Source organism: Rhinolophus hipposideros, assembly GCF_964194185.1.
Source record: "Rhinolophus hipposideros genome assembly, chromosome: X".
Taxonomy (NCBI): domain Eukaryota; kingdom Metazoa; phylum Chordata; class Mammalia; order Chiroptera; family Rhinolophidae; genus Rhinolophus; species Rhinolophus hipposideros.
The window spans coordinates 53864579-53936667 of NC_138046.1; the positions used below are offsets into that span (position 1 = coordinate 53864579).

The following is a 72089-nucleotide window of genomic DNA, read 5'->3' on the forward strand; positions in this document are numbered from 1 at the left end:
CTCACACCTGTTAGAATGACTATTATCAACAAGACAAGTAATAACAAGTGTTGGAGAGGCTGTGGAGAAAAAGGAACCCTGGTGGGAATGTAAATTAGTGCAGCCACTATGGAAAACAATACCAATACGGAGGTTCCTCAAAAAAACAAGAATAGGGGCGTCTGGATGGCTCAGTTGGTTAGAGCGAGAGCTCTGAACAACAGGGTTGCCAGTTCGATTCCCACATGGGCCAGTGAGTTGTACCCTCCACAACTAGATGGAAGACAATGAGCTGCCGCTGAGCTTCAGTGGGGGGGGGGGAAGGCAGCCAAATCACTCAGTTGGTTAGAACGCTAGCTCTCAACAAGGTTGCAGCTTCAATTCCCACATGGGATGGTGGGCTGCGCCCCCTGCAACTAAAGACTGAAAATGGTGACTGGACTTGGAGCTGCGCCCTCTACAACTAGATTGAAGGACAACGACTTGGAGCTGATGGGTCCTAGAGAAGCACACTGTCCCGCAATATTCCCCAATAAAATTTATTTTAAAAAATAACTAAGAAGAAGACTAGAGCTACCATATGACACAGCAATCCTTCTCCTGGGCATCTACCCGAAAATTTTGAAAACACTTATTCATAAAGATATATGTACCCCTATGTTCACTGCAGCATTATTCATGGTGTCCAAGACATGGAAACAAACAAAGTGTTCTTCGATAGATGATTGGATAAAAAAGATGTGGTACATATATACAATGGAATACTCCTCAGCCATAAAAAGATGAAATACTGCCATTTGTGGCAACATGGATGGATCTTGAGAGTATCATGCTAAGTGAAGTTAGTCAGATGTAAAAGGACAAGAACCAACCAAATGATTTCACTCATATGTGGGATATAAAATAGAAAGCAACAAACGAACAAAAAACAAACTCACAGACACCTACAACAGAATGGTGGTTACCCAAGGGGAAGCGGGGTAGGGGGAGGATGAAGAGGGTAAAGAGGGTCACATACATAGAAGGAAACTAGACTCTAGGTGGTAGGCACACAATATACAGATGTTGTATTATAGAATTGTACGCCTGAAACTTATTAACCAATGTAACCTCAATAGATTTAATTAAATTTAAAAAATTATCTTCATTTCATCATTTTGTAAATGGATTTGGCTTCATTTTGCAATCACTGGAACTTGTAACCTTAATAAGTAGCATTATCATGACCTAAATCATTTTGCAAGGAACAGGGATTTACAAAGAAACAAACAATATTCATGCTTTCAATAAATACTCTCTTAAAACAGGAGAAAATGCAGAACGATGATGCTTAGATTTTTTTTAAATAACTCTACTGGAATTAAAATCTCCATTAATCTCAGATTAACAAAGCTATAATTAATATTACATTAGCAAGTTCTTTATACATGTGCAAACAACCATGGGGATATAAAAATGAAAATGAGGACTAGTGGGGAAGACAAATAAACCTCCCTAATTGTAAGGCAGAATGGCATACTAGCTATGTAAAGGTACAATAAACATTTTAGTAGTGCCTAGAAAAAGTAATATACCCCAACAGGGAGGAATTAGGGTTGCCTTAACACGCACCAGAATTAGGACTTCTGAAACGCCTAAATGCAACCTATGCTAGTCCATAATGAAGTTTTTACTGGTCTAGAAGTGACAATGTGAAAAAGCTTTTCATATAGCTTCTTTATATTATTTCCTTGGCATTAAAAATTGCTTTCCTTTAATGAAATGCATCCTGGGTCCCTCTTTTGTGAAACTTTGAAAACCAATACAAAAGAATGTAAGCTGTGTGAGGGCATTCTGTGCCTGCTTCTTTACCACTTACCCCTAGTATTTAACACAGTGCCTCGCATGTAGTAGGCATCCAGCAAATATTGTTGAATACGTGAGGAAGCAGCATCTTTTTCTTTTGCAGGATGAGAACAATGTAACAGGAAGTCATTTCATGGTATATTTAGTAAATAACATATTATCTATTGCTACATAACAAATTACCCCAAAATTTACAGCTTAAAACAATACACATTTGTTATCTCACGGTTTCTGTGGGTCAGGAACCTGGATGTGCCTTAGATGGGTGCTTGAGCTCAGGGTCTCTCACTAGGCCGCCGTCACGTCAAGGCTCCACTGGGAAGGATCCATTTCCTAGCTCACTCATGAATGTTGGAAGGATTCAGTTCCTCGTGGGCTGTTATATTATCCTCAAAGCCTCAGTCCCTCGGTTCCCTGCCACGTGGGCCTCTCCACAGAGCATGTCACAGCATGGCAGCTTACTTCATCAGATTGGGCAACTGAGAAGACGAGAGTACAAGCCAGACAGCCGTCACAGTCTTTTGTAATTTAATGACAGAAGTGACATCCCATGACTTTTGCTGGATTCTGTCAGTTACAAGCAAGTCACAAGGCCCAGCCTACCAGCCTATATCCAATGAAGGGGATTATAGAAAGGCGTGAATCGCCACAATCCTTGGGGGCCACATCAGGTGAATACTACAAATATGGAATAGACTGGTTGGTTTGAGTGTAGGGTAAATGAAATGCATAGAAGATAAAACTGGAAAGTAGACTGGGGCCCACCAGACCATGGGGGCTCTTGAGATGTCCTAAATTGTCTGGACTTTGTTCTGACCCTCACTATTCAAAATGCAGTTCATGGATCAGCAGCATTCAGATCTCCTGGATACCTGCTTCAAACTAAGAATCTCAGACTCTGACCCCAGACCTATTGAATCAGAGTCTGCATTTTAACAAGATCCTACATATTACACATTAAAGTTTTTAAAGTGCTGGTCTGGATGTCAAGCAGGAGAAAACAGCTTTGGTGAAAAGACTGACCATGAAAGAAAGAGGAGGAAGAAGACTGAATCAAAGATGACTACAATTTTTGAGGATGCAAGATAGTATTTGGTCTGATGGTGGCATTAGGAGATTTACAGAAGAATGTGGTTCATTCTCAGTATCAGTGATTTCCACACTTACTCTGCAGTAGAACCACCAGAGCAGCTTTCAAAAAGTGGTGCCCAGCTCCTTGTAGAAATGCTGATTCCAGTGCTGGAGCATTGTGTAGTGCCAGAAAATAAAGTGCTCAAAATACAAAAGAATAGGGGCAGGTCAAGGGGACACCACAGCCAACTTCTAAGGGTTCCCAGTATCCAAACCAGAAAAATTTGAACAGAATAAATAACATAATATTACATTATAACCCAAAGTATAAATACCCATGAATGCATACTGATATAAATGATTGAATAAAGAAACGGAGAAAAGGGAATTCTTCCATAGAGAATTCCCAATAATAAATGTAGATGCTTCACTCTCTAGGAGGAGGAGCCTATTTCCCCTCTCCCCCTTGAGTGTGGGCTGGACTTCCTTCCAAGGAACAGAGTATGGAAAGGGAAAGGCAATAGCTTTGCAAGGAAGAGCCTGGCGAGCGCCAGCATAGCGCCAGCATGGTCAGTTAGCATGCCTAGTGTTAAGTCATGTTGATGTGTGCACCCTTTAGGATGATGTGGTGAGAATGGCACCTCACCTTTGTGGAAATCCTCCCCACATCCCCAAACCCCAGTATAATCACGAAGAAAACATTGGAGAAACCCAAACTGAGGGATGGCATTCCACAAACTCACCAATTCTTCTCATATTTGTCAAGATTATGAAAAACAAGACAGAAACTGTCACAGACCAGACAAGGCTAAGGATACATGCTGATTAAATGCAATGAGGGATCCTGGATTGCATTCTGGAATAGAAAAAGAACATTAGTAGAAAAACAAGTGAAATGTGAATAAAGGCTGTAGTTCACAGTAATGTACCAATACTAATATCTTGGTTTTCACAAATGTACCAAGTTATGTAAGATGTTAACTTTAGGGGACAGGGTAATAGGTATGCAGGAACTCTGTACTATACAACTTTTCTCTAAGATAAAATTATTACAAAATAAAATGTTGATCATAAAACAATAGATGCCCAGGCCTCATTGTTGAGATTCTAATTTAATTTGTCTCGGTTAGGGAGGGTGGTGGTGGTTAGGCACCATTATTTTCTAAAAGTTCCCCAGATGATTCTGATGCTCAGCCAGAGAATTCTTCCTCTGTAAGAGTGGCTCTCACAACTTAAACGTGTATCATTATCCTTTGAGGTGTTCGTTAAAATAGGTTGCTCTATCCTCCACCCCCCCCCCCCGTCTGATTTAGTAGCTCTGGAGCGGGGCCTGAGAATTTGCACCTCTTACAAGTTCTCAGGGAATGCTGGTTTTCCGGGTGTGGAGTCCACACTTTAATCACTGCTCTATAACAAAATCTTAAAGTTTTGTTATAACCACCGTGAAAAATAGAAGCATGAGATAAAACAGTGTGACACAGTGGAAAGAGCACGAGTTCACAGCTCAAGGGACTTGGATTCTAGTCCTGAATTTGTCATTATTCAGTCATACGACATGGACGAAGCACTTTATCTCTCGTGGCCTCAAACTTCTCTCATCCGCAAAATAAAGAGACTGGTTTAATGACCATTAAAAATCTGTATGTCGGACGTCATCAAAATGGCGGCATGAGGTGAGCCTCTGTAAAGCTCCCCTGGAATTTACAACTAATCCAACAACAACACCACAGAGGACTCCCTGCACAGCAGACAGGCAAGAAGAAGAGGACCACTACTGAAATCATCTGAAGATGGGCAAATTGCGCTAGTGGGGAAGGAAGGAAGGGAGAACTGTGGAGAATGGGAAGTGCTGGCACAGGACGCAGACCTGGCTCAGTGCTCCAAGCTCGCTGCATCCCGGAACTACTGCAGCTGTGAGAGAGGGAAGAACTCAGACTGCTAGGGCTCCGCTTACGGCCCACAGGGCTGAGGGGGCAGCATATAACATGGCTGAACCCAACGCTCACGGGAGAGACCTCGGAGCAAAGACTGAGGAAAGAAAGCTGAAAATGGTGGTTTAAGCTCTCACTGGCAAGCGGGGAACGGAAGCATTAGGCACTGAGACTAGCCGCCCCCTCCCTACCCTCCCAGAGCTCACCCCGCCCCCACCTGCCCGGTGCTAGAAGCGGAACAGTAGCAGTGTCAGATCAAAAGAACAGAATATTTGCTGCTCTGAGAACTGTGGACAGCAGACACAGATTCACAGCCCAACTAGTTCCGGCAAAGGGGAGGGAGCTGTGGAAGCAGGACCTGTTGTGGTGGTGGTCCTGCCATTGCTCTGGGCCACCTCTCACAACTCACCCCGCCCCTGGCCTCACCTATCTGGGCGGATCACTGCAGGAGTAAACAGAACTGCTGAAACATACGGGCTCTCAATCTGGTGCAGAAAGAGCTTTGGAACTTGAAAAGCTTTCCGCATATCCACACCGACACTGCACCCTGGGACACAGGCGAACTATTAACACAGGAGAAGCCCGTCTCCCAGGGAATTCCCCCATTGTGTGAGAAGGTGGAATAGTACAGAGAAAACATAGCACTACCGTGTGAGAGAGGAAAAAAAAAAGCAGCAGTCGGAGACAAAATAAAACATTCTACCAACAAGTACTGGAAAACAAAAGAAAGACCTCTTCCTATAAACCTGTTGCAGAAGCCACTCCTGTAGATGTCCAGGAAGAGAAATAATAAATCAGTAATTGCCATGAATAACCAAGGCTACAGGACAGAAACAAAGTGAAAAGTCTCCAGAAAAGGAACTTAAAGATATGGAAATATGTGACTTAAATGACAGAGAATTCAACACTGCAGTTCCGAAAAACCGCAACGAGATGCAAGAAAACACAGAAAGGCAATGTAATGAACTCAGAAACACAATCAAAGAACATGAGCATTTTACAAAATAGATTGAAATTTTAAAAAAACAACCAAATAGAATTTCAGGAGACTAAGAACTCAATAGAAGGATTTAAGAATGAAATAACCAGCTTAGGTAGTAGAGTGGACCAGACGAAGGAAAGAATCAGTGACATCAAAGATAAAAACCTGGAAATTACACAGATGGAAGAAGAAAGAGATTTGAGACTTAAAAGAAATGAAAGAACTCTACAAGAACTTTCTGATTCCATCAGAAAGAGCAATATAAGAATAATGGGCATACCAGAAGGAGAAGAGAGAGAGAAGGGAACAGAGAATATATTCAAACAAATTATTGATGATAACTTCCCAAACTTGTGGACAGAAATGGATGCTCGAATCCAAGAAGCAAACACAACACCTAATTACCTCAACCCCAAAAGGCCTTCTCCAAGGTACATTGTATTGAAGCTCTCTAAAATCAAAAACAAAGAAACAATCCTCAAGGCAGCCAGGGAAAAGAAGATGGTAACCTACAAAGGAAAGCCCAGTAGATTATCATCAGATTTTTTAGCAGAAACTCTACAAGCCTGGAGGGAGTGGAACCAAATATTCAAACAACTGAAAGAGAGAAATGATGAGCCAAGAATAATATATCCAGCAATGATATCCTTTAGATATGAAGGAGGAATAAAGAGTTTTCCAGACATACAGACACTGACGGAATTTTCTAATACACGACCTGCACTACAAGAAATACTAAAGGAGACTATTCGACTACCATCAATAGGGACAATTTATGGCAACCATAACATAAAAAGGGGAAGAGTATAGGCCTGAACCGTTATATGGGAATGGAGAAAGGATGCGTGCTGAAGAAAATGGAATACTCTAAATATCAAACTTTCTTTTACATAAACTTAAGGGTAACCACTAAAAAAAATCCAGAACTGAAATATATACTGTAATAAAAGAAGAAACAGAGGGAAACATCATAGAATACCACCACACAGAAATAATAGACAACAACAAAAAGGAAAAGAAACAATGGAGACATAGCATTACCAGAAAACTAAAGATTGAACGACAGGAAATCCTCACGTATCAATAATCACCCTAAATGTAAATGGACTGAACTCACCAATAAAAAGGCACAGAGCAGCAGATTGCATCAAAAAACTAAACCCAACCATATGCTGTCTCCAAGAGACATCTGAGCTACAAGGACAAGCATAGACTCAAAGTGAAAGGGTAGAAATTGACACTCCAAGGAAATGGTACCCAGAGAAAATCAGGTGTAGCCATAATTATATCAGATGAAACAGACTTCAGGGTGAAAAAGGTAACAAGAGACAAAGAAGGACATTTCATAATGGTAAAGGGGACTATACAACAAGAAGACATAATAGTCATCAATATTTATGCCCCTAATCAGGGAGCACCAAAATGTACCAAGCAACTACTAACAGAACTAGAGGGAGAAATTGACCAAAACACAATTATACTAGGGGACTTAAATACATCATTGACAGCTATGGAGAGATCATCCAACGGAGAATAAATAATGAAATAGCATCCCTAAACGACACATTGGATGAAATGGACACAACTGACATATATAGACCACTTCATCTTAAAGCATCAGACTATACATTCTTTTCATTTGTACATGGAACATTCTCAAGGATAGACCATATACTGGGACATAAAATCAGCCTCAGCAAATTTAAGAAGATTGAAATCATACCAAGCATATTCTCTGATCACAAAGCTTTGAAATTGATATCAACTGCAAAAACAAAAGAGAAAACACAAATACATGGAGATTAAACAACATACTTTTAAAAAATGACTGGCTCAAAGAAGAAATTACAGGAGAGATGAAAAGATACATGGAAACAAATGAGAATGAAAATACATCCTACCAAAATTTTTGGGATGCAGCAAAAGCAGTTTTAAGAGGGAAATTTATATCATTACAGGCCTATCTCAAGAAACAAGAAACGTCCCAAATGAATAACCTCATGTTACACCTTAAAGAACTAGAAAAAGAAGAACAAGGGAAACCCAAGGTCAGTAGAAGAAAGGAAATAACAAAAATCAGAGCAGAACTAAATGAAATAGAGAGCAAAAAGACAACAGAAAAAATTAATGCGACAAAGAGCTGGTTCTTGGAAAAGATTAACAAAATTGACAAACCCTTGGCTAGACTCACTAAGATAAAAAGAAAGAAGACACTAATTAAGATAGCAGATATGAAAAAGGGGAAGTTATCATGGACACCACAGAAATACAAACGATCATGCAGGAATACTATGAAGGACTATATGCCACCAAATTCAATAACCTAAATGAAATGGACAAGTTCTTAGAAACATATACCCATCCAAGGCTGAACCATGAAGAACTGGAAAATCTAAACAGACCGATCACCAGTAACTAAATTGAATCAGTCATCCAAAACCTTCCCAAATATCCGATGGACATGCGTCCTATTTGGGAGACCACCTCAGGGATACTGTGGATACCTGATCATGGCATTGTACACCAGAAGCTAAACATTAATGAATGCCAACTATAATTTTATATATATAATGTGACGGTTCAGTGTGAGGTCGGAGGGATAGTGGATGGGGGGAGGGGGGTTCACAGTATGAGGGATATAAATGATGAACGTCTAAGTATTACCTTGTTTTGTACACCTGAAACAAATAAATAAATAAATTAAAAAAAAAAAAAAAAACCTTCCCAAAAGCCAAAGTCCGGGAACAGATGGCTTCACTAGTGAATTCTACCAAACCTTCAAAGAGGATCTAATAGCAATCCTGCTCAAACTCTTCCAAAAAATTGAAGAAGAGTCAGTACTGCCTAAGTCATTTTATGAGTCCAGCATTACTCAGATACCAAAACCTGGTAAGGACAACACAAAAAAAGAAAACTACAGACCAATATCTCTGATGAATACAGATGCAAAAATCTTAAACAAATCTAGCAAATCGAATACAACAATGCATTAGAAAGATCATTCATCACGCCCAAGTGGGGTTCATCCGCAGGGCACAAGGATGGTTCAACATCTGCAAATCCATCAATGTGATACATCATATAAACAAAATAAAAGAGAAAAATCATATGATTATATCAATTGATGCTGAAAAAGCATTTGATAAGATACAACATCCACTTATGATTAAAACACTTAATAAAATAGGTATAGAAGGAAAATACCTTGACATAATAAAGGAATGGAAAGACATTCTGTGCTCATGGATTGGAAGAATCAACATAGTTAAAATGGCCATATTACCCAAAGCAATATACAGATTTAATGCAATCCCCATCAAAATCCCAATGACGTTTTTTAAAGAAATAGAACAAAAAATCATCACATTTGTTTGGAACCACAAAATACCACGAATAGCCAAAGCAATCTTAAGAAAAAAGCACAATACTGGAGGTATCACACTCCCTGATTTTAGCTTGTACTACTGGACTACAATAATCAAAACAGCATGGTATTGGCAGAAAAACAGACACATACACCGATGGAGTAGAATTGAGAAATAAAACCACATAAATATGGACAGACAATTTTTGACAAAGAAGCTAAAAACATACAATGGAGGAAAGACAGACTCTTCAATAAATGGAGCTGGCAGAATTGGTTAGCCACGTGCAAAAGAATGAAACTGGACTGCTATCTGTCACCATGTACCAAAATTAATTCAAAATGGATCAAGGACTTAAGCATAAGACCTGACACAATAAACTGCATAGAAGAAAACATGGGTGCTAAACTTATGGACCTTGGGTTCAAAGAGCATTTTATGAATTTGACTCCAAAGGCAATGGAAGTAAAAGTTAAAATAAACGAATGGGACTATATGAAACTTAAAAGCTTCTGCACAGCAAAAGAAACCATTGACAAAACAAAGAGGCATCCAACTGAATGGGAGAAGATTTTTGCAAACAATGCCTCCGATAAGGGGCTAATATCCAAAATATACAAGGAACTCATGAAACTCAACAACAAAAAAACAAACAACCCAATTGAAAAATGGGCAGAGGACCTGAAGAGACATTTCTCCAAAGAGGACATACAAATGGCAAATAGACATATGAAAAACTGCTCAACATCACTAATCATCAGAGAAATGCAAATAAAAACCACAATGAGATATCACCTCACCCCAGTCAGAATGGCTATCATCAACAGGAGAAATAGTAACAAGTGTTGGAGAGCCTGTGGAGAGAAAGGAACCCTCATACACTGTTGGTGGGAATGCAGACTGGTGCAGCCGTTATGGAAGGCAGTGTGGAGGTTCCTCAAAAAAATTACAAATAGAATTACCATATGACCCCGCATTCCCTCTCCTGAGTATCTACCCAAAAAATCTGAAAACATTTATACCTAAAGACACGTGTGCTCCAATGTTCATTGCAGCTTTGTTTATGGTGGCCAAGGCATGAAAACCAAAATGTCCTTTGATAGATGAATGGATAAAGAAGTTGTGGTATATAGACACAATGGAATACTATTCGGCGGTAAGAAAAGATCATATAGGAACATTTGTGACAACATGGATGGATTGAGAGTATGATGCTAAGTGAAATAAATCAGACAGAAAAAGCAGAGAACCATATGATTTCACTGATATGTGGTATATAAACCAAAAACAACAAAAGAACAAGACAAACAAATGAGAAACAAAAACTCATAGACACAGACAATAGTTTAGTGGTTACCAGAGGGTAAGGGAGTTGGGGGGTGGGAGATAAGGGTAAAGGGGATCAAATATATGGTGATGTAAGGAGAACTGACTCTGGGTGGTGAACACACAGTGGGATTTATAGACGATGTAATACAGAATTTTACACCTGAAATCTATGTAACTTTACTAACCATTATCACCCCAATAAATTTTTTTAAAAAGTCTATATGTCTTCCAAGTTTTCAGATTACCTAGATCTGTTATCTTGGATTTGATAAACAATTTCATGAAATCTAACCCAATGTTTCTAAAACATTACTGGAAGATTTTTCTCTAGAATACATGTTATGATTGTGAAGTAATAAAGACCATTTTTAATAAGCTAATATATCCAAATTAATAACATCCCCATTATATGTCATCACTGTACACTTAATCCAATGTTGTTGTTATTGCCCAAAATATTTCTGTAACTTTTCTTTAATATACACTGAAGCCCGTCTTTAGGACCCAAAAGAAAACTAGTCTTAACTACTTTTAAAAGCACACCTCATTGACAAAATGTAGCAATTTCTAGCTTTCTCACCCACATTATCCACCAGCCAGCCTCCAAATGACCCTTGGTTATTTTCAAAAACCACAATTGCCCTAAAAGGGTGGAGTCCTTTTAGCCATTAGGCGGAAAAAAAACTCATTTGGGAGTTTTCAAAGATACTGAGCACTCCCCAGAAAAATACACCAGCACACAAAACAATTTTGCCAACAATTTTAATCCCTAGACTCCAATTTAAAAAGGCCTGTTCTAGGGAGATGAAGATTCACCACTACCAAGAAAATCTAAACGTTCAGAGAAGACTCAGAAGGAATCACTTGAAGGCAAGTATCCTGAAGGAAACAAATGCACAATAGGAAAAGCACTGGACTCGGGGTGTGAATAAATAAGGAAACTGAAGATCAGGATTCTGGTTCAGCTGTGTCACTAACCAGTGTGGGGCAAAGTCACTTTCCTGCTAGTGTAAATTTCCTCATGAGCAAAATGGAAGTGACTGCGCTATATCAATGTGTTCATTGGACCAGCAGCACCTGCATCACCTAGGAAGTTATTAAAAATGCAAAGTCTCAGGCCCCACCCCAGACCGACTGCATCAGAAACTCTGGGAGTGGGGCAGTCCGTCTATGTTTTAACAAGCCCTCCAGAGAATTCTGATACTCGCCCAAGTTCAAGAACCAAGCTAAATGATCTCTAAAGTCTGTTCAAGCCCTCAAGCTCTGTAATTTATTTGGAAACTATAAACTTCAGTAAATTAAAATATAAAACCAAAACCAACACTCTGTCATATATGTTTAAAAAGATTTCCTAAAATTAGTTTCTAAGGGTTAAAAGATAAGAATATTTTTCCTTGTATTCCCCACAGTACCCTTGCAAAATTCTTTATAAATACGAGGTAGTCAAGTCTTTACCATGTGGGTCAATTTTGGCTAAAAAAGAAAATTGGACCCAAAGATAGGTGTTCAACTTATCTTGAACAGTTACTTCCCTCCCTCCTGCCTGCTACCCAAATTATTCCATGGCTTAACAAAGCAGTAAGAAAACTACTGGAATTGGTTTTAATCTAAAAACAATAGAGATCTCACTTTCAATGAAAATGGGCTCAGGACACACCATCAGGGCTTACCAAGCAATAATAAAAGTAATTATTCTACCTTATTGCTAATACAATGCAGAACGATTTTGAAATTAATAAGACTAATGGCTATGGTTTTGATTCCAAGTAAGTAGGACGGATATTTGATAGGGAATTATTTTTATTTATGGAGGTATGATGATACCATAGTTATTTATAAAACAGTGTCCTTATTTTTAAAAATCTGATACTGAAATATTTAAAAATGAAATGTCACCTGGTGTTAGCTTTAGAATCATCAGGAGTTGAGGTAAGGTGAGTGGGTAAAAGAAACCAGATTGGCCGTAAGACAAGAGTTGAAGCAGATATGGGTTTGTGGGGATTCATTTTACTGTCCTACTTAAAAATTTTTAGAAGACAAAGCTGAAATATATATAGTTCTCTGCTATTTTTAAGAGAAAAAATAAGCATATAATGGGATCCTGGCAACCAAAGGAATCAACTAGAATGTTAAAAATGTTATTTCCCCCATTACAAAGGGAAATAACATTGTCCCTAAATCCAGTATCTGTCAATCTATTACTAAGAAACATGGATAATGTAATATAAACATCCCACTTACATGAGATCCAAACTGATAGCGAAAGGGTGAAGGATTGTCAGACCCAAGTAACAGTGACTCTGTTAAGGCTCGCATGTCACCAGAATAAAGAAGCACTCTGAGGGATAATTCTGAAATTGACATTTCTACTTACTTGTAAGCATGGTTTTTCTAAATCGGAATCTTTAAAAATTTGGGGCATCCGGATGGCTCAGTTGGTTAGAGCACGAGCTCTTAACAAGAAGATTGCTGGTTCAATTCTTGCATGGGATGGTGGGTTGTGCCCCCTGCAACTAACATTGAAAACAGCGACTGGACTAGGAGCTGAGCTGCGCCCTCCACCACTAGACTGAAGGACGACGACTCGGAGCTGATGGGCCCTGGAGAAACAAACATACAGTTCCCCAATATTCCCCAATAAAAAAAAATGTATGCCCCCGCATTGTCAATTAAAATGTTTGCCTCAGAGAAAGATGAACTAAGAGAAAGCTGCATGGCAACACGCTTTGCACGATAAAAACTGAGAAACTGGCACCAAATTTCCACATTACCCGAACATTAAAAATTATTCATAGTCAAATAGTTAATATTTGAGAAAATTCTCCATTAAACCACCATAGTCCCCAACTTTGGTAGTAGTTTTAATGACATACAAAATGAAACACAGCTTGCTGTCCCTCTCACACCAGTCGCCTACAACACTTAACTGTGGGTAGCAATTTTGAGCCACTCATTACTGTTCGTTGGTAAAATAATGAGGACAGTCACCACATAAAGCCTCAAATCTCTAGGATCAGCACTGTCCAACAGAACTTTCTGTGATGACGGAAATGTTCTGTATCCTGTGGTTTCCAATAGCCTCTCGCCATATGTGGCTGTCTATTGGCCACTTGAAGTCTGTCTTTCAAATTGGACCAAAGAACCAGAGAAAATTTTAAATTTTATTAATTGTAATTTATTTAAATAGCCACATGTGGTTAGTGGTTACCATAATGGTCAGTAGAGCTCTAGAATACCTAAGAAAAACACACACACACGTTTCACTTAATATCTAACATTTATTAAAAATTGAAGATTGCAGAAAAGCATGAATAAGACTGGATTTATTACACACACTCAATTAACTTACCTTTGACTAATAAATAAAAGTATTTAATATCACAAGAGGAATTTTGAGAATGAGGTTGATTTCAACCTCTGAAATTAAAAAGAAAAGCGGGTCAGACATTTTCTGAAGAAGCGAGCAACCCAGACCTCCCTCTAGTGGCAAGAGATAAAGATGCTGCTGAAAAGCTGAACGGCTTCTGCATCTATACGCGAAACTGCTCACAGACATTTCTTTTATATAATTATACCGTGTTTCCCCGAAAATAAGACCTAGCCAGACCAACAGCTCTAATGAGTCTTTTGGAGCAACAATTAATATAAGACCCGGGATTATATTATATTATATTATACTATATTATATTATATTATTATATCATACTGTATTATATTATATTATAAAGACCCAGTCTTATATAAGACCCGGTCTTATGTTAAAATAAGACCGGGTCTTATATTAATTTTTGCTCCAAAAGACACCTTAGAGCTGATGGTCTGGCTAGGTCTTATTTTAGGGGAAACACGGTAACTTTAAAAGATTCTAGATCAATATATAAAGAAAATACACCTTATTTTTTGTAAACAAAAGTTAGACCTAATTTTCACTTACTGTGAATACTAATCTCTCTAGAAATCTGATGTCTCCAGAAAAATATGATTTGCCAATGAAATTTAGGAAATTGGACAAAGCAAAAGTTTATGGAGACTTAACCAAACTGTGAGCAAAAGAAAAGCGAGCAATTCTTCTCTGCTGATGAATGTTCAGGGATGGAACATGAAAAGGAGTGGATTCAGAAGGAAAGTAGTAAGCAGCAATGGGGCTTGAAAAAAGTCATGGTACATCAAGAAACAATTAACGTATTACAAGAGTTCTTAATAACCAAAACAACTCTTCATTCTGATACTCAGGTTCAAAAGACAGCTTTGCCACATCGCCAGTTTTAATTACAACCATACATACTCACTTAGATTTATCTACTGAACTACTACTTTCAAGTACGAGAAGGAACTCAAAATAGAAACGACTTGTGTTACAGCTATTGTTTTTCCCTCACAGCTTCAGGAAAAAACACCTTTTATATACACTGTACCAAGTACAGAATGTACAGAAGAGAGTTATATATACAAAAGTGCATTAATATAATAATACATTTAGCAGAAATATAGGGGGAAAATCCTGGTTAACAATCTGATACATTACAGTATTTAAGACTACGTGAAGATTCTCCAAACGAGTCAACTTCCTACTTGCTTTGGTTATGATATTGATGCTATAGACCTAACCTTTGAAATTTAAAAAAAAGGGAAATTTTTAACCATCTGTGAAATGTTTTACATACACAGGTGTTTATCTTTAATAGCCTTTGACAACAGTCTTATTAAACTCCCAACACAAAGATTTAGAATGGATAATACCTATATCTAAATTAGAGGATTTAAAGAGGAAATTAAATTCATCCTCTACAGGAACAGACATGGTTTGCTCCATTCCTAAAAGCCTGAGCTGGATAATCTACCCCCAGAGTCAAAAGCAAGCAGCTCCACAAAACAAGCCATGGCTTCAGGCCATTGTTCCTCAGAACAATTCAGAATAAATCAGTATTAACTTGTCACTTAAAAGCATTAAGTCTACAGCTACCTTTACATAGTCAAAATGCATATTTATAATTAGAACAATTCTCTTTTCCATTCCCACCCCTCACCACAAAGAAAGAACACGTATTTCCACAGGTTCCACTGACCACAAAGATATAACATAGAAACTTGACAATGAAGAACAAGTACTACATATTGAAATCTGAGAAGACCAAACCAGTTTTTCTGAGTTCAATAAGAATGTCAAATTAACCAGAAGGTAAGGGGGGAGTGGAGTGGTAGATGAGGGTGAAGGGGATAGAATATATGGTGACGGAAGGAGAACTGACTCTGGGTGGTGAACACACAATGGGATTTGTAGATGATGTAATACAGAATTGTACACCTGAAATCTATGTAACTTTACTAACAATTGTCATCCCAATAAACTTTAATTAAAAAAAGAATGTCAAATTAAAAATTAGTTTACTATAATGGGATCTAGGTTAAAACATTAATAACCTTACTTTAAAATATAATTGTGAAGGGGGCTGAAAACAATTTTAGGGTAGTAGATGGGAGGAGGAGGGTTATCACTGTGTGAGGGATATAAATGATAAATGTCTAACTATGACATTGTTTTGTTCACCTGAAAGTAATAAAAATAATTTTAATATTAGAAAATTTATGAAAATAAAATTTTAGTGAATCAACTAAGATCTTTAGCTATACCATGCAACTTCCTTACTCTTACTCTAGCCAGTTAATTAAAGGAATTTTTCAGAGCTCTTTCTAAGCCTTTTGGAATAAGTAAATTACTTTCCAAAGAAATAAGAATTAAGCATTCTAAGGAGCTATGTTCCAGATACTATGCTGACCGAGATGCCTAGGTCTCAATATCTCTCAGATACTTCTTACCCACCCACTTAGCATAATGATTGTAAAGACAAAATTTATCTTACTTTGTCAGATTTAAAACAAATCCAAAGTTATCACAGTACATGGATATGCAAATACTTATTTTCTAACTAATAGTCCTTTTAAGGATTAAATTTACCTTTAAGTTTAGATATGTGGAATGTAAGTATGCTTGCCATCAATACTATTATTTGAATGCAATGGAATTTTCTTATCAACCATCTCGAACTATAAAGTGACTTTAAGTCACCCCCTCCCAATTCTAAGCAAACATTTTTCTTGAAGATAATAGGAATGCTAAAGGGTAATTTGTTAAAAAGGGAGAGAGAGGAGTGTTCTGGCTATTACACAAATGAGTGCAAAAAATCCTTAAAAGGTAACAAGAGAATCAACTTGCTATATATACTCTCTGTTCTTGCAGTACTTTTACCTTGAAAATTATCGTTCCAGATACTAAGAGTTATCTGGTATTTAGAAAGTATTCTGCGGGATGATCTTTTTCAGGGAAAAAAATAAAAGTATACATTAAGCTATATTTTAGATAACTTTCAATGTTCTTCAATGGCCTAGCTGGGCCAAAACTAAGTCATACAAGTGGAATTTAAGATCTTAAGGTTTTTATTTTCTTATATACTCTATTACCATTGACTGATTCAATTTAATGGCCTTGCTAACTGATATCCAACAGCATGGGCATTTTATAAAACGAATTACAATATTTAGATTATTTAGGAGTTTGGAAAAAGCCTGATATTGACAAAAAGTAGAGTTCACCTTTAAGGCACATGAGGCTACATAGAGTAAGCCACGAGCACAAATCTTTGCTAGAAAATCTGGAAACAAGATTTCTGTATTTGTTGTGTACTAATATTTTTGGTATAAATATGAAGATATTTGATAAATTTCACAATTTTTGGAACTCATCAAAATCTGGATACTTTTATATAGTAGTTTCTTGGAATTTTTCCTTTCCAAGTGGATTTAAACTTTTAAAAACTAAATAAAATGCGATGTCCACCCAATCCATAAAGTCATTAAATTAAAGTCAGTTTCTGGGATTAATTCAGAAATATTTAGTTAACCCAAAGGACTGAAGAAATGGACACAACTGCCACAGCCTAACAAAAAAATGAGACAAGTCTCATGACAAAAAAAAAGGTGTTATTTTACTCTAACTTCTTGTTGGGACAGAATGAACTAGCCCTTTATACTCCACTGCATATCATACTACATTGTCTTACTTTAATTCCATTGCAAAACTGTAGAAAAAGACAAGCCATTTCGTTTAACTCAAGGTTCATACCTGAAAAAGTTGTGGTGGAGACTGACAGACTTCTATATCTTTTTTTCAGTTTCATTGAAATATAATTGACATACCGTGTTTCCCCAAAAATTAAGACCTAACCGGAAAATAAACCCCAGTATGATTTTTTCAGGATGAAATCCCCTGAACAGAAGCCCTAATGTGTCTTTTGGAGCAAAAATTAATATAAGACCTGGTCTTATTTTCGGGGAAACATGGTACATACGAGACCTCTAATAAAATGTTTATGGATAAATCTCACGGGATTTTATCATGCTTTCAGTTAATAAGACTTATTTTTAAAGGGGGAGACTTATTTGCTCCAGTGTCAATTCTCTACAGATGAGAACTGACGCTGGAGCAAGTTTAAGTCTCACATTTTTATTAATTGTTTAGTTAGGGCTTATATTTAAAAAAAACAGAGTTGGGTTTGTTTTAAATTGAACTCAGAGATATACCAGATTGAGTAAGTTACTACTTATTCTAAGAAAGAAATAATTCAAACTTGAATTGTCTACACGAGGCGTTAAAACAGAACAAAAGTACAGCACATTAACGAAGACAAGAGAACTTCGTCTTTTTCTGCTGGGGGTGTTTTGTGTGTGTGTGGGGGGAATGGAGGAAGACTTTGTAATCTCCCTTCTGAATCATAAGCAAACCCAAGTTGTTTTACTTTCTTTTAATCAGAGAGGTATTTCAATTTCCTCCAAACCAACTTTGGGGACTATCTCTAAAAGACAGTTCATCAGATTTACACAAAATTTCACAGCACACTTTATTATAAACTCTCAAACCTTTATATACTTTTAAAATAGGCTTTGTGGCGCTTCGGTAAACTTGTTTAATAGTGACCTAAGTTCCATCTAAGGTAATAAGACTACATGATCATTGGGAGAGTAGAGAAATTGGTCTTATTACATCACGACCCTGTTTAGGATTTTCTCTTACAGGTCACTGTCAAGTAAATTCTTTCCAAGTATTTAACAAATAAATGCTGCTCTATGGTCTCCACAAGGGACCTGTTTGCCTTAAAGAGTAGGTACAGAGAACAATCATTCTCTGGAATTTTGCTTTTGCTAAGAGCAGTCAGAGAACGATGCTGCATTCGCTCTTCTCTCCATTTCCTCTTCCCATACTTGAAAGGGCACACACAATGAGGTTGACCCCTCCCACCTTCCTCAGAGTATTCTGGGGTCTATCCCCAAGCTCTCATTGGGCCCTCTAAGCTGGTCAGGAGCACCAAAGAGGGGTAAGAGGAAAGTCAGAAGGACTACTCCAACTGATAAGCACATACACATATATACTTTTATTTTAGTAAAATTTTAAAGTATGAATTTAGTAGTCTTCAAACTGTTACAACCATACCACAGACCTCAGCAAAGCTGCAATATATCAGTTTTTATCCTCAGTTTGAATTCTTTACTCTTCAAGGAACCAAAATGAAATCCAACTTTCAAAACATACGAATGTGCGCAAAGGTTAAGCCTTTATATTTAGATGAAGAATTTTAAATTAAGAATTGAAGTCATTAATCTTTATCTTAACAAGTTACTTGACATGATTGAAAAGTTAAAGTAGAAATCCCCATCAAGCTGACTCTACGTTTAAAAACTACTGATTCCAACTCCTACACTATCATGACTACCTGCCAAAGCATTCACAACAAAATGAAGATTATGAAAGTCAGAAAGCAGCTTGATTGTCAGTAGTATCCGTGTCCTTCTTTAACCCACGTGAATGTTTAAAGACATGGTAGAAAGAAAGGACTCACACTATGTCTAATGTTCATGATAAAATTCTCCATGAAAACATTTTTAAAAACTCCGTGACTTCACGTTTAAAATTAGTTTTATTAACAGCCAACCACCTAAGAGTTTCTTTTTCCTATTATCTCACTACTCTGTGTATTTCTAGTGATTTATAGAGGTTAGCAGAACTGTAAGGGTTTTCTTTAGTTAATTTTGACCATTAACCTGTTTCTGTGCCAGAAGCTATTAAACCAAATATTTAAAAATTAGAGCTGTGCTGGGGAAAAAAAGACCTACAAAAAGAAGATAAGAGAGATATTTTCTGCCTTTGAATAGTTTCACAGCCTAAAACTTCAGAAAGCAGTGGAAAAGTAGAATAGGCTGTTTTGCTTAATTGCTTTCTCACTTGAATATTAATCAACATAACATCAAGTCTAAAATTCAGCTGATAGTAACATGATTTCCTCAGTAGTCATCACTTACAGGAGTCTGAATTTACATAAAGTGAAAAACAAACCTAACAGGAAAGCTATTAGGGCCTGTTTTTTGAGTTAATAATGAACATAAACAGAACTAAACCTAACGAAGGCACTATTATAAACAGCAATCCACACCAACCCCCACAACCTCCATAAAAGATTTCCACTAGGAATTGAGATTCATGCTATGGCCCTTTAGGAAAAGTAATCAAAGAAATTGTAACATCAGAGAAACTGAACTGTGATCTCTACACATGTACATATACTGACATAATAAACTACTTGTCAGAAGTACCTTGAAATCTTCTACACCGTAAAAGTACCGGTCTTTGAAAAAGCCTACTTAACCACCCTAAAGTTTAAATAGTCAAAACATTTACTAAATCAGTGGTTCTTAAAACTAGAGTACACTGGCAGAATGCTCCAGTACTTGTTAAAACACAACGCTGGTCCCCACCCCCGGGCTTCTGATTCACCTGGCCTGGGTGGGGCCCCACAGTAAGCATCATCACTAACAGGTCTCAGGTGATGTTCAAGCTGCTGGTCTGGGGACCACCTGCTGAGAACCAGGGGCCTAAATTCTTAATGGTGGTCAGCACAACCCTAACCAAAAGTTTGGTCAAGATGCATGTAAACAAATCAGTATAGAATACTTCAATGCTTAGAAAGAATGCTGACTGCTTCACCCTTATTACATCAAGACATCTACATCTGCTTCATGGTCTTCCTCCGTCACTTTCAAAGACAACACTTCTTCATTCAGGAAGAGCCCACTGAGCCGCTCCTTCCGAGCCTGCCTCTGCTCTTTCAGCTGCCTCTTGCGTAAGGCCTTCTGCTGCAACTTCCGCTGCTTGGATCGCTTCTGTCAAAGTACAAATTTCTAAATCAGTAAGGTTTAGTTCTGGCATATCCACCCCAAAGTATCTTATGGATCAAATCTGTGTTTTCAGAATTTTTAGAGATGTTCAAGTTCCTCTGCAGTGTGATCCTGGTTCCAATAAATGAGCCACTGGCTTAGACTTGAAAATGAGTCTTTAAGATTCTTATTTTTATGGTATTTGACCAGTGAATGTTCCGACAAGGAAGGACTGAAACTTGATTGTTTTGACTAGTTACAGCTAACTAATCATTTCAAAGACTTCTTTAAATCAAATTAAGGTACACTGGTGTCAGTGCAGCGTGAATACACAGTAAACAATACTGAACACAAACAGGAAGAACATTCCCCAAATCTCTAATGGGTGTGCTTTCAAGGTGCCTTTCATCCAAAAGCACTAGCAATTTCCCCGTGACCATGAAAGAATCATATCTTTTTCATATTAAGCAAATACCATCTTCAAAGCCCATTAGAAACCCAGTGGGGACTCTATTCCTCGTCACTGGTGAACTGATGCCAAAAAGGAATGACCACATATCCAGAGGAATCCCTTGGCAACCAACAAAGCTGGCTCTGTTTCTGATACTTCGGTAAAAGCCAGAGAAGGAATCTTTGTGTATCTTCTAGCCACCACTGGGTTTCCAAAGAGTTAGAGACACCTTTATCATCCTTAAGTTGGCTCCAGACTGTCACCACTGCAAGGAACTGAATTTCTCTGCTAAACATCACGGAACCATACATATACTTATTTTATCTCCTATTTTTTATATGCCCAATAACATACAGAATTTGTTCAACTGTGATTAGAGATAGAAATTAAAGAAAGCATTATTACATTTTATAAAGGGATAAGAAGAAACATTCAAGACTAAAACATTAAGAAAACACAAAAGACAGAATATTCTTAGGAGCTAATTAATAGACAGAAACTTAGTGAGATCCATTCATTGTTTCCATCACTTTATCTTACTTAAAAGATACAAAAATCAGATAAAATTGAATGGCACGGTTGTGGGTCACAATAACATTTCAAAGCACTCAGCCTAAAGGGCTTTGTTCAACAGCAGAGCACCCTGCTTGTTCACTTCAAACCAAAACTGGTATCAGCCAGAAAGCAGGAGCTTAACTCTAAAGAAATGTAGTACTGAGGAGGTACTAATGTTAACCTTGAAAGGTAGAGTTTTGTACTGATTAGATGTCTTACTTTGGAATCCCGAATCCGCTCTGCCGCACTTGCAGAAAGGTTGCTGTCACTGTGTGCTCGACTCATGTTGGCACTAGAGTTTGAAGCCGAGTTTCCAACACTGGACCCACTGCTGCTTGCAGAACTGACCATGCTGGCACTGCTGCTGCTGGCACTGGCACCGCTCACACCACTGGTGCTGGCACAGCTGAAGTTGCTTCTCTTCCAGGCCTCTCTTGCAGGCCGCTGGCGAGGACTATGCTCCTTGATATAGTTTCTGACCTTGGAACACGCAGACCAAAACTGGTTAGTGTTGTTCTTTGATGTTCTACCCTCAAAATAGTGGAGAAAAGAAGAATACTGTACTTAATTTAAAAGAGTGTCAAAAGTGCTACAGATAAAAAAAAAAAGTGCTACAGATGTACATAGGTATAAAGAAGGACAAAAGAAATCCCTTGACAATGTTAAAAATTCTAGAATACATACTATGGAGCTGGATTTTAAAAGCACACATAAAATATACTCAGTAAATGGAAAAAAACATACTGGCCTCCAGAATTTAGGATTATAGCATAACACTCAGAAACAGAAACTGACAATAAAATAAATGAAATTAGACATTTTTTTAAAAAGTCTCCACTTACGATGATTTAAGTATGTTGCTAATTATATCTAACATTAGGGTGTTTCATAAATCTTAACTAGTGGCCCACGGTACCTGTCTTCAAATCCAAGGCCTCAATTTACCATACTAATACAAAATGGGCTGGCATATAGAAAATTATAGTATATCTGTTGAGAGAAATACTGAAATGAGAAAAATGTTTCGTAAATGATGATAAATGCAAAAAAAAATTTAAAAAGTAGAATATAAGTATTCACTTAACTACGTACCAAGGAAAAACAGAGCAGTAAAGACTGTATTTAGAAGATATCAGAAATGTGTATTTCAGAATAGCAGAAAGAAAAACTAATTAATTACGTTTGACCGTAGCCAGGGTCAATTACTCCCTAAGACTATTCAAATCCTTCAGCTCAGATTTCATTCAAGTATACCTCTCAATAATCAGTATTTTGACTCTGTCAGCCTGTCTTTTGTAAGCAGAGATAGAATAAATCTATACCTTAGGATAACCACCCCTCGTGTAGTGAAATTAAGTTTCAAAGCCTACACAACTAAAAAGCAAATTATAGATCCATGTGATCCCAGAAAGGTACTGCCAGGTAATATGTACAGAAAAATCTCTTACAACCGTATGTTTTCAACTATTACCATCATTTTTTCCAATATTACATTTCACAACAGTGATTTTGACCTTAATTATCTATGTATTTACATAAGATTATTCAAGTATGCATGTTATAAAACAAATGGTATTTTTAAGGGCAGAACAATATGTATTTTCTTTACATACCTGCTTCAGTTTTTCATCTGTGAGACAGTTAAGTTCAATAATAAACTCACTATCTGTAGGGGAGATTTGAGCAGAAGGATCAATTATTTTAATAATGTCAAGTTGCTCCCGAAGACCCATCTCAGTACTGACTTTACGACTCAGATACTCAATATATTCCACCTATGTGATGAAAAATTATAACAAGATTAATGCCAAAACCTCTGATCATTTAGTGTTCATTCATAATGTGTTTAAATGTCAAAGCACTTACTATTATATTTGTTCCTTGCAAAACAGTTAATTAAAACTCAAATTCAGATTTATTAAACAACCCACATTTACCCAGTGACTGTAAACAGGCAATAAATTCAGTTTCACATATTCTCCACATATATGCTTTTAATTAAGAATGTCGTGATCTCTACCTGTTCATCATTTGTCATCGCACTCCAAGGAAGTTCATCTAAATTCCGGTGCTTGTTTTTCTTTTTAGGAAGCAAGCAAGGTGAACTTGGAATACTGGGTATAACATCAGAAAGCACGTCACTCCCACTGGCAATGTCACTGCCTGGTAACTTGATAACAATTACGAGAAAGGGGCATGGAAAGCAAAATTTTTAATAAATACATTTTAAATACCACAACATATTTTATACTGATTAAAAATTCCTTTAATAAAAGACCAATGACAAATACAGAATCAGAAGACATTAATTCTGATCCACTCCTACTTTAGACAAAGCAGCATTTTCCAAAAGTTTAAAATCAAAATCAAGTCTTGTTAAAACGCTATCTTAAGAGTCAATCGTCATTAAGTTTTTAAATTCATAATGTGAATGCAGGCTAGGGCTCACACAGCATAATGAATAAGGAGCACTGGTCTCCATCTCAAGAGACTTGAGGGATCTGCCATGACCTGGCTCTTTGCCAGACACTGCTAGACATACTGCCAATACAAAGACAAATAAATCATGGCCCTTGTCCTCAAGTCTGTACCTATAACCTCAAGACAATTAAAATCTTTTAAATTATGACATTAATATAAAGCAAAACACTTTAAAGACCAGAAGTATTATAAAAGAAAAATTAAGGAAAAAGTGTTCAGAGACAATGTGTAGACAAAGGAGAAATGCAAGCAAGCCTAATACACAGAAAATCAAATCAATTTAAAGTGAGATGGACAGCAAAAATACATGCTGTAATTTTATACTGCCTATTAAAAGCCAGTTAGAATGAATTTAATTTTTTAACAGCTTTACTGACTTATAACTGATATACAAAGAACTGTACATATTTAATGTGTACAATTTGATGAGCTTGGACATATGTACCAATATGTAATGTTTCCCCGAAAATAAGACCTAACTGGACAATCAGCTCTAATGCGTCTTTTGGAGCAAAAATTAATATAAGACCCAATCTTATATTATATTACATTATTTTATATTATATTATACCTGGTATTATATTATATTATATATTATATTATATTATATTATATTATATTATATTATATAAGACCCAGTCTTCTATTATAGTAAAATAAGACCGGGTCTTATATTAATTTTTGCTCCAAAAGATACATTAGAGCTGATTGTCTGGCTAGGTCTTATTTTCAGGGAAACACGGTATATACCCGTGAAACCATCACTATAATCAAGATAATAAACATCTATCACCTCCAAAACTCAGAATGGATTCAATTTTAAATAAATGTGTTAAAGTCATTCATCAAAAAAATGAGTATTTTCTTCTACAAGGAGCACATAATTTTCAAAGATAATGCTTTTGTTGTTACAAGGTACAAAACAGAACCATTTCGTTGTTGCTGTTTGGTTCTATAGACTTTGCAATTATATCTGAATTCTGGTTGAATATTAGGCTTTTGAAGTTACCAAAAGAGAAAAGCTACTTTTGCCATGAAGAATACTGTCATCACATGTATTTGGCCTCCTGTTGGCCCCACAGCAGCACAACATGGACAAGGGGATTCAAAGGAGTGTAAGTCCTGGTCTTTACCCAAGAACTTTATACTCTACTTGGAAAGACAGTAACATAAACATACAATTATACAACACAGAAAATGACGAATGTTAGGTTTGAAATGACAGGTCCTCAGTGGAAATATCTAACGGTGACGTAAAGCTGTAGGATTAAAGCTCAGAAGAGCTACAAGGGGGCAGGCATTGGAGAGTCCATCACATAGAAGGGAGGAATGAAGCCGCAAGCATGGGGCTGATCACTAGACAAGATGACCGTGACACTTAGAATGAAATTGTCTAGGTTAGCTACTACTCTTAAAAACCACATTTTCACTTTGACAGTCACAATTTGTGTGACTTCTATGTAACTACACTGCTTGAATTGCTCACTCTTAGTCCTAATATTATCTAGTCAGTGTCAGTCATGGAAGGATGATTACTGAATGCACACATGAAGGCCATCTCTTTTTCAGCCTTTAATGTCAAAGAAGAAAATGTTTTGCTATTTTCCCTTTGAAAGACTTCAAATCACATTACTACATTAAAGCTCTCCCTAAGATTCCTAAAAGAAAGTAAGACATTCATCAGATGAAAGGCCTCCCCTACTTCAAGTTCCTTTGATAAATTAGGTAGAGAAAGGAACACTCAAAATATCTACACTCTCAATATTTAAGAAAAATTTTCATCTAAATCTTTAGCAATTATCTACTAGGTGTCAGACTATGGTAAGCATTTAAATGTGTCTTTAATCGTGTTTATATGTTTGTTTTGAGGAGGGAGTAAGGGGGGGGGCAAGAATGGCAACTAATGATTCTTTGGCCATGTTTTTCAGGGAGAAGAAAGAAGATCCCAGAGTTGAAATCCCAGCTCCACTACTCACTAGCCATGCGACCTTGTGGAGGTTAGTTTGCTTCTTTGAGCCTCAGGGTCTTCAGTGTAACTTATGGTTAATATCATCCATCTCAAAGGATTGTTGAAAGGTTTAAATGAGGTAACAAGCCTGGCACATTTTGCTTTTTCTATCTCTTGCCATGGTTTTGGACCCTTAAAAATAATAGCATAAATACTCAGAGAATGCCACATGTTACTAAGGTGGCTGGGTTAAGTTTCACAATGTCCTCTCTCAGAATGGCAGAAGGGAGAAAAGGAAAGGCATTCAGGTAAGGAGAACAGTTCAATAAAACAGATGGAAAAACATAGGATGAGGGTAAGGAAACCAACATAATTAAAACAGAAAATCACGCCAGGGATTTGAAAGCTAAGAGAAGAACCAGAAACTGGCGTATGACATGTAGAAGTGAGCCGCTGACGTTCCTACCATGTTTCCCCAAAAATAAGACCCTGCCAGACAATCAGGTCTAATGCATCTTTTGGAGCAAAAATTAATATAAGACCCGGTCTAATATAATATAATATAGTATAGTATAGTACAGTATAGTATAATATAATATAATATATAATACTCAGTCTTATTTTACTATAAGAGCCGGTCTTATATTAATTTTTTTTATTTCTTCTCTAATCTTTTTTTTTAATTTATTGGGGTGACAATTGTTAGTAAATTACATAGATTTCAGGTGTACAATTCTGTATTATATCATCTATAAATCCCATTGTGTGTTTAATTTTTGCTCCAAAAGACGCATTAGAGGTGATTGTCCGGCTAGGTCTTATTTTCGGGGAAACAGGGTAAGTAGAAGTAACTTAATGAAACTGGTCTTGAGGGAAGATGAGTTAAAAAGCAGTATGGGGACAAAATAAAGTAAGAAAAGACTGGAATTAGACAGGAAGCTGGTTTGATCTAGGCCTGGACAAAGATAAGCAAAAATGGAAAGAAAAATGGGAACAGAGAAAATTTCAAATGAAAAACAATTTACAAGGCTGTGTATAACTGAATGGACAAGGGTAATAGACACATGACCAATGTGGGACCAGAAGAAAGCTGGCGACATTTCAGTCATAAAACCCATCCAGGGTGATGCACTTAAAACACCTCAATTTTTACAGCAAGAGACCTGAAGCAATGCTACAGATCTTCTAGGCTAACACCCTATTCTACAATGAAGGAAAAGTTATGTCCAGGGAGGGTCTCTTAGTGGCAAGATCCAAAGTAGGACACAAGTCCACTGCTTTCTACGACGCAAAGACATCCCACCTTACAAGTTTTGGGTATAAGAGAAGAATGCAACTTGGGATACCGAGAGTTTGTAGTGATTCAGAGAGAAGCAAGTACGAGTCCTTTGAAATGACAACAGCTATTTTTCACTACACTCTAAGACATGTCACAAAGCAGACTCTATTTTTTTCCCACCATAACTGGAAGTTTCATTACTGATCAAGGACTCAGCATCAGATAACAGGTTAGCATTAAATAATAAGGTCATCTAAGTGGAAATGTCAAGTAGTCAATTGGAGATATGGGATGAGAGTAGCAGATGCACATGACAATTAATTGTATGGGCTCTTGTATATTTATTAGACCAGCAATTTTCCATTTTGTAACTGATAATATATTTCAGGATAAAAATGCTTAATAATTCTCATCCCACATTTTTCACAGATAATATTTGGTATATTTATATTATAATCAGTAATTGTGACATTTAGGGAGAATTAAATCAAACCTCTGCCATATTTTCTGTAACATGCAGCAAAATTTTATGAGTAAGCTCATTTTCTGTAACAGCTGATGTGTAATTTCAAATTGCACCTCTACGTTTTAAGTGTGACAGCTGAATTACTCACTCTTTAAATTTTCTATGCCTTCCTGCACAACGATAAAATAATTTCTCAAGCTCTAAGACTAGTCAAATATATCTTCAGTAATAAAAGGACTGCGCGCAAAGAAAACTATCAGCAAAGCAAAATGCTTTGAGGCTACTTCAAATGCTAAGATGCTACTTCTTTCTAAGGTTAAAATCCTGCCTTATTAAACAGTTGGTATCTACTACTTCCCAGAATCTATGAATCATTTATATTTACTTTAGTAGTAACTGAAACATCTGTTAAAAAGATTTAAACAGGTACAGTTTTTAATCATAACAGAGGTAACACAAATTTTTTAACCACAGTCAACAATTTTTAGTCTGTATTAATCCTAACACATAATTTGTAATTATCTTCTTGGATAATTTACTGCTCATCATTAAGAGGTCCCACAAAGACAAAAGAGCATTTTAAACCTTTCAGCATATTTAAATAGCAATTATCCATGGCAACAGAGTACCCATATTCCAATTTCCTAAGTGGGAAAACACATTACTAAGGCAGGCCTGATTTTTGTTCCAATGTTGTAGTCAGTCATGTACATGAACAGTGACTGGTTGAAGATAGTTCTCTAACTATTCATGAAATGAGTGAACAAATCAACAATTAAAAACTGCCTGCCACTTTGCAACATTATAAAAATGCTAAATAAATCACATAAAATAAGCAGAAAACCATTTCTCAGAATTATTAGGGCTCCCTGTAATTACTTTATTAAGAAAACTTGTAGTCCGATTTTAAATACGAAGTGTGCATTTAAAAAAATGAGGCACTGAAGAATAAAAAGGCACCCACACAGATGCTCACTGCTGTGTTACCTTTAATAGAAAAAAACATGAAACAGATGTACATAGGGGAATGATTTCACAAGTTCTGGCATGTCTAGTACCAGGAATATTATGTAGTCATTAAAAGAGTCACTATGGAGATCATGAAAAGGTTTACATGTTAAATGAGAGAATCTTTTTTTATTAGTTTCAGGTGTACAAAGCAATGTAATAGACATTTGTACCCCTCACAAAGTACCCCCCCACCGACTAGCCCTCTGACATTGTATATAGCTGTTATAATTCCATTGACTATATTCCCTATGCTGTACTCCACATCTTGTGACAATATATATACAGAGCATGCCAAAAAAATGTATACAAATTTTAAGAAAGGAAAAACTGTATTAAAATTTTAATACGCAATATATACTAAGAACAAAAGATGATTACAAGTCACATTTGACTTCTGCAATTACAAGAGGTGCTCAAAGTGGTTACCATCAGCGTCCAGACACTTCTGATTAATTACATTATTTAATTATACAAGGGATGCCAAAAAAATGTATATACAAGTAGACACTTTGGGCAACATTGCTCAAGCAGTGGTTCACTGTAATCAGAAGTGTCTGGACGCCGATGGTACCCACTTTGAGCACCTCTTGTAATTGCAGAAGTCAAACATGACTTGTATTCATCTTTTGTTACTGGTATATATTTTACAATTTTAATACAGTTTATTCCTTTCTTAAAATGTGTATACATTTTTTTGGCACCCTCTGTAGTTGACATTTAATATTTTTCTACTACAGCTTCAGGTGTATAGTGCAGTGGTCAGGCATCTACACAGTCTATGAAGTGATCCCCCAATAAGTCCCGTGCCCATCTGGCACCTTACATAATCTACAACATTACTGATTATATTCCCCATCTTGTATTTCATATCCCGTGACTATATCATGACTACTAATTTGTACTTTCTAATCCCTTCACTTTCTTCCCCATCCACACCCCCTTCCCACCCAGCAACCATCAGTTTTTTTCTCTGTATCTCTATTTCTGTTTAATTTGCTCATTTATTCTGTTCTTTAGATTCCACAGATAAGTGAGATCACATGGTATTTGTTTTTCTCAGTCTGACTTATTTCACTTAACATAATGTTCTCTAGGTCCATCCATATTGTTGCAAATAGTAAGATTTCATTCTCTTTTATGGCAGAGTAAAATCTTATTGCAATATTTTATGCAGAAGAAAAGGGAACACTTCCTAACTCATTCTATGAGGCCAAAGTCCTACAAAGATATCACAAGAAAACTACGGACCAATATCCCTTATGAATACAGATGCAGAAATCCTCAACAAAATACTAGCAAGCCAAATCCAGCAGCATATTAAAAGGGTTATATACCATGACCAATGAGGATTAATTCCAGGAATGCAAGGGTGGGTCAACGTACAAAAAAAAAAAAATCAATCAGTGTAGTATATCATACTAATTAACAGAATGAAGGAAAGAAACTGCATGGTCATCTCAGTAGATGCAGAAAAAGCATGTGACAAAAATCTAACACCCTTTCAGATAAAAACAATGAACAAAACAGGAACAAAAGGGAAATTCCTCAATATGTTAAAGGACATTTATGAAAAACCTATAGCTAACATTATACTCAACGTGAAAGACTGAAAGCTTTCCCTTAAGATCAGGAAAAAGACAAGGATGCCTTCTTTTGTCACTTCTATTCAACACTGTACTGGAGATCTAGCCAGGGCAATTAAGCCAAAGAAAAAAAGCTATCCAGATTAAAAAGGAAGAAGAAAAACTATCTCTAGTATTTATAGATGACATGATCTCAAATATAGAAAACCCTAAAGAATCCACACAGAAAAAATAAACTATTAAAGCTAACAAATGAGTTCAGCAAAACTATAGGATACAAAATCAAATTACAGAAATCAGTTGTATTTCTATACACTAGAAATGAATAATCTGAAAACGAAAATAAGAAAACAATTCCGTTTACATACAACTGCATCAAAAGAATGAAATATTTAGTAACAAATTGAACCAAGGAAGTAACATGTTTCCCAAAAAAATAAGACCTAGCCGGACAGTTAGCTCTCATGCGTCTTTTGGAACAAAAATTAATATAAGACCTAGTCTTATTTAAGATCCAGTATTATATTATAGTAAAATAAGACCGGTGCTTATATTAATTTTTGCTCCAAAAGACGCATGAGAGCTGACTGTCTGGCTAGGTCTTATTTTCGGGGAAACAGGATACAAGACTTGGACACTGAAAACTGTAAAACGTCACTGAAAGAAACTAAAGAAGACCAAAATAAATATCTGGTCTTTTTTTAATATTGTTCATGGACTGGAATATTTAATATTGTTAAAATGGCAATACTCTCCAAATCAATCTGCAGATTCAATGCAATCCTTATCAAAATTCTGACTTTTGCAAAAATGGACAACATAATCTTAACATTTATATGGAATTGCAAAAGGGACCCCCAAATAGCCAAAATAATCTTGATAAAGAACAAAGTGAACTCACAATTCCTGATTTCAAACCTTACTACAAAGCCAGAGTAATTAAAACAGTGTGGTAGTGGCATAATATAGAATTGTGAGTGCAGAACTAAACCTATATATGTCTATGACCAATTTATTTTCCACAAAGGTACCAAGACCATTTGATAAGATATGGCCTCTTCAATGAATGGTGCTAGGACAACTGGATATCTAAATGCAAGAGAATAAATTTGACCCCTATCTTACACCATATACAAAAAGTAACTCAATGGGTAGCTGGTTAGCTCAGTTGGTTAGAGCACGGTGCTCTTGACAACAGGGTTGCCAGTTCAATCCCCACATAGGCCACTGTGAGCTGCGCCCTCCACAGCTAGATTTAAACAACTACTTGACTTGGAGCTAATGGGTCCTGCAAAAACATACTTAAAATAAATAAATTTTTTTTAAAAAAAAAGTATTAAAAAAAGTAATTCAAAATGGACCAAAGACCTAAATTTAAGAACTAAAATTCTAAAACTCTTAGAAGGAAATAACGTGAAAGCCTGCATAACCAATGTTTTTTTGAAACAAAAATATATATGACATCATAAGCACAGCATTCAAAGAAAAAAGATAAATTGGATTTCATTAAAACTAAAAACTTCTGTGTGTCAAAGGACACTTATCAAGTGAAAAGACAACCCACAGAATGGGAAACATTTTTGCAAATCATGTATATAGTAAGGATCTAGTAGCCATATATATATATAAAGAACTCTTATCATTCAATAATAAAAGACAAATAACACAATTTTAAAAATGGGCAAAGGCTTTGAATAGACGTTTTTTCCAAAGAAGATATACAAATAGCCAATAAGTACATGAAAGGATGCTCAACACCATTAGTCATTAGGGAAATGCAAATCAGAACCACAATGAGATACCAGTTTACACATAGTAGGATGGCTATAACCAAAGGAGAGACAATACCAAGTGTAGTCTCCCAGGATATGAAGAAACTGGAACTTTCACACACAGTCACTCATTGCATGTTTCAGTCAATGCCAGACCACATATATAAGGGTGGTCCCATCAGATTATAACGGAGCTGAAAAATTCCTATTGCCCAGTGAACATCTTAGCCGTCATAAGCTCACAGCACAACGCATTACTCAGGTGTCTGTTGTGATGTTGCTATAAACAAAACTACTGCACTGCCAGTGGTTTAAAAGTATAGCATACACAATTAATTATGTACAGTATATAATACCTGATAATGATAAATGACTGTCACTGGTTTATGTATTTACTAAAATGAACTTATCATTATTTTAGAGTATATTCTTTCTACTTGTTAAAAAAAGTGGGGTACTGTCAAACAGTATGCCGTGTCACACTGGCAGCAGCCTCATATACCTTGTGTTTAATGAGCCTCTCGATTGCATCATTTTCCCTAGTGCTTGATTTAATCTCCTGTTGTTTTGTACAATAACATGCTGGACTTGACCATGCTGGCAATCTGATGTCGGACTTCCAGCCTGCAGAACTGTGGAAATAAATGTTTGTTGTTTAAGCACCCCCCCCCCCAACAGCCTATGGTATTTGTTCTAGCAACCTGAGCTGACTAAGACAGGAATGAACTACTGTTACACGCTACAACATGGATGAACCTTGAAAACGTCATGTTAAGTGAAAGAATTCAGACACAAAAGGCTACATATATGAGTCCACTTATGTGAAATGTCCAGAAAGGCAAATACATAGAAAAAGTAGATTACTAGCGATTCCTAGGTGATGGGGCAAAGGGAATTGAGACTATCTGCCAACAGGTATGGATTTCTTTTGGGGGTGATGGAAATGTCCTGGAATTAGTGGTGATGGCTACATTGTGAATATATTAAAAATTGCTGAATTATACACTTTAAAATTATTTAAATGGTGAATTTCATATCAATTTTTCAAAGTTTGAAAAAAATTATATTTTCTATCCAAATCATATTTACAACTATATATAAAATAGAAGCCTTTAAATTTACATAAAATTTAAAAATAGAGATGTAGATTATTTATTTCCTCTTTAAAAACTCTTCATTTTCAGGGTGGCATTGTTTATAACAAGAAAAAACTGAAACCAATCTAAATACCCATTATTAAGGAATTGATTAAATTATGATGTAGCTATCAAAAACAATGAGATATATTAGTTGAAAAAAGGAAAGGGTCAAAGAGTGGCTGAAGTATGATTCCATTTGTGTGTTTTTAATGCTAGACAAACATACTTGTATTTGTAGAAGCTCTTCACAGTGCTAACCACAGTGGAGTGGGACTTGGAGACTCTTATTTTTTATATTTTACATTGTTTTCATAAAAAAATGTTTGAAATAAAATAGCATCTGATTCCTCTTTTGGAATACAACTTCAAATATTTAGATGGCTTTCAAACACAGTAAACATTCAAGTATCTGTTGAATATAACATTTGTTGTATGCAAAGAAAGCTTCTTTAAATGTTGTTTTTTCACAATCAGAAAATAGATGTTGCAATAACACAATCTACATTTTCTGATAGACTGCACTCATTATAAGGCAGCCTTTCCAAACATTTTGCCACAAAGCCATTTTACATGGTGTATGTGCCACAAGAAAAAACAGTGTCAAGCGAAAAACATCTCTACATACGAAGAGAATACAAAGTGAGAAATTATATTGTATTTCAGATAATAGAACTCAAAATTACGTATTCAAGATAATAATGGTTTGTGATCCTAGATATATAACATGACCTTGATATAAGGACACTGTGCCTATAAGGACAGAAAGGCTGTTTATTATAATGTAGGAAAAGTAAATTCACTGAGATTCAAGCATAGAAAGGTACTAATGATATATAATAATGGGAATACGAGTATCAAATTACATGAAAATCTACAAAAAGGTACCTATAGCATCAGAAGCCTAAAAGGTATATTAGCAGAAATAAAGAATGCATATTCCATCTAATTCGCAATGTTGTCAGAAAACCTGCAGGATTAGATAAACAATGGAGAAATTTGCTTTGCAGTAGAGATGAAAATATCAAAATAGAAATTCATACTTCTACCTAGTAATGATCGCAATATAAGAAAACAAAAACCCACCTGCCATTCAAACTCGCTATCCGACCAATCCCAGTATGTGCTAATAGAAGAAGACACATCACTGCAGACGCTCCCCTCAGGGAATAAATCGAAAGAAGTGAAGTCTTGATCATCTAACAGGGAATAGCAATCATCTTGATCTCCAACAGAAACTGATGAAAACAGCTCCTCACTGCATTCTGAGCTGGCAACGCTTGTTCCACAAGAAGTTAAGTTCCACCTTAAAAACATAACACAAAAGAAATCACAACAGGAATCACAGAATCCATTCAATTTAAAGATACTGATAAGATGTATTCATGAGGAATGGGAGTTATCTCGCTTTCAGGTATGACAATGATACTGTGATTTTCAAAAGAGCCCTTATCTTTTAAGGATATATAACACAATATTTATGAATGAAGTAGTCTGGGATTTGTCTTGAAATAGTAAGGAAGGGGTTGACAAATGTGTAAGGGGTTGACAAAATGTGTAAATGATAAAGCACACTGCCATATGTGAATAATTGTTGAAGCTGGGTGATGGGCATGTAGGGTTCATTACACTATCCTCTCTACTTTGGTACCTATCTGAAAACTTTTATAATAAAATATTTTTAAAGAAAAATGTATTTAAATTAGGATTAAAGTAAAACATTCACCCACAAACAAAACATACCATAGTGGTTCTTAGTAAGGTCTGGAGTCAAACTGAGTTCAAATTCTTGCTCTGTCACTTGCCTGCTGTTCAATCTTAAGCAAAACACACCCTCCCCAAGCCTGTGTCCTCATTTTTAAAATGCAGTTATTGTGAAGATTACATGAGAATGCATACAGAGCCCTTAGCAGACACAAAAAGTGCTCAATACATGGTATCTATTATTATTATTATTATTATTAAAGGAAGAGGGTAGCCATTGCAGGGCAGAAAAAAAGCACCAACAAAGTACATAGGTTTCTTGTATTTAAAAACTTTTACATATCAATGTTATACAGGGTCATTGCATAGATGCTGGAACAAGAAAGGAGTAATTAAGAAGATTAAAGTGACAAACAATACCCAGCAATAACTAATCCATAATATTTTGGTACTTTTTCTGCATGCATATGTGCTGTTTCACAAAATCAGCATTCTGCATATATTTTAATATCCAGCTTTTTTTCACTTATTATATACTGAATGTTTCCCCAAGTATATTACTTGAAAACATTTTAATGCCTATATAATATTCCATTGATTGAATGTATCACAATTTATTTAACCTTATTCCTTCAATAACATACAGTTATTTCCAATTTTTTTTTTGGTATTACAAATAATACTGATGAAACTTTTTGTTTACTATTATTTACCCAACTATATAATTTCTCAGGATGAATTACTTGAAAGGAAAGTACTGAGCCATAGAATACAAACACTTCTAAAGGTCACAGTATACTTACTTAGTCAAATACACTACTGAAAGGCTGCACTGATTTACACTCCCCAAAGCAGTATATAAAAGTGCTCATTTCACCAAAACCTTAACAGCACTGTTATTCTCATTTTAAAAATTTTACCTTATGGGAGAAAAACACTTTTATATCAATTTTTAATTCTTTGACTACTGGCAAGATCAAAATTAAAAATATTTATTAGTTATTTTGCTGCAGCATTTTTCTGTTAATGTTTTCTTTATGATTTTGTAAGAGTTCTTTATGCACTGAGGATATTAACATTTTGTCTGTAGTATTTGTTGCAGGGTTATAAGTTTTTTTTGTTGTTGTTCTTGAAATCTACAAATCCGCTCTCTTTTCTACATTTCCACTAGCGTTATACCAGTAATGAGATAATCTTCATTGCTTTGGCAGTAGCCTAGGAAATTAATCCTTAAGATAATGATTTAGTATATCTGATATTAACAAGGTACTGAAATAATGACTTCCTGAAGAAAAGCGTTATTCACCTATTATTAGGCTGTTTCTCATCCTTCATTAAATCCAGTTCTTTCTTGAATTGTGTATTTTATTTTTTAACTTCCCCTCTTATTTTGTATGACTAATCTTAATTCCAAAGTTCTCAATTTACAAAATTCGGGCAACCCAACAAATTCTATGGCACCTTTTCCTCCTAGCTAAAGGTAGAGTATTTTAAAACACTGAAACACACAAAGAGACACACACATACTAAAGTATTATAGTTCAGTAAATATAAAAGCAGATGTCAACAAACTTTTATAAATAGGCAAAAATCTAAAATTCATCTAAGAATCCAAGAATATACCTTGTAATATTGCCTAGTTTCATCACATGCTTGCTAGGCAAGCAATATCCTCATTTTTTAAAAAAATCAACAAACCTAATAGAATTAATCAAATTGCCCAGGTCATGCAATAAGACAATATAAAAACTGTAAACAGCAATCATAAGTTCTATGCTGGACACAAGTAAACCAATATCTACATTGTGTCCTGAGCAAACTATTTTTTCTCTTGTCTTCAACTTGTATGACTTTTTTCCAACCTTTATTCACTCACCCACTCAACAAATATTTAGTTCTCAGTACCTTCTCTGTGCCCAGTACTGTGTTATGTGCTAGGAAAAGCCGTTAAGTAATTGTTTTTAATGAGAATTTCATTTCACCTTGCAAAACTTTGATGAAATGTGTGTTTCCGAGTGACAATGACTTTCCTTTTTAAAAAAATATGCTGTATTTAATAATCTAATGATTAGATCACTGACATGAGAGTTAGGAATTTGCAGACTTGGTTTATTATTGGTTTTGTGTTCTTACCTTAGGGCAAAATCAGTATGTTTCTCAGTTTTGCAGATCTATGACTTTTAACAAATAAAATGGGGCTCTGGGTATTCTTAAAAGCCTTTGCATTTTTTTAAAGTAACAGTGGCAAGGAAACTGGGCTCACACTTGAAAGAAATCACTTACAAAATAGAAAAATAGTACTTTTTACTATTTGAGGTTTTTAAAAAATCATACTATCTTCTAATTTTCAAATACTGTTTTTATTATTATTTTAAGGCAATATGGATAAAAACAAAGTAGGAAATACTTTTATCCACTGCTGGTGGGAGTGATAAATTGGCATAATCTTACCGAAAAGCAATTTGGTATGTGTATTAAGAGCTTTAAAAAGGTTCATTCCTTTGGACTCAGTCATTGTCCTTCTAGGACTCTATCCCCGTCCCCAAATAGAAATTTGGAAAAAAGATGTATGTACAAACATGTCCAAACAATAATGTAATAGTCAAAAAAGGGAAAATGCCCCAAATATGGGGAATAATTAAATAACGTATCTGAATAAATGTTTTTATAATCATTAAAATTGTATTTTTTCAGACTATTTATTAAAAAGGAAAACACTCACAATGTAAGTGCAAATAACCTGGCCACAAATTTTACACACACACACACACACACACACACACACGCACACACACGGTGCCTGACCCTGATTTTTTAAAATTATGTATATACATAGAACATTAAGAGTTAACATCAAAATGCTGACAGTCATCTTTAGTTCAAGGGATCATGAGTGGTTTTTATAGTTTTGTATATGCCCACAATTTTCTATAATGAGTTTTCATAATAAAAATGTAAGTGTGATTCTTTTTGGCTGTTCTTTCAGTTTCAAATGTGTAATGAATGACCACTGTGTAAATGTGCTCATCACTGAACTATTCAAATTTACAAGGCCTTTATTTACATTTTATTCCACTAAGAGAAAGCTACCTAACACTAAGATCCTAGCTATAACCACAAAATTATTCACAAAGGAGACTTTCTCCGGATCTGAAAAGAAAAATGTTAAAAAGAATCCCAATGAAACGGGATTTAACTCGATAATTAGGCTTACTGCCCAAATTTTAATTTTTAAAAAAAAGGTAAAGCCAAGAACATTTATCTGCAAGACTTTTCATTAAGAACACACACATAAAGGGCTTTCAATGGTATTTTGGCAAAATTAAGAAAAGCATGTGCACCATTTATACATTCTTCTGTAGCCCTTTCTCTTAGGTAGACCTAACCATCACCTCTCAGGATGAGAATCCAGCCAATGAGCACTCTGGAATAGCGCCCTACAGTCAGGTGGATGAAAATCATTCCAAATCCAAGTCAGGCTTTCACTTGAGGGGAACAGTCCCCTAGCATCACATGTATTCCTCACTGACCCCCTGCCAGAATCCCCATACAGCCACCCAGCCACCCTGACCTTGGCTACCCCTCTGGAGCCCAACAGGTCATTAAGGTCCCAAGTTAGAGCACAAGACACAACCCCCATACTAGACTCACTCCAATTCCCAACTCTCCTCCCAGTGACCTCAATTGTCTTGGGATCATTACACATCCCTCCTACTCCCTCTACAGTCTTAAAAATAAAAACATTTCAGGTCATTTCTAAGGTGAATTCTTCCATTTGGGCTTCTGAGTTCATCCCATCCAACTCCTGTCATCCCACCCTCCCTTGTATTTTCAATTTCCCCCTTTCCTGTGGGCTGCTTCTAAGGAGCTAAAATCTCTATCCTTGGAACACAAAAACTAAACAAGACAGAAAAAAAAGCATACAAAGAAACCTTCAATTTATTTTTTCAAACATTACATCTCTCCTTTCTTTTCCTGCTAAATTTATTAAAAAGTTTCATCTACTGTCTCAACTTCTGTAAGCCACAGTTCCACTCATGTCACGCTACTGGAATTTCTGTTCTGGTTACTCCCAAATCTACATTTCTAGCCTGGATAGTTCTCCAAAGCCTGATCCCCTCCCTTTTTTAATTAAAGTTTATTGGAGTGGCAATTGTTAGTCAAGTTACATAGATTTCAGGTATACAATTCTGTATTACATCATCTATAAATCACATTGTGTTCACCACCCAGTCAGTTCTCCTTCCATCACCATATATTGGACCCCTTTACCCTCATCTATCATCCCCCTCCCCCCTTACCCTCTGGTAACCACTAAACTATTGTCTGTGTCTATGAGTTTTTGTTTCTTCATTTGTTTGTCTTGTTCTTTTCTTGTTTTCAGTTTTATATACCACATATCAGCGAAAGCATATGGTTCTCGACTTTTTATGTCTGACTTATTTCCCTTAGCATGATAATCTCAAGATCCATCCATGTTGTTGCAAATAGTACTATTTCATCTTTTCTTATGGCAGAAGAGTATTCCACTGTGGACATATACCACAACTTCTTTATCCATTCATCTACCGAAGGACACTTTGGCTGTTTCCATGTCTTGGCCACTGTAAACAAAAATGCAGTGAACATTGGAGCACATGTGTCTTTACGGATAAGTGTTCTCAGATTTTTTTGATAGATACCAAGGAGAGGTTTTGTTTTGTGTTTTTTCCTGATCCCCATTCTTACCTTGTCCCAACAAGTCCCCAAACCAAATTCCTCCCGCCCTGTAGCCTATCTCACTTTATGGAACATGGTTCTCCTACCTGCAACTCACAGCTCTTCTGCACCTCGAATTCTGTATCAATAGGAAAACTGTGGGTGGTACCAAAGGCACACAGTAGTCTTGGGGTTTTTCTGGTTACTGGTGATTGAAAACAGGGCTGTAAAATCACATAACCAAGTAATTGCCTTATACAATAGCTCATTTCCTATCCTGCCAATAGGGCGTACAAAAGTGAGGCACTGTCCTCCCACACGCTTTCACAATTGTTCAATGTCAAAGTACTGATGCAGTCCTGAAAGATGAAGAGAATAACTCATCGGGTAGTTCATATTAACCCCCCTCATCTCGTAATTTACTTGTAAGACCTGCCAATATCATTATTTTTTTCAATGACATCATTTTTTTACGATAGTGGAGGTTGTGGTGGACAAATACTAAGAGAAAATCCACAACTACATCAGAAAAATCCTGTCTCCAAAACCAAAAAAAAATTCTTAAACACTAAATATATATACATAAATGTGTGTGTATACAAAGGGTGCCAAAAAACGCATACATTTTAAGAAAGGAAAAAAACTATTAAAATTATAATACTCAATATATACCAGTAACAAAAGATGAATACAAGTCATGTTTGATTTCTGCAATTACAAGAGGTGCTCAAAGTGGTTACCATCAGAGTCCAGACACTTCTGATTACGGAGAACTACTGCTTGAACAACGTTGACCAAAGTGTCCACTTGTATACTTTTTTTTTCATTTTTTTGGCACCACCAGTATGTATCATATTGACATTTCAATTTAAAAAACATTTCAGTTATTTTGGTTATTAAAATTTATTTCATAATTCCAGACAAACCCTACTTGGTCATAAAATCCTAAAAGATAGTCCCAGGAAAATGTGAATTCTTAGGAAACTGGCTGTGTTCATGCGATTTATTTTCCACTGAAACTAGACCAGTGACATATCAACCTAAATCACAGGTGACTCTAATCTGAACACTAGAAATATTCAATCTTAGGGATCCTAAGTAATAGTGCCTGACTCTCCTGATTAATGAAGGTTGCAAATGTAGCCCAGCGCCCAATACATGAACAGGCACAAAATTGTCATCATGTTAAGGCCCTTATCAAGGGCATTATTTAAACAATTTAGTTTTCTTATCAAGTAACAAGAAAGAAGCAAAATAAAGGTGAATCAAGTATCTACCACTGACAAGCTTTCTACTTTCAATGAAATGTGTTTTATAATGACTAAACCCAAAGCAGAATATCAGCACTCAACTATTCGGATCTGATTTTTGGATTATTGTTTGAATTGGTGAATGATGAGATGTGAAGAAAAAAATTGACATATAAAAAAGAAAACTCCAAAATAAAAGAACTCCCTAAACTTGGCACACATACATTCCTTAGCTGTTTACTTCCTCCTGAAAAGAAATGACTGGAAGCACATGGTCCTCTCAAACACCTTCTTGAGGAGAGGTAAGAAGGCAGAACGTTCCAGGAGAAAAGACTTAAAAAGCAAGGTAGTCCAGAGCAGAAACATTATATGCTGTAAGTATTGCTAATTCTGTTCACCCCCCCCATCTCTGCTGAAAAGAACAGAGTAAAATACGTTAGACCTCCCATTGCCATTCCAAGTCTTGTGAAAAGTAGGGTGGGTGGGGGTTAAAAAAGCAGGCAGTAACTAGGAAAAATAGCACTTGACTTGGAAAAACTGGGGCTGAGCAGGAACCTTCCTCTCTATCTTCACTGCCCCACTCTGTAAGACTACCTTGACTTTACCATGGTCTCTAAGAAAAGGGACAGGAAAACACAAGGTAAAAAGGAGAAAGAACAGAACAAGCACTAAGAAATGCATTCTTCTCCTTGCTTCACTCCCCATCACCCCAACTCGTTATCCCAGTGCTTACCCTCAGGTGCCTCTGTCCCCACTCCTTTGCCCTCAGCATCAGAACAATCTAATTGTGAAACCACTTCACTTTCCCGTGTATATAACTTGCTCCAACGTTGCAAAACTTGAATGTCAAATATGCACAAAAGTATTCTTTTATACTATTTTCCAGTGCAAACAATCCTAAGCACACTTGATTTCGTGAACATGTTACATTCATATTATAGTCACCTCATGGGTTAAACAGGCCTCTGTGAGTTAGTCTAAAAAAAAACACATGATAGTAACCATTTACAACATTGGAGCCATTAGCTCTGTTCCAAGTTTCAGCACTGGCTCCAAAGGAGTAGTCCTGGTTTTGTCTAACTCAGTTTTATGACCTTGAACACAATCTTTTCTCTCTGGACCTCAGTTTCATCATATTTGCAATGAGGATTTGGAATAGTTTTAACAAATTTACTATCGCTTCCTTTTCAAATGTGTTATACTCATGTTCTACGTGATTGTTTAACTATAATACCTTGCTTCCATACTATATAACTTTCTCTTAGGTAGGAAACATGTTTTATACATTCCCCGTATTTGGTAGGAGCTGAGTAAATCTGTAAACTGATATAAGAGATAGTGGGGGACATATAAAAGACATTAAAATGTGGAAGGATTTGTTCATGGTCATATGGTAAATTGGAGCAGAAATCAAAACTAGACTCCTTAATTCAACTCCACTATTTTCCCTAGCTGAACCCCTCCTCCCTTGTTCTCCACACCCTTCCAGGCCTTTGTATGTGCACCTCAAACATCCACCTATATTAAAGGTTTGGGACTACGTGTAAAACTACTTCAAATCCCTCACATTTAGTATAACACTTAAATGCTTGCATGAGAGAATTTTCCAGAACACTCCCTGTAATAAAACCACTTAGGGGATGCACCCTCTGAATCAATTTGAATAAGCAAGCCCATCCTAAGCTTCACTCCATCCTTCCACTGGATGAGGAAACCAAGGGATGTGCTACATGAAGGTATCTCCCAGATTTAAGCTTATACATTTTGGCAGAGCCCAAAGGGCGAAGGAAAAGAATTCATAAAGGAGAGAGGGAAAAAAGAATTGTCTGGTTTCCCAGAGCTTCACTGGGGGAGCGGGGTGGAAAGAGGGTTGTGAGACAGGTTAAAAAATGGGAAAGGAAGATTCTAGCTTTAAAAGTACCACCTTTCAAAAGATCCATGGAGCCATCGGAAACCCACTCTACAGCGTATCGGAAATGGAAGGGGTTAAACTTTTGCGGGTGGATAGAAACAGGGGAGTAGCTAAAAATCAAAGGTGGGTGTTTGGGATTCGCAGGGGACAGACTGGGGGCGGGAGTTGGAAAGGAGAAATCCCTAAGGTCAGAAGACGAAAGGGGGAAAGGGGAGAGAGTAAAATGCCGGCCAAAAGGAAAATCGGGAGGGCAGGGGTGAAAAGGAGGGGGAGGGGGAGGGAGAGGGAGCCCGGGAATGAGCGCCGGTCGGAGAGAAAGGTGGGGGAGGGGAGAACATTAGTGCACACCCAGGGCGGAGAGCCAGGCTTGGGGGAGAGCCGGGTGGTCGCCGGCTTAGGCAATGGTGTGGGCCATCCGCCCCTGCCCCCAGCGGTGGTTTGTACCTGTTGGTGTGGAAGCGGTGGAGCGGGTCGGTGCGATGGCAAGAGGACAGCTGGCAGCCAAAGTCACTGATGTCCAGACAGCCCGGCTCCTCGCTCAGGCAGGTGCCCACTCCGCGAGGGGGTCCCAGAAACGGAAAGGGTTCCTCGGGGGTCAGAAACTTCTCGTACGAAGTGGTGGCCGACGCCTCGTCCGACATGGCTGGAGATGACGGGGCTCGGGCTCCCTCTCCAGCCCCGGACTGCTCCCGCGCCCGTCCCTGCCCCCACTCTAACCTGTCCGCTGTCGCCGCCGCGCCGGGGTGTGCCCGCCGCAGCTCACCAGCAGGCTGAGCGCCGCGGCCCGTCGCTGGCCCAGGAGAGCCGCGCCGCGCGACGAGGCTGCTCCAGGCCACAGCGACCCGCCGGACCCCGGTTAGTCCCCCCAGTGGCGGCCGCCGCTGCCCAGCCCAGGCTCGTAGGCGCAGCTCCGCCGCCGCCCGGCCCGGCCCGCCCCACCCCGCCCCGCCCACTGCGCTCGCCGCCCGCAACTACTGCAGTCCGCCGGGCGCCCAACCGGAGGGGAAGGGCGATGGGAATCCGCTCCCCGCGCCCCCTTCAGGAGCGGAGGAGGAACTGAACCTCCGCCCGCCGCCGCCGCGCCGCCCGCCCCGCCCTCCACGCAGCCAATCAGGGATTCCAGGCTCTAGAAAGCAGGGCGCTTCACGCCATCCCCCTCCACCGCCTTCTCGCTGGTGGCTGATTACTAAACAGCAAGCCGCAGCCCTTAGAAAAGGGACTTGGCCAAGGTCACACTTTGGGTGCGGGAGAAAGAATCCAGATGCCCTGGTTCCCAGCACACTTGATCACCCTGTCCCAATTCAACAAGTATTTATTGAGGTCCTGCAGTTCTGTGCCCAGCACTGTGCAATAAGCCGTAGGGAAAATGGGCCAAGTAGAGAAAAATAGCCCCTGGTTCAGCTCTGATCACCTAACCCCAAGAATTCTACGCAACAGCCACCAGGCTACTCAGAGCTGCTGGACACGCAGAGCTCTTTTGTGCTCTCTGCTGGGGCTCGCATTATGAATTCTGCTTGGGACGCCCTGCCATTTCTCCCTTGCTAATCCTTAAAGCCCCAGCTCAAAGGGTACCTCCTCGGTGAAGCCTTCCCTGACTTTTAAACGAGATTTAGGTATTCCTGCCAAAGCTCCCATAGAAAGGGCACTTGACTTGTTCAACTTAAATCAACTTGCTAGGTGTTAAACACTGTTCTTTCATTTCTCTTTTCTCTGTAGTCCAGACAGATAGTTCCAGATCTTAGGCATGTAAATCATTTTAAAATATTCAGAGGAAAACACAAGATTGCCAATTTTCTTATCTTGTAAACTGGAGGAAAATTTTTAAATACCCACTACTATTTTATAAAAGGAAGCATGTTTTCATATAAAATGATAAGGACATAATTTCTCAATATAACATTAAATATATTTAGCTTTATGGAAAAACTACATTGAACCTGTCAACAAAAGGTCGCTGCCACCAATCCAATACCAACAGGAGTCTCCAATCTGGGGCGAGGTGAAGGGAGGTACCTCATTCAGGTGTAATGGCTGGCTCCAGTGTTACAACTCAAGTCAGGGAAACACAGCAGAAAGTACACTTCGGCAGGGAAACGGGGGGGGGGGGGGTGGAGGCTGACTTATATAGAGAGAAGTTTCCACTCCTGTTCCCTGATTGGTCCATTTATATGCAAATGAAGACTCCAAATTCACCCAGTTTGATTGGTCCAAGAAGTACTGTCCTGATTGCTCATTACAGAGCTATTATGATTGTTCCGTGAAGATGCAAACTAGGATATAGCTGCATAGCTCCAATTGGACAGGGAAGGTTGCAGTCTCATTGGTTGAAATATAATACCCATATCTTCTTTATAAGGTTGGACTCAGAAGGCCAGAATACAGTGCAGGAAGCTTGACAGCTCAGTTTGTGGGTTTTCCCAGATACAGGGTATGCGTGAAAGGCCTTGGCAAACAATGGCTGCTAGACTCTGAATTTGGGCCCAGTTAACAGCAAGGAGTCCTTCTTAGCAGGTACATTCTTCCTCAGGATTGATAACAGTTTATAGTCCACTTGTCAGCCAGGAGCCAATAGTGCCCATATTAAACTAAGGAAATAAATATCATCCCTAACCTAAAGAGTCTGCCAAACCAGCTATGAGGTCATTGTCCAAATTACCCAATTCTGATTTCTGGGTTTACTTCTGGAATTCTTAGTGGTATTAAAAATCTCAGAGAGATCTGCAGGGATGTAAGCACAACATTCTACTGTCAAAATAGCCCAAATTCTCCCTCAAGAAGTCAATCTTATATCTAAGGTAGCTCTATTTTGAACCACTGCCTGTTCAATTTCTTGAACCGAAGCAAGAAGTTCTATAGTCTTAGAGACTATATTGGTTTCCTGAAACTGCTGTAACAGTTTGCCACAAACTAAGTGGCTTAAAACAACATAAAATTATTCTTGCACAGTTCTGGAGGCCAGAAATCTGACACCTAGCAAGACCACACTCTCTTCAGGGGCTCTAGAGGAGACGTGGTTCCTTGCTTCTTTCAGCTTCTGGTGGCTGCCCTAGCATTCCTGGGCTTGCGGCTTCATCACTTCAATCTCTACCTCTGTCTTCATATAGCCTTCTCCTCTGTGTGTCTGTCAAATCTCCCTCTGCCTCACTCTTGTAAGAACACTTGTCTTTGGATTTAGGGTCCACCCCGATAATCCAGGATAAGATCCTCCTCCCAAAATCCTTAACTTAATCATTTTGCCATATATGGTAATAATCAATCATTTGCCACATAAAGTAGTATTCACAGGTTCCAGGCATTAGGAAGTAGAAATATATTTGGGAGAGTTACCATTCAGCCCACTACAGTGGCACTGTCTAAAGTGCCTGTTATTCTCTGAACCACAGCATGTAGGAATTGCTCTACTTTCTGGGCCTTTTGTAAGGCATGAAATTAAGAGGGCTATGGAGAGAAAAAAGAAATTCAGAATTCCTCTAACGTAGTTAGCTTCAATTTTTGAGTCAGAGTACCCCTCTCTTTTTTTTCTTTTGTGAATTAAATTACCTACTGATCCTTTTTCTTAGAGGACAAACCATTAGGCCAAAATATGTGATATCAGAGTCAATCCCAATAAAAAGCCAATTCCCAAAGTTTAAACAAAATATCTGAAAAAATAATTATTGAACCTTTTTTCAATGAAGACTGTGAATCTTATATGTGATATACAAAACAATAGGTGAACACAATTTTTATAAAGAAAAATCTTAAAATATATAATAATAAAGATACTACATATGTTCTACACTATGAATATACCAAACACACAGGAAGAATATATACTGAGAGAATCATTGAGAGAATATATATTCAGAATATCAACTGGGGGCGGCCAGTTAGCTCAGTTGGTTAGAGCACAGTGCTCTTAACAACAAGGTTGCCGGTTCAATCCCCACGTGGGCCACTGTGAGCTGCGCCCTCCACAACTGCACTGAAACAACTACTTGACTTGGAGCTGATGGCTCCTGGAAAAACACACTTAAAATAAATACAAGTTTAAAAAAAAGAATATCAACTAAAGAGATTCAAGTTTGGAACAGGTATACAAAACTCTGTATTTTAATAAAACTCCAGAGGTAAGTCTGATGTGCATCCTCCATTAAAAAACACTGCTCTTTTTTTTATTTTATTTTTTTATTTTTATTTATTTATTTATTTATTTATTTATTTATTTATTAGTTTCAGGTGTACAAGACAAGGTAATACTTAGACGTTCATCATTTATATCCCTCACACTGTGAACCCCCCTCCCCCCATCCACTATCCCTCCGAACTCACACTGAACCATCACATTATATATATAAAATTATAGTTGGCATTTGTTAATGTTTAGCTTCTGGTGTACAATGCCATGATCAGGTATCCACAGTATCCCTGAGGTGGTCTCCCAAATAGGACGCATGTCCATCGGATACCCAACAAAATCTTTACAACATTATTGAATACCTTCCCCAAATTAATTTTCAAAAAAACCCTGAGGCCATCTTGTGGTTACCAGCTGCTTCCAAATCCCTTCACCTTTCCCCTTATCCCCAACCCCCCCCCACACACACCCATCTAACAACTCTCGAAAAACCACTGCTCTTGAAGATGCTAGATTCAGATTAAGAAGTATGGTTGTGGCCAAGTATACATTTTAAATAATAACTGAAATTATGACCAATAACACTATACTGCTGTTGCCTAATATTCTCAGGCAAAAAACCACCAGGACTCTGATAAATAGAAACATCATGGAAACCGAGGGCATGGAGAAATCTCTAGATACTTCTCATATAGCATACATTTCCTGAAAATTTTATATTAATAACATTTTGCCCATACAAATTTAACATGGGGAAAGCTGAGCATCTCTTCTGATTAGACAGCTCTTCCCAAGCAACTCATCAATAGTAACATCGAATAAACATAATAGTTTCTAGTATCTCTCTTTTTATAAGGTGAAAAAAAAATGTCTGATTGTCCAGGGGCCCTTTGGAAAATCTCAAAGATAGCTTTACATGCCAAAGATATCTTGAAAGTTGTTTTATTTCATTTTATATTTAGGATTCAATCTTAGGTAGAACAAATAATCAAAAGGTGTCAGGATATTTGAACATGCAAGGCCATTGGTGATAAGAAATGATATGTAACTATTCATAGAAAGCAACAATAAAACATTTAAAAATTAAAATATAAGGTAACATGATGATCAAGAACTTTAGGTCTTTCATAAGTGAGAACACTTTGTTTTCTTAAATAATCAAGGACATAATAAAGTCAATCTAAAGCACAGAAAATTATTCTGGTAAAACATGGAATCTTTTTTATCCAGGCAGATTACACAGAATAACCCTTCATATTGTAGGTGAAGGAAATAAACAGTATACCACTGAGTGTCTTTTACTGTTCTAGGCCCTGGAAATACAAAATGAAAATGACATGTGCTAAACCTTGCAGGAATTAACAATCTCAGTAAAGAAACAGATATGGCAAATTGGGGGGGAGGGGCAGAAATTGCTAGTTGATTATCACATACCCCTTTCTGCCTGTTCTTTCTAAGTAACAAAACCTGATTTTGTTCAGGGGGCCGGGAGAGATCCAGGAACCTAGATGAAAAAGTGTAATTTTCTAGCCTTCCTTTCAGATAGGGGAACCCATGTGACTAAATACAGGGCAATGGTATGTTTGTGGGAGTTGTTGGGTGAGGCTTCCTAGAAAGCTTCATAATTTTGTCTCTGTGTGTGTGTGTGTGTGTGTGTGTGTGTGTGCACATGCATGCACTGGGGTAGGGGATCAGGAGTGATGGTTCTTAAGAGGCTGCTAAGCTGGGAGGCCCTTTTGTGTTATTTTCTTACTCATCCTTTCCCAGTATATGGATGTGATGGCTGGAACTACAGCAATTATAATGTTACGTTGAGGAAAACTTGAGCTAGGAAGGCAGAGCTTGATCTTGGGAAACAGCAGAAAGACGAAAGGAGCCACCATAACAATATTGAATTGCCTACCTTTGAATTTCTTTTATGTGATAGAAAAATAATGGGTTCTTAATGACAGCCAAACACAATTGCTAACTGATGCAACATATAATTTATAATACAGTGAGATACAAGATCTAAAAGAGGTATGTATAAAGACTCATGAGTGCCCATTAAAGAAAAGGATGAGTTCTGCTTGGGAGAAAGGAGATTGGGGAGGAATTCACAAAGCGAGTGACATTTGACCTGTGCTTTTAGAATATATGTAGCTGTCTACTAGGCTGGAAAAGACGGTATTTTAGATGAAACTGTGCAACACTGAAATTCCATATAATTTCTGTGGTAAAACTGGTGAATTTGAAAGATAAAAGATGGACTTAGAAAATATTTTTGATTAGAAATGAATGATGGGACATTACTCATAAGCAATCATGGAAACTCTTACTGGTTGATGGCCAAAAAATTTTTTGAGAAATATCAACCAAGGGGCCTATTATAATAAAATTTAGATATTTGCCCTCTTATTCCTAAAGAGAAAATGAGACATATTGTTCCCCTATATAATTCTATCCATCCTAATGTTTAAGTACTTTAAAATTTTCAATGAATGGGTGAATTCACCATTCTTCAGTTGCTTTTCTTTCTCCCCCCTTTCTTCTCCCTTCCCCCCCTCCTCCGCTTCAAGCAGTTGTTTCTTAGTCTAGTTGTGTAGAACACAGCTCCCTGGCCCAGGCAGTCAGTCGCCAGTCATCCGTGGGCCGCTCACAGGGGCTCACAGTAGCCGCTCACAGTGGCTGCTGGCCTCTCACCACTGCACACAGCAGCCAGCAGCCCAGCTCCAGGGAGAGCTGTTGTTCACAATCTTAGCAGTAGATGACACAACTCACTGGCCCATGTGGGAATCAAACGGGCGACCTCGGGGACCTCCGTGTTAAGAGCACAGCACCTCAACTACCTGAGCCACGGGTGGGCCCTTTCAGTAGCTCTTAACAAATCTTCATTTAACCATTGTTACAGATAAGTTAGGAAAGTCATATCTCCTTTTGTACATGTGTGTTAAGCAGGTAAGTATAGTATTCTTTCCTATGCTATATTGAAAGTCTTGTACACAACTAAAATATTACAGACCTATAAATATTTCAATTTATTTGACTAATGTAAAAAGGGCTTTTCAGAAACAACAAACATTTCTCACATCAGTAAAAATTTTTAATTAATGATACTTTCTTACGAAATAGAGAATGTTTATTTCAGTTACATTGGAAAAATCAAAAGCAACCAATTAAAAGACTCTCCACAATCTGAATTTGTTTGGAAGGAAGACATGATCAATATATTTTGCTAAATAACAAAATATTTAAAAAGAATTAAAATAATAAATTATAATATACCAGGGGTACCAAAAAATGTATACATAGGACTTGTACTCATCTTTTGTTATCGGTATATATTGAGTATTACAATTTTTACAGTTTTGTCCTTTCCTAAAATGTATACTTTTTTGGCACCCTCTGTATAAATAAACATATGTAAATAAATAAAAGTAATAAATAATTAAGGGAGCTAATTACGAGAGGTCATACAAAAGGAATGTATTCAAATATACTCAGAATTAGGTTTTCAGATATGTTTGGGTTCTATGTTTACAGAATGAGGGAAGAAAGTGGTGGGGGGGGACTAAGGCAGTTGGAGACCAGCTTTAGCTGGAATCCACAAGGAGCACTGCAGTAGGATTTTCACTACAGAATTGGTCCATCTTGAGGTAAGGTGGCTTGCATTATGTACCCTCATCATCAGTCAATCATTGGCTGCAGGTTGCAAGGGTGTGTGGGTAGTGGGGGTGTCATAGAGTTGAAGCTCTTGTTCTGCAGAGTGCAATTCTCCAGAGAAAGGAGGAGGTGTAGTTAGTAGCTAGCACCCACAACTGCTGTGGGATGGGTCTATATGTCTTGTAAAGGGGGCCTGAACTCGTCTCCAACAATATATGCACACTACAGTAGAGAAGCAGTATTATATGTGTGTTACAACCCTAGATAACTGAAGCATACTATAGAAAGCATTACAGAACTTGAGCATTTAAACCATATGTGAGATTTTTTTCTAAAAATATGTTATGAAAATAATTAGGGATGTTGGGAACACATCCCCCATTTTGACACGAGGTGTAGGAATATCTGCTCCCCTCATCTATTCTCCTTGCTAAGCAGCTGGTGGTGGCTTCCGTGATTTTTGCCCAACAGTGAAAGAATCAGGTTGGTTAGGAGAAATGTAAGGCAGATGAAGTCTCTGGAATGAAGATATGGGGTTTAGGGTGAAAGGAGCTATAAGGGTAGGGTCTCTTGTTTCTATCTGAGATCATCCCCTCAACCTCCCCTTCTTTGTTTATTTCTACTATTTCAAGAAAACCCATGTCTGCTTGTTTTCCTTCTGTCAAAACTTTTGCTTTGCACCAAGATTTTTATCTTTCCTCGCCACTGAAACTAAACTTCTCCCACCTTTACTCCCATGTTGACATTTTTTTAAATTTATTGGGGTGACAATTGTTAGTGAAATTACATAGATTTCAGGCGTACAATTCTGTATTACATCATCTAAAAATCCCATTGTGTATTCACCACCCAGAGACAGTTCTCCTTCCATCACGATATATTTGATCCCCCTGACACTCATTTCCCACCCCCACCCTCCTTACCCTCTGTTACCCACTAAACTATTCTCTGTGTCTATGAGTTTTTGTTTCTCATTTGTTTGTCTTGTTCTTTTGTTGTTTTTTGGTTTATATACCACATATCAGTGAAATCATATGGTTCTCTGCTTTTTCTGTCTGACTTATTTCGCTTAGCATTATACTCTCAAGATCCATCCATGTTGTCACAAATGTCCCTATATCATCTTTTCTTACTGCTAAATAGTATTCCATTATGTATATATACCACAACTTCTTTATCCATCCATCAATCGAAGGACATTTTGGTTGTTTCCATATCTTGGCCACTGTAAACAAGGCTGCAATGAACATTGGAGCACACGTGTCTTAATCTATAAATGTTTTCATATTTTTTGGGTAGATACCCAGCAGAGGAATTGCTGGGTCATATGGTAATTCGATTCGTAATTTTTTTAGGAACCTCCACACTGCCTTCCATAACGGCTGCACCAGTCTGCATTCCCACCAACAGTGTATCAGGGTTCCTTTTTCTCCACGGTGGCTCCAACACTTGTTACTATTTCTCTTGTTGATGATAGCCATTCTGACTGGGGTGAGGTGATATCTCACTGTGGTTTTTATTTGCATTTCTCTGATGATTAGTGATGTTGAGCATTTTCTCATATGTCTATGTGCCATTTGTATATCCTCTTTGGAGAAGTGTCTCTTCAGGTCCTCTGCCATTTTTCAATTGGGTTGTTTGTTTTTTTGTTGTTGAGCTTCATGAGTTCCTTGTATATTTTGGATATTAGCCCCTAATCAGAGGCACTGTTTGCAAAAACCTTCTCCCATTCAGCCAGTTGCCTCTTTATTTTGTCGATGGTTTCTTTTGGTGTGCAGAAGCTTTTAAGTTTCATATAGTCCCATTCGTTAATTTTAGCTTTTACTTCCATTGCCTTTGAAGTCAAATTCATAAAATGCTCTTTGAACCCAAGGTCCATAAGTTTAGTACCCATGTTTTCTTCTATGCAGTTTATTGTGTCAGGTCTTATGCTTAAGTCTTTGGTCCATTTTGAATTAATTTTGGTACATGGTGACAGATAGCAGTCCAGTTTCATTCTTTTGCACGAGGCTATCCAATTCTCCCAGCACCATTTATTAAAGAGGCTGTCTTTCCTCCATTATGTTTTTTTGCTTCTTTGTCAAAAATTATCTGTCAATATTTATGTGGTTTTATTTCTGGGTTCTCACTTCTATTTCATTGGTCTATATGTCTGTTTTTCTGCCAATATCATGCTGTTTTGATTATTGTTGCCCTGTAGTACCAGCTAAAGTCAGAGAGTGTGATACCTCCATCATTGTTCTGTTTTCCTAAGATTGCTTTGGTTATACAGGGCCTTTTGTGGTTCCACACAAATCTGATGATTTTTTGTTCTATTTCTTTAAAAAAATGCCATTGGGATTTTGATGGGGATTGCATTAAATCTGTATATTGCTTTGGGTAATATGGCCATTTTAACTATGTTGATTCTTCCAATCCATGAGCACGGAATGTCTTTCCATTTCTTTCTGTCTCCTTCAATTTAAATATAAATACTTCACATCCTTGGTTAAGTTCATTCCTAGGTATTTTATTCTTTTTGCTGCAATTGAAAAGGGAATTGTTTTTTGTATTTCTTTTTCTGAGATTTCATTGTTAGTATATCGATATGCAGTGGACTTTTGTATGTTGATTTTGTAGCCAGCAACTTTACTGTATCCGTTGATTGTTTCTAACAGCTTTCTGGTGGAGTCTTTAGGGTTATCTATATATAGCATTATGTCATCTGCAAAGAGTGATAATTTAACTTCTTCATTCCCAATCTGGATGCCTTTTATTTCATTCTCTTGCCTGATTGCTTTGGTAAGGACTTCCAACACTATGTTGAAAAGCAGAGGTGATAGGGGACAGCCCTGTCGTGTTCCTGAACGTAGAGCAAAGGGCTTCAGTTTTTCACCATTAATTATGAGATTAGCTGAGAGCTTGTCATAGATGGCCTTTATTATGTTAAGGTATTTTCTGTCTATACCTATTTTATAAGATGTTTTAATCATAAATGGATGTTGTATCTTGTCAAATGCTTTTTCAGCATCAATTGACATAATCATATGATTTTTCTCTTTTATTTTGTTTATGTGATGTATCACATTGATGATTTTGCGGATGTTGAACCATCCTTGTGCCCCGGGGATGAACCCCATTTGGTCGTGATGAATAATCTTTTTAATGCATTGTTGTATTCGATTTGCTAGTATTTTTTTTAGGATTCTTGCATCTGTATTCATCAGAGATATTGGTCTGTAGTTTTCTTTTTTTGTGTTGTCCTTACCAGGTTTTGGTATCAGGGTAATGCTGGACTCATAAAATGAGTTAGGGAGTACTGTCACTTCTTAAATTTTTTGAAAGAGTTTGAGCAGGATTGGTCTTAGATCCTCTTTGAAGGTTTGGTAGAATTCACTAATGAAGCAATCAGGTCCCGGACTTTTGCTTTTGGGAAGGTTTTAATTGACTGATTCAATTTCGTCACTGGTGATCGGTCTGTTTAGATTTTCCAGTTCTTCATGCTTAAGCCTTGGAAGGGTATATGTTTCTAAGAACTTGTCCATTTCTTCTTGGTTATTGCATTTGGTGGCATAAGGTCCTTCACAGCATTCTTGGATGGTCATTTGTATTTCTGTGGTGGCCCTAATAACGTCCTCTTTTTCATTTCTGATTTTGATAATTAGTGTCTTCTGTATTTTTATCTTTGGGAATCTAGCCAAGGGTTTGTCAATTTTGTTAATCTTTTCAAAGAACCGGCTCTTTGTCACATTAATTTTTTCTATTGTCTTTTGTTCTCTATTTCATTGTGTTCTGCTCTGATTTTTGTTATTTCCTTTCTTCCGTTGACCTTGGGTTTCACTTGTTCTTCTTTTTCTAGTTCTTTAAGGTGTAACATGAGGTTATTTATTTGAGATTTTTCTTGTTTCTTGAGATAGGCCTGCAATGACATAAATTTCCCTCTTAAAACTGCTTTCGCTGCATCCCAAAAATTTTGGTAGGATGTATTTTCATTCTCATTTGTTTCTATGTATCTTTTGATCTCTCTTCTAATTTCTTCTTTGACCCAGTCGTTCTTTCATAGTACATTGTTTAATCTCCATGTATTTGTGTTTCTTCCTGCTTTCTTTTTGCAGTTGGTATCCAATTTCGAACCCTTGTGATCAGAGAAGATGCTTGGTATAATTTCAATCTTCTTAAATTTGCTGAGGCTGGTTTTATGTCCCAATATATGGTCTATCCTTGAGAATGTTCCATGTACACTCAAAAAGAATGTATAGTCTGATGTTTTAGGTTGATGTGCTCTATATATGTCAATTATGTCCATTTCATCTAATCTCATTTAGGGCTGCTATTTCGTTATTTATTTTCTGTTTGGATGATCTATCCATTGCTGTCAATGATGTATTTAGAACCCCTAGTATAATTGTGTTTGGGTCAATTTCTCCCTTTAGTTCTGTTAGTAGTTGCTTGGTATATTTTGGTGCTCCCTGATTGGGGGCATAAATATTGATGACTGTTATGTCTTCTTGTTGTATAGTCCCGTTTACCATTATGGAATGTCCATCTTTGTCTCTTGTTATCTTTTTCACCCTGAAGTCTGTTTTATCTGATATCATTATGGCTACACCTGATTTTCTCTGGGTACCATTTGCTTGGAGTGTCAATTTCTACCGTTTCACTTTGAGTCTATGCTTGTCCTTGTAGCTGAGATGTATCTCTTGGAGACAGCATATGGTTGGGTTTAGTTTTTTGATGCAATCTGCTGCTCTGTGCCTTTTTTGGTGAGTTCAGTCCATTTACATTTAGGGTGATTATTGATACGTGAGGACTTCCTGTCATTCTATCTTTAGTTTTCTGGTAAGGCTGTGTCTCAATTGTTTCTTTGACTCTTTGTTGTTGTCTATTATTTCTGTGTGGTGGTATTCTATGATGTTTCCCTCTGTTTCTTCTTTTATTACAGTATATATTTCAGTTCTGGATTTTTTTTAGTGGTTACCCTTAAGTTTATGTAAAAGAAAGTTTCATATTTAGAGTATTCCATTTTCTTCAGCACGCTTACTTTCTCCATTCCCATATTCTGCTTCAGGCCTTACTCTCCCCCTTTTTATGTTTTGGTTGCCACAAATTGTCCTTGTTGGTGGTGGTCGAATAGCCTCCTTTAGTATTTCTTGTAGTAAAGGTAGTGTCTTAGAAAATTCCCTCAGCTTTTGTATTTCTGGAAAGGTCTTTATTCCTCCTTCATATCTAAAGGAGATCTTTGATGGATATCTTATTCTTGGCTCATAATTTCTCTTTTTCAATAGTTTGAATATTTGGTTCCACTCCCTCCTGGCTTGTAGAGTTTCTGCTGAAAAATCTGATGATAATCTAATGGGCTTTCCTTTGTAGGTTACAGTCTTCTTTTCCCTGGCTGCCTTGAGGATTCTTTCTTTGTCGTTGATTTTAGACAGCTTCAATACAATATGCCTTGGAGAAGGCCTGTTGGGATGGAGGTAATTAAGAGTTCTGTTTGCTTCTTGGATTGGAGGATCCAGTTCTGTCCACAAGTTTGGGAAGTTCTCATGAACAATTTGTTTGAATATATTCTCTGTTCCCTTCTCTCTTTCTCCTTCTGGTATGCTCATTATTCTTATATTGCTCTTTCTAATGGAGTCAGAAAGTTCTTGTAGAGTTCTTTCATTTCTTTTAAGTCTCAAGTCTCTTTCTTTTTCCATCTGTGTAATTTCCAGGTTTCTGTCTTCAATGTCACTGATTCTTTCCTCCATCTGGTCAACTCTACTACCTAAGCTGATTATTTCATTTTTAATTTCTTCTATTGAGTTCTTAGTCTCCAGAAATTCTATTTGGTTGTTTTTTTAAAATTTCAGTCTGTTTGTAAAATGCTCATGTTCTTTAATTGTTTTTCTGAGTTCATTAAATTGCCTTTCTGTGTTTTCTTGCATCTTGCTGAGGTTTTTCAGAACTGCAGTGTTGAATTCTCTGTCATTTAAGTCACATATTTCCATATCTTTAAGTTCCTTTTCTGGCGACTTTTCACTTTCTTTCTGTCTTGCTGCCTTGGTTATTCATGGCAATTACTGATTTATTATTTCTCTTCCTGGACATCTACAGGAGTGTCTTCTGCAACAGGTTGATAAGAAGAGGTCTTTCTTTTGTTTTCCAGAACTTGTTTGTAGAATGTTTTATTTTCTCTCCGACTGCAGCCTTTTTTTCTCTCTCTTACACGGTAGTGCTATGTTTTCTCTGCACTATTCCAGCTTCTCACACAATGGGGGGGGGGGATTCCATGGGAGACGGGCTTCTCCTCTGTTAATCGTTTGCCTGTGTCCCAGGGTGCAGTGTCGGTGTGGATATGCGGAGAGCTTTTCAAGTTCCAAAGCTCTTTCTGCACCAGATTCAGAGCCCCTATGTTTCAGCAGTTCTGTTTACTCCTGCAGGGATCTGCCAAGTTAGGTGGGGCCAGGGGCGGGGTGAGTTGTGAGAGGTGGCCCAGAGCAATGGCAGGACCACCACCACAGCAGGTCCTGCTTCCACTGCTCCCTTCCTTTTACTGGAACTAGTTGGACTATGAATCTGTGTCTGCGGTCCACAGTTCTCAGAACAGCAAATATTCTGTCTTTTGAACTGACACTGCTACTGTTCAGCTTCTAGCACTAGGCAGGTGGGGGCGGGGTGAGCTCTGGGAGGGTAGGGAGGGGGCGGCTAGTCTCAGTGCCTAAGGCTTCTGTTCTCTGTTTGGCAGTGAGGGCTTAAACCACCCTTTTCAGCCTTCTTCTCTCAGTCTTTTTTCCGAGGTCTCTGCCATGAGCGTTGGGTTCAGCCGTGTTATATGCTGCCCCCTCACCCTTGTGGGCCATAAGCGGGGCCCTTGCAGTCCTCGTTCTTCATTCTCCCACTGCTGCGGGAGTTCCGGGATGCAGCGAGCTCGGAGCACTGAGCTAGGTCTGCGTCTTGCGCCCGTGGGGCTCCATTTCTGCACTTCTCCCTTCCCTCCTCCCCCGCTAGCGGGATTCACCCACCTTTACATGAATTCAGTAGTGGGCCTCTTCATCTTGCCTGTCTGCTGTGCAGGGAGTCCTTTGTGGAGTGTTTTTTGTTCGATTAGTTGTAAATTCTATGGGAGCTTTAAAGAGGCTCACCTCATGCCACCAATTTGATGACGTCTCCGACATTTTCTTATAGTTTGATAGCTAGAAATATGGAGAAAATTAAGTAAAAAGCCTTCTTATGTTATCTTTCTCCCTTTTCTTTTCAAACTTATCCTCTTTAAGTAAGATCAAGCCCAGTCTGGTGTGGTATTTTTGGGTTTTTGGGAAAAAAAGACAAGAAGTTGATTCTTCCGCAATTCAAGCCCAGAGGTGTGCAGGGTAATGGATTCTGAGGTGCCAAGAAGGATGAAGTAGGTCAGGGAGCTACAAGGGTGGTACGGGGTTTGGGACAAGGCAATGCTTGGTTTACCTTAAGCAAACTGGGATATTTAGCTTCTCCTCCTTTCCCAGTCCCTTTGCTATCACTAGCCCTTCTCCTGAAAACACCATTCTGGACTGCCTGAGGATAATCTGGGAAGTGAGAGTGGGTGGGTGTGCAGCAAGTATAACAAGACCCTGGGTAATGTGGGCTCTGAGGCAAAAGAGGGAATGCCTTTTTTGTTTTAATCTGGGAAAGAGGAGATCTCCCTGTGCTCTTGGGCTGAGGTAGAAATACCTGATTCTATGGACTGCTAATGTGGAAATTACTACCACTTTGGGTGGAATCAGGATAGTATATTAAAGTCTCTTAGTGCTGTGCTGTTAGAAGCAAAATCTTTTATAATATCCGTGCTTTGCAGAATGGCTGGGTGAAGTGGGGATCCTGAATCTTTATCTCTGGTGGCCTTAGGCGGGATAGACAGTAATGGGGCCTATGGGGCACAGTGGGGCACAATGAATAAGCGAGCTGGTTATTACAGTTGCTATTTTAGTCATCTCCTTTGCTGCCAGCCTTCAAGGGAGAGAGACCCTTGCTTTACTGCCTGCTACCTTTCTGGTTCTGGAAAGAACCTAGCCTTCCTGACCTGCCTGGATCATGAGGCAACTGTTCGGGAATAAAGAGTACTAGAAAAGAATGTACGGGTGTTTTCTCAGAAATATTGGAGAAGGGCCAAGACATATCTGAGTTTAAGTCTTGGCTCTATTTGTTACTAGCTCTGTGACCATGGGCAAGTCATTGAGTTATCTGCTCTCTCCCTGACCTGAATTTTCTTATCTGCTTTAGAAAAACAAAGAGGGGAAGGGAGGATAATACTTGTAACTACCACCAATAATTGTGAGAATTAAAGAAGAACAACAAAAAATGGGTTTGGAGCAATTAATTATAAAAAGCAGGCTCCCCTTTGTCTCCCCAGCGTGTGCTTTCATTTTTTCATCAGAGGCTTCTTCTCCCCAGTTTGCAAACTGTTTTCTTGAATAAAATTTCTCCTCTTTCTGCACCCTTGATTTGGGACTTTTATTGGCATTAGATTGGTGGCAGTGAAATTTTGTGGGAGTAAGTACCACTATTATACCCATTCTACAGATGAGGAAGCCAAGGAATGGCGTGCTTAAAACATTTTCCCAAGATTCCACAGTTGGATAATGGTAGAGATTCAAACCCATAAAGTCAGATTCACAAAGTCTGTGCTGGTAACTACTGAGGTATGCAGTTAAGTAGTCAGACTAAAGAAGACGGGAATGTAAGGTAGAAAGGGCGTAGGTTCAAGGTGAACAGTCAGAAATTGCAAATTTAGAGTTTGGTTTGATTTGGAAGCTTAAAGGCATCATTATTAACTGTTTATGTTGTTAACTTCACAAGTTAAGCTCCTATTTAAAAATGACTGGTAAGTTTACAAATCAATTTACAAGCCAATTGAGAAAAGGTTCAATAGATGGCTATGGCTAAGAGGACAGACCTAGTCTTTTGTCTTTTTACAGATAGGTGACCTAGATCTCTGAACCAAGCAATCTGCGCGCAAGAGGGGGGTCGAAGGACCTCTGAACATGGACGTGAAGGGGTTAAAGCCAGGGTAGCTGGTAGGAAGAGCGGAGGCGAAATGGATTGTGGGATCTCCGCCGTACGTCGCTGTCTCCATTATGACCGCCTTTAAGTGCAGGCTGCTGGCAGGCTGGGGTCTGGCTATGCCGCTGCAGATGCTCTCCGACGCCGTAAGGCAGGAGCCGTCGGCCGCCGCCAGGAGAGCAGATGAGGCGCAGGGTTTGTAGCACTTCTTTTGGGGTAAACGCATATACACGTCCTGCCTCCAGCCACGCAGGGAAAGGGGAACGGAAGTAAGAGGGGGTGAAGAGTAGGGGAAACTGACAGATTGTCGGACCGGTGGCAATAGTTGATGACGTTGATGACAGAAGGGGGGCTAGTAACAATGTTGTGTAGGTGTTGTTGATCTGTGTGAATTTTCTGGTTATTTGCGGATAGGGAGGCAGCGAACAGTTGAATGACAGGTTAAATGAGGGTGACAACGTGTTAGCTGGGCACCAACACATATGAATCTTACCTATACGGATAGTTTTATTGGCGTTAATTTATCGGGGCCTTGGTTTCAGATTCCACTTTTCATGGATTGATTGATCCGCTTTAACAAATTACCAAGTACCTGCGCTGTGCTAGGTACTGCAACAGAGGCTGGCTCTAGATGAGGAAAGAAATGAGACACCTTGTATCCTCAACATTTACAGCCTGTCAGTTACTATATGCATTTGGAGACAGGCAATTACAGTACAAGGAGGTAGAGATAGATACATCAGGTGTTTTGAAAACCTACTGGGGGACACCAAACTAACCTGAATGTGCGATCTGGGACGGTTTTTGATGTGGTGATTTGACATATATTTTGAAGATACTGCTGGTTCTTGGACCACACTTGGAGAACTACTGGTCTAAACAGAACTAACATTAGTGACCTAGGAAGGAGGACATCTTTGAGGAAGACGAGGCACACTCCTAAAGGTTAGATATGCCTGAATTAAGTCACAGTAGATCTGAAATAAAATGGTTTTGTCTTTGTTGTCCATTCATATGTTTCGAATGGACGAGCAAAGATGAGTATTCCTGAACTAAGCAAAGCAAGGTTTTTGTCAGTTTTTTCTTCACTCAGAGGTGTCAGAGTTCCTCCTATCATAAATTGTTTAAAGAAACAAAGTAGACATTTTCTTGCTGAGTTATATTCATGTAGCTAGTTGTTTACAGTGGAACTCACATTCCCACTTGTGTCATCACCAAAAAAGAGAGATGTTCCTCATTTCCGGTAATAAATTATGTTTGAAGTTAAAAAATGAAAAGACAGTTATGACAATCTAATTGACAGAGAGAAATTAGTATAAGGAGCCAGACTTGAGAAAGTGTAATGAGTAGTTGTTTTTTTCACCCTCAATGAAGCGCCTCCCTTCTCAGAAGAAATAATTACTTTGTACACCCTAGAGCACAGAGGGAAACAGCAATCTTACTGTGCCAGAGTTTAACTTGAAACCTTCATTTAGGGATTGGCCTAAACAGTCTCCTGGAGAGTGGCAGTCCGGAGTTCTGCCTACTCTCCAAACCCTCCCATAAGCCCAAAAAAGGCCAGGACACATTTTCAGAAATGTCACTAATTCTAGACTCTTGTCAATGTTGGATTCCAAATCTCTCCCCATGCCAGTTACAAAACCACAAATAAAACCCAAAACCAAACATGCAGATACACATAAAACAAACAAAAAAAAATCCAAACAAACTGGCCTGGTCTATTATGAGCCTTTGCAGGGGCCAGCAAGATGCTAGGAAGACCAGTGCCCTAGATGTTTCAGAAATCTAAGGATCTGTCATATCCACATTCCAAGAGAGTCTGCAGGACACAGTAGGGAAAGAAAATGTTTTCTTCGCCTCTTAGGGTCCCTGGTGAGGTCTGAAAACTGAAGTGACAAAGACAGATTAACCGGAGAGAAACAAACAAGGTATTTAATATAAGTTTTGTATGACACAGGAGCATTCATAAGGAAATGAAGACTCAAAGAAATAGACCTGAATATTTTATGTTAGGTTTGATAAAGAGTGGACAGTCATGGAGAAATAGGAGAGGTTAAAGAGTGTGAGGTAAGTGTAGTAGACTGGGGAAAACTTTGCAAGGCCTGTTTGTTAGGATTCTTCTAGGCATCCCTTTGCCTATAGAGATAAACATGCTCCTTCCTTCTGGCTTTAGGGAGGGCACCTCTCATGTGAGGGCTGTATGACCTGTTTCAGGGGAGAATTGGTTTGAGCTATTTTCTCAAACTATTTCAGCTTAAAATATTCAGTATGCCAAGGTGCCATATTTTGGGATAGCGTGGCCTGAGCCCGGTCAACACTCACACACGTGACGCTTGAATATTAATCAAATTTCACATATGGTTGGTGAGCCTCTCACTTATACTTGTGCCCTGATTCCTCCCCTCCACACCAGTTCTCATCTGTACCTAATCCACACCTAGTCTTACAGACAGGATAATTTCCTATAAAATGTGAAGAGGTAAAAGGAAATAAAACAAACCTATGTTTTAATTATGCATCACTGTGCCCTAAGTGATTCCTAAGTAGGAATGATTTAATTTTCTTGTTTGAATACTCAAAATCTCACAGACACTGTGAGTGGATAGATGGATGCTAATGAGAATTTTGTGTCACGCGTGTCAGAACAACAAACATGATTCCTCCAGAATTCAAATTCAGACAGGATTGTTTCCAATCCACATTTCCTGCTTGCTACAGCTGATTCCCTAAACAACTTTAAATCAGTATGTGTCTCTCACCTGAAGTGGAATGGGGTTTCAGGTCTGGCACGTAACCACAAGGCTGTGGGAGGTTTTTGCTTTATTTGAAACAGTTTGAGGATGAGAGTCCTTGCACCAAATGAGTGAGAACCATAAAGAAGAAGGAAAAATGGTAGTTATCATAAATAATGTCACATTTTTTTTCTTTACAAAATAAGATTTGAGAAAAATGAAGAACTCACTAGGAGGAGGAGGCAGAAATATTGTCTAGAATCTGGTGTCTGCAACTGCTAAAGCAGTCGCTGGGTGCATAGCTATTGCTTTCCCCACAGCAGAGGCTCCAGTACCTGTACGTATTCAGTCAGGCTGCCTTTATGTCGTGTGACCACGGTGGGGACAGGGCAGCTATCGCCACTGTTATCACAATAACCTGTCTGCACTTGATAAATTGATGAGGAAACCTGGAGGACCCTTTATCTATCTATCTATCTATCTATCTATCTATCTATCTATCTATCTATCTATCTATCTGTACAATAGGGGCATTTCAATAGCTTCTGGAGGTCTAAGGAGTTCATATAATTGTCTTCCAAAACTGCATTGTGAAAGAGCCAAACCCAGAGTCTGACTGAAAGCTGGAATTCAGGAGATCAGAAATGACTTCAGCAGAGATGTGTTTTCTAATTTCAAGGTCCTTAGAGGAGTTATCAGTGCCCTCTAGCCAAAGGCCACCAGGCACATACTTGTAGTTGAACAAATAGGGTTGACTGCTCAGTGCGTGGGGGGAGGATGCGCACCAGGGGGAGTTGGGGGGGCATCTCACAAGTGTTAGAAAGGATTTATTATAGGATAGGATTGGGACTCGTGTTAGATGACTCGGGAGAGGGTTTAAAGAAGGGAGGCTTTCTCTGGATTGGATTCTGTTAGGAAGTCACAGCACACACACGGGGCTATTCTGTGATTGGGCATCTTAGAGGATCTCATTAGGAGTATAGACTAGAAGGAGGCTAATTGTTCAAGTGTCAGCAGTTGCTATTAGCCAGGACAGGAAGATGTTTGGTCATTTTTGTGGGTTGGTCAAAGTTTATGTTTTGTCTCCTATCATTCAAACATGATTGTGTAGTAGTCTTGCTTTTGTCTTGGTCGCTGTGATCACACAGTGGCCTTTTCTGACATTGCTGGTCTGTGAATTATTTGCGTTCATCAGGAGAGCACCTAGGCCTAGCTGTGAGGACCAAGCCAGCTCCCAGATGTCAGTGGCTGCTTTTCTCCTCAAAGTGATAAGTGCTGGGTCCAGCAGCCTGTAGGAGACCAAATTCCCTTTCTGCCAAGAGCCATATAGAGCAGAGAACTGGTTAGATGTGCTGAACAGGAAAGATTGGGGGCTGGGAGTGGATGAAAGCATCTGGTTACCCCCTAACAGAACTTAGGAGCCTCAGTAAAAATAATGGTCTCTTCAGGTTGTTTTTCCTTAAAAAATAAGATTGGAGAGTATCCTTAAGCAAGAGAAACAGATGGGAGAATGTAGCAGATTGTATGTTTTCAAAGATGGCCACAACAGTATCTTGCATCCCACACGCTCTTTTATAACGTGACCTTGCCACCCTTCCATTGAGAAGTAGGGTTGATATTCCCTCTGCTTTGAATCTGTACAGACTTTGGTTGTACTAACACATAGGACAGGGGGAAATGAGACTCGGACTTCTGAGTCTAGACTGTAAGAGGCAGTGCAGCTTCGGCCTTATCTTCAGGGACATTGACCTTTAAAGTCCTGAGCTGCCATGTAAGAAGTCTGACTACCCCGAGGCTGCGATGCTTTGAGAAATCCCAGGCCCACGCTGTGGCCACCTATAGGTCCTCTGGGCAGCAGCCCCAGCTGAGGTTCTAGCAAATAGTCAGCATCAACCAGGAGACCTGTGAATGAAGACACCAGGAGATGATTGGAGCTCCCAGCTGAGGCCGCAGATATTATGGGAGAGACACAGGTCATCCCTGCTGTACTCTGTCTGAGTTCCTGAAGTGCAGAATCCGAGAGCAATGTAAAATAATTGTTTTACGCCAGAGTTTTGGATTGGTTTATCACAAAGCAATAGTAACCCAGAGATATGAAGTTTGAGTAACACAAAAGAAATGGCGTAAAAGGAGCAAGGAAGGCACTGTTAGTAGAGGAAATATAGGCTAGTGACAAAGCATTTAGCTTTGCTGCTGCTGGGCTCTTTGGTCCCAGAGACCCCATAATGGACAGAAGTTGAACAGAAGACGGAAGAGTGGAAAGAGAAGTTGCTCAGTATGCTAAAAGAAACTTCTGCAAATAATGGCACCTCTTTTTAAAGGAAGATCTTGAACTGTTTAATTATTTCTTAAACTGAATATCTTGATTAAAACTAACTGGAATATGTGGGGGTTTTTCCTAAGGAAAAAGTTCTTTATATCAACACTGACAAACTAGTCAGTGAATAGCAAGATTTAATGTTATAGTTGCTTATGGTAACAGTCCTTTGAGGATATCCTGCTGGTGGATTTCAGTCAATTATCTTTGAGTTATTTTTAAAAAGTTTCTACTTTGATGTGGTTACATGAAGGCTTGCCTCAGTATACCTTATTTGAGGTGTTGACATATGACACCTTGATGAAGTTAGTGTTGAAACTGGCTGTGAAGACTGTCAGCTCTTCAATTTTCCTTGGTAACAGTACTTTGCAACCAGAGGTTAAGGGATGTTTGCTCTACCTCAGTGCATGAGTATGGGGTCGGAGGAAAACACAGTATTATTTCCAATGACATGAACAGGAGTTTCATTCTTTTCATTGGACAGAATCCGGTTCACTTTTAAATCCTCCATATGTGTTTTTATACGTATACTTTGTGTACGTATTTTATGCACACCAATAGCTCTGGGCGGGTAACTTGTTCTATCTGTAAGTTAGAATAAAAGTCCTGGTACTGCTGTTGGAATTGTGTAATTGATGAGCACTCAAGGATACTAGTTATAAATGCTGAGTGCAGCGGCCAACTGACCTCATGATTATGGGCCAAGTACAAAATGTCTCAGTCTCTTGTTTCATGGTAAAATTTCATGTGAATTGGTGGTTGGCTCTTTCATTGTGATCCGGCCACACCGAACTACTCTCTGCTCCCCCTTGGGAGCCTTGATCATCCCTCTCCTGCTACTGGGGATCTGCTTATTCCCTCTGTACATTCTACCTTGAAAAGTCTTCCTGTCCATTCACATAGACCCAAGTCTTATACAACACTCAAGGCCTAAAGTCAGTGCTCCTCTTCATCATCTTTTCCTGTTGCCCTCAGTTTTGCATTAGAGTCCTCTGGGCACATGCCTGGGCTTCCTACTGGTCTGTGAACCCCTGGAAAACAGAGTCTGTATTACATTGATTTGGGGGTCCCCCACAGCTCCTAGATGGGTGTTTTGTTCATCTTCAGACTATGCAGAAAGAGCACCTGAGCCCGGAGATGCTAATAAGGATCATACGTCTCTTAGTGGCAGAGCTGGGGCCGGAACCCAGGTCTCCTACTTCATTGCTTTGATACTCTTCACTGGATGTAGGAGAGGGACTGGGAGGCGGAAGAGCAGGAGGAAGCAGTGTGCTTCATAAGGGCAAGACTTTGTTTTGTTCCCTGCTGCATCCCCAATGCCTAGACCAGTGCCTGGCATATAGTTGGCACTCAGTGAATATTTATTGGAATAACGAGTGATGGAAATAGGCATTAATGTACAAGAATAGTAACAACAACTTTTAGGGGCGTGAATATTGTTTACTTATCACAAGTTCTTATCTCATGCACATTGTCTCCATGTGTGAAAGGAGAAGCACAGAGCCAGAAAACTTCCGTTGTTTCTTTGCTGGTATTTTTCCACTGCTCGTTTGTACTACTTATCTTTCCCTGGTAGAAGTTCTGGGGACAGTGAGGTAGCTCCCCCTGAACTCTTGCATTAGTGTTCTGATAAAAGAAAAATGTGATGTGCTGGGCACAAAATGTCTTCGTTTTATATAAAAATTTTCTTAGGAAAATTAATATTTCACGTTTTAAAACCCAGCTCATTGAAATGGTGGCCTTTTATCAGCTTTGCTGTCTGGTATCACGCGGGACACTGTGGCTGGGGTCTAGGGTTGCTCAAAGAGGCACTGCTATCTCAGTGGAGCTGACCTACATAAGGAGGCCATCTCTGTCACTGAAAAACAAGAAATAGGACGGATAAAACCACATACGTTTAGTCCCTGTACTCACTGGCCTGTGGTCATCCTGGTGACTTCTACTTCAGGCCTCACTGAGAGAATCCGCTGCCCTGCATTGGAATCCTTCCTCCCTTGGTATGGTGGTCTTTTTATTTCTTGGCTTTGCTTATTTGGTTGTGAAGAAGATGTCTTTTCCTTAGCTCTGGTCCAGTCTTTTCTCTTCCTGATTCCCACTCTCAGGGCCAAATTGATTGGAACAAATTTATAAAGAAAAATTATCCCCTGTGTTGTCTGTGGTGCTTCAAGGTACAGTTTCTAAGATTTAAAATCGGGGACAGAACAAGTGGGAATAGGAAACCCACTTTGGCTTCAGACTAGTCCTAAGCCACATGATTTATAAAAACCTCTCCATCTGAGGAGTTAGGGGGGCTTACCCAGATCAAGAGCACAGACTCTGGAGCAAGACTGCTTGTACTGGAATCTGGGGTCCACACACTCTAGGCTTTGATGACCTTGGGCAAGTCGGGCTCCCTGTGCTGCAGTTTCCTCATCTGTAAAGTAGAGGGTTATTGGGGAGGTTGCAGAGTTAATATAGGTAAAGCACTTAGGGTGGTACCTGGCAAACAGTAAGTGCTGTTTAAATGTTAGATATTTATTATAGCTGTCATTGTTATTAAAATAATTAAAACACCCCTGTGTGTATGTGCTATCAGAAGCCTGGAGGGGAGACATGAGTGGCACCCACATGTGTTAGCAGATAGGTGTTAGAGAAGCAAAACATGGTGAACAGACCTGAGGAAATTAAGGGGTTTTATCTAGGAGAGAGTTTTCAGGAGTTCTATTTTGGTTGTCTTAATCGTTTACTAAAAATAAATTTTGGGGAGCTGACAGATCACACAGTGACAGTGCTCTTGGGATCGGAGTTTTTCACGAGCTCCAAGTTGTCCTGCCCCATCCAGTGACTACTGGACAGCTCGTTTTCATAGTTTACCACGGGTGCAAGACTGCTGCTTTTCAAGACCACTATTGAGTAGGGGAGAGTGGAGTGGGAATAAGGCAAGTTAAAAGTCCCCAAAGATCAGTGTTCTTAGCAAGATTCAGTAGCTTTTTTAAGTAAACGCTCCTCAGATTGTTGCAAGCATTTGGATCCTTTCCAGAGTTCTGAAAAAGTTGATTTTAACACTTTTTCCCCTGTGTTCTCATTGGTTGGGGGAGTGGATCTTCAGAAGTTATTATTGTGCCATTCTGAAAGCCCCTACTCATAGATTCATTTTTTTAGGGTGCAATCAGATCTCCATATGATATAAAAGCCTTGGTGTGTGCATATTTGAGTCAGAACTTCTTAGGGGACATCAGGATTTGGACTAACAAAAGTGCTGAAGGCAGCCTCTTCTTGTCTTCAGGACTTGTGTCCTGGGGCTGCATCTGCGCTGTGATCGTAAGTAGGCCAGTGGGTAACTACTATCAGTGGCCAGTGGGATCGTGTTTTTGCCTCTACTAGGCTGTTTCTTTCTATGTTCATATACCCCCTGAAAACCTTGAGATATATTGAGCTAATTTTCTTCTCCAGAGATGGGCCACTAGCTCCCCTTTACTGCTCACTATTCCCCAGAAAGTTCATTGGACTTGGACCTTTCCTTTAGAAAGAATTTGGGAGTGAACAATATTAAAAACGGGAAAACAAACATTTGTTGAATGAACCAGTGATGAGTGGTGGGCTAGAGAAATCAGGGAAGGCTTCCTGTAGGAGGCATGAGATTTGATCTGGTCCTGTAAGAATGGGTATGTATTGGTTAGTTAAAGAAAGTAGGTGGTGAGTAGGAAGCAGTTAAATTTAATGCAACCAACTGAGATATCTGTAATGAATTCCCCTTACTGAGCCACTGCAGGAATGAATCCCAGGCTTATCCCTAGAAGAAAGCCAGAGACTAGGTAATGATCAAAAAATGGGGCGGGGGTGGAGGGAGACAGTATGTCATAGTGGTCAAGAACTCAGGTTCTGATGTCAGACTACTTGAGTTCAAATCCCACATTTTCTGCTTATATGTTTATTTGTATGACCTGGTCAAATTACTTAACCTCTCTGGCCCTATTATCTTTATCTGTGAAATGGAAAAATCCACCTGCCTCACAGATGTGGTGAGAAAATGAAGTGGGATAATGCATCAACAGTGCCTTACACAGAGTAAGTACTCACCACAAGGCAGCAATACTTTTCATCTGTGAGTCCAGCCATAAATCCAGATACCCAATGCACAGAGCCTGGAAATCATGCAGGTGTGGTCAGAATCAAGACTGTTTTTGAATGCTTACTGTAATTGCTTTATTTGTGTACTGTTCACCTTTAGAATTTGGTAGCATTTTCTTGGAAATACCAGCATGTTTCCATATTAGGAAGAATCACATAGATTGTTTTCGTTTATATTTGCAACAGAACATTAAAGCGAGAGCACTTACTTTGGGGGCAGAGGATGCAGGGTTGCAATAAAAGCAGGGAGCAAGCAGAGAGAATCCCCAGGGGGTAGGTGAGATTCAGAGGGATGGAGTCAAGTTCTTGATCAGTGTAACCTCTCTCAACAGAAGGTCGCTGCCACCAATCTAATGCCAACTGGAGTCCCCAATGTGGGTTGTGGTAAAAGGGGAAACTTTACTCAGATGAACAGTTTGCAAACCTCGGAATCATAGCCTCTAGTGGAAACTGAAGGTACACTCCACAGAGACAAATGGGAGGCCGCTTTTTATGGAGAAAGTCTCCCCACCTTGGTCCCTGATTGGTCTATTTTTATGTAAATGAGGAATCCAAATTAGCACAATCTGATTGGTCTAGATAGCGTTGTCCTGATTGGTTGGCTTCATGTGTTCTGATTGGTTGTTATGGAGCCACTCTAATTGGTCAGTATAAATGTAAATGAGGATATAGCTGCACAGTTCCGATTGGTTGGGGTAGGTCTTAGCCCATTGGTTGAAAGATGATTCCAGAAACTCTTATAAAAGTCAGCTCAGTTGGCAAGAATACAGTACAGGAGACTTGGAATCTCAGTCTGCAGCTTTTCTGTGAAATGCACCATGGGTGAGAGACCTCTGTAGGCAATGGCTGCTAGATTCTAGTCATGAATTTGTGCCCAGTTAATCACAAAGAGTCCCTCTTGGCCGATAGGGTCTTTCTTAAGGTCTACAACTCCTACTAGGAAATTCGACTGCCTGAGCTTTTCTCTCCATAGTTTTCATAGATCCAAGGTTTCTATTTATTCAGTCATCAAACAGGCATGGGGTCAAGTGCAGTAGTATTTATTTTTTTAACTAGAGAAGGGGCTCTGGACTCAGGCCAGGCTTGAATCTGAGCTCTAGCATTTTCTGGCTCTGTGACTTTGGACAATTTATCTAACTTTTCTGTGCCTCTCTTGCTTCATCTGTAACATGAGGATAATAATATTGCCTATCTTACACAGTTGTTGTAAGGGTTAAATGAGTTAATACATGTATATATAAAGGACTTAGACAATTTCCTGGTATATATTAAGTGCTCAACAAATGTTAAATATTATAATAACTCTTTATAGTGGGTGGGAAAGTGGCTACTTTAATTTTCTGTTTACATGTTTAATTCTCTGTTTATATGCTCAACTAGTTTTGTTCATCGTTCTGTTTCCCATGTCTAACTCACTGTCTATCCTAGACATGACACTTTAAGTTTGTTGGATGAATGAATGAATGCTCACAGGTATACAGTCCTAACACTACAGTGAGATGTGCGGTAACAGAGCTTGAGTACAAGGCCCTTAGCAGAACATGAGGGATATGATATGATATGCTCCACTCTGAACAATTCAGTGAACATTTCATTGAGAGTGCCTGTTCCCTTACAGAATTTTCACAGTGCAGTGAGAACTGAGATCACACTGCATGCAGAAACCAGGTAAAGCGAAGCTAGGGAGCCACCAGGTGGGAGTATTGCACAGGGATTCAAGCAGCAGAGAAAAAGACCAGCCTTTTCCAGCCAAGAGTTGATTTTGTATTTGAGGCACTTTTTCTCTCCTCTCCACAAAAGTTCAAGCCATGATTTCTTTCCCTTTGTTCCACGGGATTTGAGCACCGCCATTCCTACACGAGGCTGCTTGGGAGCCATTTGGTGCTAGAGCCACTCTGTCTTAACCAGGCAAAGGAGGAAATGATATCTTAACCAGGCAAAGGAGGAAATACGTTTCCAGTTCTTGGGTTGTTGGATTTCTAATTTCCAAACCACTGACCTGCTGTTTCCCTTGCTATGCCCCCATGGATGGAGTTAAATGGGTGAGGGGAGAAGCAAAACTAACATTTTTTTGAGACAAGAGGCACTATGTGAGAAATTTTATATAATCATTTTATTGAATTGCCACAAAACCCCGAGAGATTGATTTCGTGATTTCTGTTCTCCATCACCCTGCTTCAATTAACATAGGCATGACCTGACTTATTTCACTACACCCCACCCAACACCTCTGGATTATTTTCAGGTAAATCCCAGATAATATTTCATTGAATCATTTCATTTTTTAAACACTTCCTGCATACCCCAAAAAGATAAGGACTTTTTAACACACTATAGTACCACTATAACACTAAAAAAAAACCCCAAGCAGTCATACTTTTTTGTATATATAGCTTTTTTTATTAGTTTCGGTGCACAAAACAATGTAATAGTTAGACATTTATCATTTATATCCCTCACATAGTGACAACCTCCCTCGCCCTATCCACTACCCCTCTGACATCGCACACATCCATTACATTTCCACTGTCTCTATTCTTAATGCTGCACTCCGTTTCTTATAACTATATAAATATATAAAATTCTTTTTGACATTCATTATTGTTCAGCTTCAGCTTCAGGTGTACAGTGCAGTGATCCGGCATCTACATCATCCCTGAGGTGGTCTCCCTGATGAGAGAAGTGTCCATCGGATACCCTACAAAATCTTTACAACATTATTGATTACATTCCCCGAATTAACTTTCCTATCCCTGTGGCAATCTTGTGGTTACTGACTGTGCTTTCTAATCCCCTCAGTTTCCCCCTTATTCCCACCCCGCTTCTATGTAGCAACCCTCGGTTTTCCCTCTGTCTCTGTGACTGCTTATGATTAGTTAATTCATTTATTCTTTTCTTTAGATTCCACATGTAAGTGAGATCGTATGGTATTTGTTTTTCTTTGTCTGACTTATTTCACTTAGCATAATTCTCTAGGTCCATCCATGTTGTTGCAAATGGTAAGATTTCTTTCTTCTTTATGGCTGCATAATACTCCATTGTATAAATGTACCAGTTTCTTAATCCAGTCGTCTACTGATGGGCATTTCGGTTGATTGCATGTCTTAGCTATTTTGTATAGTGCTGCAATAAACGTAGGGGTGCATAAATTTTTTTGAATTAGTTTTGGATTTCTCTGGATAGACACCTAGGAGTGGAATTGCTGGATCATAAGGTAGTTCCATTT

The 72089-nt window shown here is 38.4% G+C and overlaps 1 protein-coding gene across 1 annotated transcript; it reads right to left on the bottom strand.

The window, feature by feature from the left end:
* Nucleotides 1-13847: 13847 nt before the first annotated feature.
* On the bottom strand, nt 13848-43882 carry FAM199X (family with sequence similarity 199, X-linked). The gene is made up of 7 exons (XM_081043836.1): nt 43396-43882; nt 34474-34693; nt 23732-23881; nt 23325-23486; nt 21931-22191; nt 19596-20711; nt 13848-14099 (listed from the first exon to the last, which is right to left on the bottom strand). The coding sequence occupies exons 1-6, from the start codon at nt 43590-43592 to the stop codon at nt 20541-20543; spliced, it is 1161 nt and encodes a 386-aa protein (XP_080899962.1). The 5' UTR covers nt 43593-43882; the 3' UTR covers nt 13848-14099; nt 19596-20540.
* Between the last annotated feature and the right edge of the window lie 28207 nt (nt 43883-72089).

Excerpts from the sequence above, each read along its gene's own strand:
- FAM199X (XM_081043836.1), bottom strand. The coding sequence starts at position 43,592 with ATGTCGGACGAGGCGTCGGCCACCACTTCGTACGAGAAGTTTCTGACC. Across the intron at positions 23,882-34,473 it reads ATAGCGAGTTTGAATGGCAG|TTACCAGGCAGTGACATTGC; the intron begins GTGGGTTTTTGT and ends ATTGTTATCAAG. Across the intron at positions 23,487-23,731 it reads CGATGACAAATGATGAACAG|GTGGAATATATTGAGTATCT; the intron begins GTAGAGATCACG and ends TTCATCACATAG.